General features: G+C 49.6%; 6 protein-coding genes across 6 annotated transcripts; 3 read left to right on the top strand and 3 right to left on the bottom strand.

The window, feature by feature from the left end:
• Window positions 1-24,728: 24,728 nt before the first annotated feature.
• On the bottom strand, window positions 24,729-25,964 carry ALTATR162_LOCUS5072 (uncharacterized protein; the record flags this gene model as incomplete). The annotated part of the gene is made up of 1 exon (XM_043312689.1): window positions 24,729-25,964. The coding sequence occupies one exon, from the start codon at window positions 25,962-25,964 to the stop codon at window positions 24,729-24,731; it is 1,236 nt and encodes a 411-aa protein (XP_043168624.1).
• Window positions 25,965-31,972: 6,008 nt separating this feature from the next.
• Window positions 31,973-34,610, bottom strand: ALTATR162_LOCUS5071 (uncharacterized protein; the record flags this gene model as incomplete). The annotated part of the gene is made up of 3 exons (XM_043312688.1): window positions 31,973-33,666; window positions 33,727-33,859; window positions 34,539-34,610. 3 exons carry the CDS (start codon window positions 34,608-34,610, stop codon window positions 31,973-31,975), a joined length of 1,899 nt encoding a protein of 632 aa, XP_043168623.1.
• A 4,885-nt stretch (window positions 34,611-39,495) lies between these two features.
• ALTATR162_LOCUS5070 (uncharacterized protein) lies at window positions 39,496-41,586 on the top strand (the record flags this gene model as incomplete). The annotated part of the gene is made up of 1 exon (XM_043312687.1): window positions 39,496-41,586. The coding sequence occupies one exon, from the start codon at window positions 39,496-39,498 to the stop codon at window positions 41,584-41,586; it is 2,091 nt and encodes a 696-aa protein (XP_043168622.1).
• A 71-nt stretch (window positions 41,587-41,657) lies between these two features.
• ALTATR162_LOCUS5069 (uncharacterized protein) lies at window positions 41,658-45,944 on the top strand (the record flags this gene model as incomplete). The annotated part of the gene is made up of 2 exons (XM_043312686.1): window positions 41,658-42,837; window positions 44,023-45,944. 2 exons carry the CDS (start codon window positions 41,658-41,660, stop codon window positions 45,942-45,944), a joined length of 3,102 nt encoding a protein of 1,033 aa, XP_043168621.1.
• A 1,015-nt stretch (window positions 45,945-46,959) lies between these two features.
• ALTATR162_LOCUS5068 (uncharacterized protein) lies at window positions 46,960-50,009 on the bottom strand (the record flags this gene model as incomplete). Its single annotated transcript, XM_043312685.1, has 2 exons — window positions 46,960-46,987; window positions 49,000-50,009. The coding sequence occupies 2 exons, from the start codon at window positions 50,007-50,009 to the stop codon at window positions 46,960-46,962; spliced, it is 1,038 nt and encodes a 345-aa protein (XP_043168620.1).
• A 1,375-nt stretch (window positions 50,010-51,384) lies between these two features.
• On the top strand, window positions 51,385-53,040 carry ALTATR162_LOCUS5067 (uncharacterized protein; the record flags this gene model as incomplete). Its single annotated transcript, XM_043312684.1, has 2 exons — window positions 51,385-52,671; window positions 52,714-53,040. 2 exons carry the CDS (start codon window positions 51,385-51,387, stop codon window positions 53,038-53,040), a joined length of 1,614 nt encoding a protein of 537 aa, XP_043168619.1.
• Window positions 53,041-69,598: the final 16,558 nt, after the last annotated feature.

The raw sequence follows: 69,598 nt of genomic DNA, 5'->3' as shown, positions 1-69,598 counted from the left end.
CAGCCAGTCTCTATAGATCCAGGTTCTGCAGCAAGAGATGCTACAGCTGGTCAAAATGCTGGGCCAGAACGATCCGACACTGTAAGTGCCGGTCCCTGACTAGCAGCAGCGACCACAAGGCCGACCAACGGATCCAGTGACGATGTAGTGGTTGATAGCACTACCTACATTCCTCTGTCTTCGTTATTCCAGGAACAGGGCGAGTTAGAGCCAGTGAACACATCAGGGATAGTTGTCGCGATGGATGAAGATAATTTGCTGATTACGGACTGGTCAAGGAGAGATGTGACTCCTATTAGGGTGGAAAGAGATGCATTCAGCGTGAAGAGCCGGAGTAAGGTTAGCAAACACCGAAACATCGAAACTGAGCGGGCCATCGAGGAGGGAGACTGTCTTCTGCTCCGCGGGTTCTTCGTGTGGTTTGATCTGGAGAGGGAAGGTCTACCCTGGCTTCGGAACAATACCAACGATCGAGACCAGGCTGGGACGTGGTGTGTATGGAGATATGGAAGTGATCACTGTATCGAGTGTAACCGGACGATCGGCGCATCCGAGCTGCAGGAAATGAGTAAGCTCCACAGCTGGTGGCGTTCGAATCGTAAGGTAGATAAGTAGACTGTTATATTTCGCGTAGCCCCCTAATCTAACTTTGTTTGATCATCAATTTCGTTGCTTCCTAACTACACGTGGGACATGAGTAATGTCAATCCAAGCGTGCCGGGACGCACGGTGTAACGGGACACTTTTTCCTTCGGGCGCTCGGAATATTCCCACGACGCCTGTAAATCGACAAGTTCAGCGTGCATCTAAAGTGCATCTCTTATTCTTCCAGCACTTCAGCCTCCGACGCCGAAATGCGCGTTGTTAGTTACACTGTCGCCCGATCTGTCAATGCTGTTGACTAACTCCCCTCCAACACCCCCTGTTTATTCGCGGCAGCACATGTCTGCAAAAGGATCGGTGGGCTAGAAAGGAAGCTAAAATAGCAAAGATTAATACTGCAGATTCAAAAAGTCGATTTAAAGTAGAGCATGCGCATCCCGGCAGTTTGTCCGCGCGGACAGCAAGATCGTCGAAACGCGTCTACCCAGCCGTGCGTCTTTAGCAGCTCTTGGTATGCGGCAGCTTGCAGTAGCGTGCTGAGATATCTGCGCGCCCGCACTGCGCGTTGTGGCTGGGAGCTACGGCTTTGAACGCTCAGCCTCAGGCAGCTTTTATTCCCGGTTTTGCAGGCAGCTGTTGGTCCATTTGTGCACGCGCGAGTTGCAGATACCCACGCTTCACACTCGCGTCTAGCATAGGTTCATTGTCGCTTTGCGTCGATTCGCTGTAGTGATTGGAACAAAATTCTTCGTGAAATGTCCTTGGGGTACATACCACTACTGCATCACTCGATACCATTAAAAGTCATACTTCAATTATGTGATCTATAGAATCTGGCCATGAAATCTACATCACATACAACGGCAACGTCACAGATTTTTGTCACTACACTCCGCTCGCCAGCCATTCAGCATGTCGAGCGACAACTTTGTATAAGGGTGTTGCTCACCAAGAACCTGCTGGCGCGATTGGAAGCATCTTTGCATCAGTGCAAGAGCCTCCTCGTAACGAGCCTGTGACCGCAGCGTGAAGGCTAGGTTGTGCATGCTGGTCAGCGTGTCAGGATGCTCGTCGGTAAGCACTCTCTTGATCGTCTGCATCACTTGCACCTGTAGCTCTTCGGCCTCTTTCCATCGCCCTTGGTTACTGTACGTCAACGCCAGGTTGTTCATGCTGGTCAGCGTGTCAGGATGCTCGTCGGTAAGCAGTCTCTTCCTCGTCTGCATCACTTGCACCTGTAGCTCTTCGGCCTCTTTCCATCGTCCTTGGTTACTGTACGTCAACGCCAGGTTGGCCATGCTGGTCAGCGTGTCAGGATGCTCGTCGGTAAGCAGTCTCTTCCTCGTCTGCATCACTTGCACCTGTAGCTCTTCGGCCTCCTTCCATCGCCCTTGGTTACTGTACGTCGACGCCAGGTTGTTCATGCTGGTCAGCGTGTTAGGATGCTCGTTGGTAAGCACTCTCTTGCTCGTCTGCATCACTTGCACCTCCAGCTCTGCAGCCTCTTCATACCGCCCGTCTTGAAACAGAGTCGCTGCACATTTTGATGCAAGCCGCAATCTTTCTTCGTCGTCATTATCTGCCGGACTATGCGACAGAGCATACTGGGCATGCGGAAGCAGCCGTCTCCACTTGCTTCTGTTACTATGATCGTCTTCTGGGAACACTTGAAGTAGCCGTGTGATAGTGCGTTGAGTCCACTGTATGAGCCGTCCCTGCACTTGCAGCCGCTTGCGTAGAGCTTGATGGACGAGTCGATGAACATCGAGCGCAGACTCAGCAGGTCGCCTGGTGACGAGCGCATACTTGTCAAGCATCCTGATAGCATCTTCTCTCGCTTGCATCGAGGCTGCCTCTAGAAGATCAAGCGAGATGTCTTTCCGGTCTACGCATGCAGTAAGAAACAGACAGTCTGCGGCAAACGCATTGTCACGACTGATGTGGTCTATGGACAGAAACAGTGAAGCAGCGACAGGGTCTTTCACGCCACAATCGTGTAGTCTACCCCCAGACGAGTCACCGCTGTGCTCGATAGCTTGTTCTTTACAATCGTCTAGTCGTGATCGGTACTCTTGCGCCGTCATACCGCTAGCCTTCATACAGGCCGCTGCTTGCATGACTGCTAGAGGGAGATACGATAGCTCTTTGAGCAGGTGCTCGGCTTCCTGCTGCTCAGGGTTCGCGAGTGGCCTCTCCAAGCGGACTTGCAGCATTCTCAGCGCCGCATCTAGTGTCAGCTCTTGCAGCACTATGATGTTCTGTGAAGCAAGCGCCTGAGCTGTGTCGGTATTGGTTGTTGTGAAGATGGCAGAACATAGCTTAGACTGCGGCAGACAGTCTGCCAAGTCTGCGGCTTCTGTTGTGGACGAGCCGCCAGATCGTAGAGTGGTGTTTTCTGCGTTGTCGAAGATTAGTAAACACTGTCGCGCAATAATCTCTTCTATACAGCGCTTTATAAGCTGCTTTATGTCGGCCTGATCGTCGTCCCAGCCCGGAACATTAAGCTTCTGCGCAACACTTGCATATGACTGGTAGAGACTATCTTTGTCGCTTGCGTCTATCCAAAAGACTGAACAGTTCCTGTTATTCTGCCTTGTTCTGTGTGCAACCTCGAGCGCGAGCTGCGACTTGCCTGTTCCGCCAGGTCCAACGATCGCTAACGTGGTAATGGTCTGTTCGTTGCTAAAGAGCTTGGCTTCTAGCTCAGCGAGCTGCGACTCTCGGCCTACAAAGCGGGGGTTTTGTGAGAACGGGATGATCGACGGTGCGTCGCTAGCTCCCTCCAGTTCAGCCTGCAGTCTGCTTCGTGCACTTTCCTCTCCTTCACCATACGCGGTGGGCAAAGAGACGCCAAGAATGCCAAGCAGGCAGTATACAATGTCTTCCTCTTCCGTTGTTTTGCGACTTTCGGCCCATCTCTCTCGCTCGGATGTAGTGAACTGGTTCAAAGAGCAGTTGCGTAATGCCGCGAGCGGGATGTTGGTGATGTCGTGGATAAGCTGGTCGAGCGACGCTTTATCGCCCATGGCATGTCCTTCACGCGAGAAGAACTCGACTGACACTGGCGCAATTAGCTCTTGGAGCGTCCATCCCCGCGTGAACCATGCGCTTGCACGGAACGACGCCTCCCAGTCGCTGCGTTGGACCGGCTCTGTTGCAGTCGACACTGACACGTCTGACAAGAAGACGTAGCACCGCGCCGCGTTCTTGTACCACTGAAACATCGAGTTGATCGCCTTCGAGCGCTCGTTGTTGTTCCACCTGTCGATGCAGCATGTGTCGATCCAAAGTACTGCAGCCCATCTTGCGCTGCTTGATTGGCACAGAACCTAAGCTTTCGATAGCCTTCTTCCTTCTCGTTGTAGGTTCTATTCGATATGTCTTCGATAAGGATCTCAGCGTCGCTCCATCTGTGCGATAGAATGGCGTACGGCGGAATCGTTTTGCCGCGGAAATCTGTCAAGACGAGCCTCCCCAGCGCGTTAAAGTGGAGAAGCCGCATGGCGTTTGCAATCCTAGCTTAGCCTAAGGAAGGCGAGGCGCGAACGACTTTAACGGTGTTGAGAGTGGAAAGCCATCGTCGCGACAGAGGGAAGCAGGCAGAGGAAGCTTATGCTGGGTTGCTGTGAAGACTGCCTGTCGAGGCAGTGCATGCGGCCAGGCTGAGCGGACGCTGGGCACATTGGGAATCCTGCGCCGCCCCGCCTCACAACTTACGCTGGACAGCGTTGGCTATGTGAACTCACGTTAGACTACTGCGCACGCGGGCAGAGTGCCAGCGGTTAGAGCAGTCCTACTTTAACTGCCGTCGCAGCGTCTCGCGACACTCGTGTTGATGAGGTCAGTTGCGCAGCGATATAGGTCATGTAGACGTAAAGATATTGTCTTGTTGCACGACTGGACAAACAGCTGCCTGCAAAGTCGGGAATAAGAGCTGCCTAAGGCAAAGCGCTCAGAGCCACATCCCTCAGCCACAGCGCGCCGATTTTTCAGCACGCTACTGCAAGCTGCCGTATGCCAAGAGCTATTTATGGTGCAGGGGCCGGCTGGACGCGTTTCGACGATCTTGCAGTTGGTGCGGCGAAACTGTCGGGATGCGCACTTTCCATCTTGAATTAAGCTTTTGAATCTGCGGTCTTGATCTTTGTTATTTTGGTTTGCTTTGAAGCCCACCGAGCTCTTCGTGGATACGTACTGTCGCGAATGAACAGGGGGTGTTGGAGGAGGGTCGGTCGACAGCATTAACAGAACGGGCGCCAGCATAGCCAACAACGTGCTTTTCGTTGTCGGAGACTGATGTACTAGGAGAAGGAGAGCTGCTGAATAGATGCGCATTGCACTTGTTTGTTTTCGAGAACACTAGGAACAATCCGAGGGTCCGGAAGAGAAAGCGTCCCGTTACACCGTGCGTCCCGGCACGCTTGGATTGACATTACATGTGAAAGTTTAGAAGAGGTATCGCAGGCCAAAAGTCGTCGCGAGCGTGAATCTTACTGCTAAAAACGCTGTGCGATGACCTTCATATATACTGAGCTAGGATTCTGCACTCAATGTGACATCTACTCTCTTCTAACCAATTAATCTACATTGTCCGCACCCAACCGTGCGACAAGAGGCTTATCTTGGCAGTAATACTTCAATGTGTCAGACTGATCTTGCAGAGTACAGTAACGTTAGACACGGAAAGCAACACTCAGAACGCAATGTCCCGCGACAGCTCCTTGCAAGATCGGGATTCAGTCACTCGTTGATGTATGCGCATGACCGCCACCCTTCCATTGATGCTTATATATTACGGCAGTTTGGGCTCTGTACAGAGGAAGATGTTCCACTAGGCCAGAACGCATGTTATATGCAGAACGCTAGTGGGCAGGTATCAAGATCGGGTGTCACCATGTCAAATCCCATTAGAAGCCAGAGTCGCATAGTAGCGCAGTTCACGTTCCCCATTTTACAAACTTTGCAGCTGTCATTAGGTAATTGGTGGCTATAGAGCGAAAATATTTTGTGTATTACTGTATCGTCTACTTCGGAACTAGGTCTATGCCTGTGGTTCACGTTATTGGCCTCTGTGGTACTGAGCCGGGGAAGTATGTGCCAGTGCTGGAGAAAGTACGGTATGGTTGAATATCGCAAAATGGTTCGCACTCTCATCCACGATTTAATTCATGCAGAGTGTGATGAACTGGGGAAGGCAGGAGCGAGGACGTGATGTGGAATGGGAGGTCATATGATCCTGCTTCGAACCTCTCCTCAGATGGAGCAAGACTGGCTATTGCGGGCACAGTTGCGTCACAGTCTGAGTGTTGCCTCGGCTGATCACGTCGCCTTGATGGCGGCAGATCGAAGTCGAAAGTCATAGCGACCGATGCGGCGCTGATCCTTCTTACGCGGAGCATGTTCATCACGGTTCTTATGAATTTTGGGGATGTTGCGCGTGTCGCGGGTGTTGCGGGTGTTGCGGGGTTTATGGACAGGTGGGGTCAACCGCATAGATCTGGTAATTCTTACTCCAGGCTCGACCATGATAACGGGTTTCTTGCCCATGTTGAAGGTAATCGCTGGTTCTTCTTTGAGAGCTAATGTGGTGAGTGATAAGAGAGCCGTCCTTTGTATACTACCGAGCGCTGGTGAAACTACGTACTGACCACTTCAGATATCCTGGTCATGGGCCTTCATATACACTTATAGTGATGATGCTGACAGATCTTCTCTGCTTCCGCACGCCTGAAACCTCATAAGCAGCACGAAGCGACGTGTTATCTCTCCAAGATAGCAGCTTCGGATTGCCGTATGCCTGCATCAGGGGAAATGGTAAGCCTATCCGTTAAACTACACAGGAGAGGGAGCGAACAGCAGAGTAAGGTCGCTTACAGTCAGCTACTTGCATTCTGGACGGTCAGAAGTTTCGTAGACTGATGCTGCGATGGACACGATTTGGCATAGTACATGTAGCTACTACCAAGACTTCTCGAACCATGTACTGGCACAGACGCCACCCCGTCACGATCGTGCCCCTTCGCTCGCTGGAACACTAGTTCGCACCTTACTATATAGCGCGAGGTTTGCTACGGTGGTAAGCGCGCTCACCTATACAGAGCAAATGGCTACAGGCAGATACTGTTCACATGAATATAGCCATCACGAGAAGTAGAGGCGAGAAAAGTGTGAAGGCAATGCAATTCGGTCTAGTAATGTCAGATGAAGTAAGCGATACTGCATCGTGGACGGTATCACCTATGTATCACCTAAGTATCACCGATGTATCAGGTTTATGTTCAAAAAGGAGAGAGAACAGACAAACGAAAAAAACAACAATGATCAAGACATAATCCATCATCGCAATCATAAACTTCTCCTGAGCTCATTTTTAGCATTTTCATCTGACAATTAAGAGTCTCACTGCCTCAACCTTACGCGAGAGCAATGGCGCAACCAACAAACCGCGATTCCGACATTATTCTCACAGATTATATGAGCTGGAAGCCTTGGTACGAGCAGCTAGAAGCCAGATGCCTATCACTTAGGGTTTGGCACCTCGTCGACCCTACGAGCGATGCCGTGCCGAAGACAGAGCCGACCCCTCCGACCGAGCCAAACATCGAAACGTATGAGAAACGGGCGGCGATCGGAGACCGGCCTCCAGCGAACCCATCTGATTTGACGAATAGTGGACAAACCGCCTTTAAAACTGATGTGGATTACTACAAGACGCGACTTAACTCGTATAAAGTTGCAGCAACAAACTACAAAGACGAAGATGCAAGGTTAGACAAGCTGTCGGTCTACATTTAAGCAATAGTCTCTGTCCACCTAAAGAAGACGTGCTGCAGACCAAAGCTCTCAATCTAAGAATGGGTAGCTAGTCTAAAGAGCACAGTTAGCATTAACGATGAAGAAGAACAACTGCGCGCTCGGGATCAATACATTGCAGCTTTAAAGCTAATAAGACAACTAACACATTGGGATAGCTAGCTGACTAAGTATAATTACGCAGCAACTATCGCAGAAACTAAAGAAATTAGAGAAGTCCAAAAACTCAATCATGTGATCCAAGACTTCCTAAACGCAGTCAGCAAGGTCAGCCCTAACTAGGTACTAACATTTTAAGACTAAGGGAGACGCGAGCTAGGAATAAATCGAAAAGAAATGATGAAACGCTTCCGAGATTACATAAGCTTATACTACCTAAAAGGGAGACAGCAGAAGGGCGCTTTTGCTGCAAGTGAAGCTTCATATCTCGCTGGCAGTAGTGCATCCACCTAGGACACGGACAGGGACGCCTCTCTCGTGCCTAATAGCGCATCATCTAACTAACCTAAATAGGGGTTAAGAAGGAAGTCCTTGTTAAAAAAACGCCTAGCTAGTTAATTGACTATATCTAAGCAGTCTTAGAATTGGGATAAAGCGGCAGCTAGAGGTACAAAATGCCCTGCTTGTAGACTACGCTATCTTCTTGCTAACTGCCTCTATATTAACGATAACAATGCCCTAGACTAGTTTAAGCTAAGGGAATTAATATTAGAGCTAGTTAAGCTACGCCTACAACACGATCCTAATGTACAGGAACAAGTAAGGGCATTAAAAAGACAACGAACACAAACACTAAGCTTTAAGAACTCTTATACTCCTACGCTTGAGATATCTACTAACTAACTTAAAGGTTGGAAGGTTACAACAATTAATGCTGCGTTCATTGCTGCATCTTTCCAAGCCGAGCATTTAGACTACCCACTACGACACTCCTTTATCCTTGATTTGGGCTCGACGATCTACGTCACGAACGACCGAACTCGACTTCGAAGCCTGCGTCCTCCCGTTACGGCGGATTGCATACTAGCTAGGAACACACGAATTTGGATACAAGGATATAGAACAGTGTGGCTTAACCTAAGAGGTCCATATGGACCAACTAGGCTCGTGCTGAAAGATGTAGCATGGTGTCTAGAAATCCTATGCAATCTAGTATCATTTAGACTGCTTAGGCAACAGGGCGTGTAGTAGGATAATAAGAATGAGCTAACGACTCTTAAGAGGCGAGACGACTTAACGATCGCATGCCTAAAAGAAGCACATAGACAATGGATACTCGAGCAACAAGACGCAATCTAGGCAGTCTTTCACACAAGAACAATCAATTCTCAAGCGAAGCGAGCACTACAGAAAGCTAATGCGATGCGCTAGCATAAACGCATAGGACATCTAGGGCTGGCAGCTATTAAACACCTAGTCTAGCAATCTAAGGGGGTGCGCATTAAGGGAGTTACAACAGTTAAGTGCGACGCGTGCGGAAGAGCCAAAACTAAGCGGCAAATTCGACGCGCGTCTCAATCAAACTACGAAGGCCCTAGAGAAAGACTAGCTATCAATTTCCATTCGTATAAGGAGGGAAGCTTGACAAAGGAGAAGAGTCAAATGCTCGTTACTAATTGATACTCCGGTATCCTATAGGACTTTTACTTCAAGGACAATCGACCTAGGAAGTCAATTATCAGGCTCCTAGATATTATTGTCTAGTTCCTAAAGAAGCAGTACAACATTGCTGTTAAAGTGATCGAATGCGATAGTAAGATTGCAACTACGAAACCGGAGGTAGCACGATAGTGTACCGCGCAAGCTATACGACTCGAGCCTTTAGCTCTAGATACCTAAGCACAGAACGGTAGTGCTAAACGCTTAGGGGGTGTAGTCAAGGACAAATCTCGCGCGATGAGGCTAGACGCAAACTTGCCGTGGCAGCTGTGGCCAGAGATTACACGGGCAGCGGTGTATCTATACAATCGAACGCCAAACTACTCGAATTATTGGAAATCACCATACGAAGTCTTCTTTACATTTACAGCTCTCCAAAACGGCATCGTAACAACACCTCAAAAGCCGAGCCTAGCACACCTAAAAGCATATGGCTGCAAGGCCTTTGCCTTGACTGATGACACCCTTCGAGGCAGATCACGACTCCAACGTCTTGATCTGCGAGCTTGGATTGGATACCTAGTTGGATATTGGTTGTCTAATATCTACAGAGTCTGGATTCCAACCATAGGCAAGGTGATTAGCACTCAAGACGTAGTTTTTGATAAAGAAACAGTGTTTGACGGGAAGAAGGAAGACATTATAGACAACCTTATGCACAGCACCTTGAATAAGATAGCTGCATGGGTGAGATCCGCTAAGCTTCTAGAGCCTACCTACGATCAACCGGAGACTAAAGCTTTCTTTAAAGACGATACAACACAGGATACTAAGCTAACCCAAGAACATAATAGCCTAGGAGACTACTAAGGAAGGAAGATGGGGCACACCTATCCTACGCCACTAGTGACTCCACCGCTGGTAGCTCTGCTTGCGCATCTACTAGCAGGCGTTTATAAGGAAGACACTAAGGACTTAGATGCCTTATCAAAGACTGTCCTATAGAAGGCCGCATTTATAGCTAGGACACAGGCTGGGTACATCGGAACGCACGAAGGCAGGCTAGTAGATAAAGCTCAAATGAAACGAATGCTGGCACAAGGACTAAGGCCTCATCTCAACCAACTTCCACCACTACCGTTAACCTAGAGGCAGGTAGAAGGACATCCGCTTAGGGACTACTAGAAGGAAGCCTAGAGAGTGCATCTTAAGAGTTATGAGCAGATGAAATTATGGTCTAAAGTGCCCGCAAAGAAAGTAAAAGCAAAGGGTTAACAGATCTTAGACTGCATGTAGGTGTACACCTACAAGCTCGACAAGGACTATCGCTTTAAGAGCTGTAAGGCGCGATTAGTCGTCCAAGGAGACTAACAGAGAAATATTACTTCTTAGGAAACCTATGCAGCTACTCTCGCGAGCCGGTCGTTTCGAATGCTAATAGCGATCGCTGCTCATTTCGATCTTGAGCTCAGACAGTACGACGTTACGAACGCTTTCGTTCATGCAGCAATGGACCGAGAGATCTACATAAGAATGCTACATAGCTATCGGAAGCCTAGGACAGTGCTGTAAGTCAACAAGGCCTTGTATGGGCTCCAAATATTACCAGTCCTCTGGCAGAAGGAATTTACATCGACTCTTAAGACCCTGAACTTTTAAGTCGTTCCCTACGAGCTATGCTGTCTAATTAAGAATGGAATTATTATATTCTTCTACGTCGACGACATTATTCTCGCCTATAGCAAGCAAATGGAGACGGAGGTTCAACAAGCTGTTCAACGTCTTAGAGACAAGTACTTAATAACTAGCGGAGATAATCTTTAATGGTTTCTTGGAGTCGAAGTTATTAGAAACTGAGAGCAGCGTAAGATTTAGCTCTTACAAGCCGCGTACGCAGATAAGATTAGTCGCTTAGTCGACAGAAAGGACATTAGACACGACACTCTAATAGCGGCCATTGAACTCAAGCCTCAGGAAGGCCTGGCTACTCCATTAGAAATCAACAAGTACTAGCGAAAGATTAGATCCCTAATGTTTGCAGCTGTGACGACTCGTCCAGATATTGCATTCGCGACATCACGACTAGCACGCTTTCTAATGAATCCGGGACAGGAGCATCATAATGCAGCCGATCGAGTTCTCCTCTACCTGCAGAGCACCAGAAATCGAGCGCTCGAGCTCGGCGGGGATAGTCGACTTGAAGTCGCGAGCGACGCCTCTTTTGCCGATAACACACTAGACAGAAAGAGCTCGCAGGGATATACAATCAAGTTATTTGGTGGCTTGATTGCTTGGAAAGCAAGCAAGCAAGATACAGTCACAACCTCTACGATAGAAGCTGAGCTTCTTGCGCTATTACAAGTTGCAAAAGAAGCTATATTCATATCACGACTAGTTAAGGAACTGCAAATCAATCTGCCCGAGGAAACAATTACGATACAATGCGATAACACTTAAACAATCCGGCTAATCAATAAAGAGGTCTTACGGTTGCAAACTAAGCTCTGGCATGTAGACATTCACAATTATTGGCTAAGACAGGAGGTGTTAAGAAGAAGTATTCGGGTTGTATATGTCTAATTAGACGACATGCTAGCTAACGGTTTTACAAAGGCGCTGCCAGCCAACAAATGGGCACAGTTCCTGGGCCAAATAGGTCTTACAGAGCGCATGAAAAGCGGAGAAATAACAGCAACACGCCTTAAAGAGATCCAAAGCTAAATTGAGAAGCTAGAGGTTAAACAGGCGTAGCTAGACTGTGATCGAAGCTTCTTGCACACGACCTCTAGGTTCGTTAGAAGACAACAGAAGCAGCTCCTGTCCAGCTTGGAATGGTTTCCAAGCTAAGGGGGTGTGTCAGATGAAGTAAGCGATACTGCATCATGGACGGTATCACCTATGTATTACCTAGGTATCACCGATGTATTAGGTTTATGTTCAAAAGGAGAGAACAAACCAACGAAAAGAACAATGATCAAGACATAATCTATCATCGCAATCATAAACTTCTCCTGAGCTCATTTTCAGCATTTTCATCTGACATAACGACACTGCTGTCCTTAGCATCGCGCAGCAGATGGGCCTAAACGCTGCCCATCGTCGCCTCCCCTGCGGTGCTCATACTCTCAACTTAATCGGTCAGGCGTTACTTTGGGGCAGCAACAACGATGCGTATAACAATGATAGCAGCGAGCTTGCTGTTAAGAGCGAATTGTTACGCAACTAGCGCGAGGATGGTCCACTTGGCGTACTTCTTAGCGTGATTAACTACATCAAAACACCGCAGCAGCTCGAGCTTTTTGAAAAGTTCCAGCGCCTAGCTAACGCTGAGCTGCCCCCTGATCAGCGCGAAGTACTTGCACCTGTCAAGCCAGTCGTTACGCGCTGGAACTCGTATTATTCCGCCTTTGAGCGCGCTGTTAAACTGCAGCCCGCTGTCAACGCTTATGCCCATCATCATATATGTCGCGTGCGAGATAAGGATACATATGCGATTAGCCGTAGCAACATGCTACCTGAGGCTGCGGTCTGGATGCGGTCTAGCGGCCTCACAGCTACTGACTGAGCAGTTGTTACCGAGTATATCGACGTCTTGAAGCCGCTGAAGTCGGCAACAAAGCGCCTAGAAGGACGTGGCAAAGACGCTGGGGTCGCGTTGGAGGCGGTCATTACGGTGCTATCGCTGAGGTTATCCCAGTCTTTGAGTATATACTTACTTACTACGAGCAACGCGTGGAAGCCTATGAGGCTGTTGACTATAACGCGCATGACGAAGCGCCCGAAGACCACCTTGCGATTAACCTCCGCGCTGCCTGGGCGAAGGCTAGTGATTACTACAACAAGCTTGACCTCTCACCCGCGTACTACGCTGCAACTCTACTCTATCTACGCTACAAAACGTACTGCGAGGTCGCTTGGGCGGACAAACCTGAGTGGCTAGAGGCTAATGACCGCGCGTTTCAGGAGCTTTGGGCAGAGTACAACACCCTACCGCGTGCTGTAAGGCGCCCAAAGGTTATTTCTAACGAGATCGACGACGCAATTGATGCTCTCCTAGACCCAGATGGCGCTATGGCTGCTACCGACGGCTATATGGATGAGTACGAGAGGTGGAAGGCGTGCGAACCGAAGGCTAGTAAGGGTAGCTACGCTGCGGTTCACCCTATTAAATACTGGGTAGGCTTGCGTGATCGCTACCCTAACCTTTCGCAGATGGCTATTGACGTGCTCTCTATTCCAGCTTCAAGCTGCGAGTGTGAGCGCATGTTCAGCGAGCTTGGCGATCTCCTTGAGCCTCGGAGACGGCAGATCTCACCTCAGTTATTAGCCGCTATCCAGTGCGTACGGCGGTGGCATAGGGCAGGCTTTGATCAGGGCGCTAGCGCTGCTACAGCGACTGTAACTGACGCTGATATAGACGCTATATACCGATTGTGCGATTGGGATCACGAGAACGAGTACTTAGTATAGGCAGTTGATTTGTATAGCACCAAGCCAATCAATCTCTCAATCAAGCCTCAAGTCAAATACTGCAAACAAGCCAATCAATCAAGTCCCACAACAGATGTTCAAGCCTCAAGTCAAGCCGGAAGCTGAAACTTGATTGACTTGATTGTTGACAAGTCTGTACAGCAGCCGACTGGGCTGTGGTTACTAAGTACTTGGACGTCCTAAAGCCGCTCAAGTCTGCTACAAAGCGTCTTAAGGGACGCGGTAAAAGCGGACGCTTTGGTGCTATTGCTGAGATTATTCCAGTCTTTGAGTATATACTCTCGTACTACGAGCAGCGCGTTAAAGCGTACGAGGCGGTGGACTACAACGCGCACGATGAGGCGCCTGAGGACCATCTTGCTATCAACTTACGTGCCGCGTGGGCTAAAATCAGCGAGTACTACGCCAAGTTAGACGACTCGCCGGCGTACTATGCTGCTACAATACTTCATCTATACTACAAAACGTACTACGACACCGTCTGGAGCGATAAACCTGAGTGGCTCGTCGCTAACAACCGCAACTTTCGCGCCCTTTGGCAGCTATATAGCGCCTCGCCGCGCAAGGTGAGGCGCCCTAAGGTCCTCACGAGCGACATGGACGACGCGATTGACGGTCTTATTAACCCCAGCGCCTCCATCAACAACAACACAGACGACGACGAGTTCGAGCGGTGGAAGCGCAGCGAGCCGCGCGCGGAGAAGGGTAGCAATTACGCAAACAACCCTATTAAGTACTGGGTAGAACTGCGCGAGCGTTACCCTAACCTCAGCAAGCTCGCGCTCGACGTACTCTCTATCCTAGCCTCAAGCTGTGAGTGTGAGCGCCTGTTTAGTGAACTTGGCGACCTCCTCGAGCCGCGTCGCCGCGCTATAAAACCGCAACTTCTGGCGGCTACACAGTGCGTAAGACGGTGGCAAAGAGCCGGCTTAGGCGACGTCGAGGTCGCGGCCAAGTCGACGATGACGGACAACGAGATGGAGCTTTTGTACGACCTTAGCAGCTGGGGTGGCGACTATCACGAGACTCAACATCAAGAATTTTTGTAGTATAGGCTATCAAGCTATCAAGTCAAGCCTCAAGCAAGCCACCTATCTTAGCTTGATTATATGATCAAGTCAAGCTGCTCACCATCTTATCAAGCTCCACTCGAGCCAGCCAGCTGGCTTGACTTGACTTGCTTGTTGGAAAATCTGAATGCCGCAGTCTCAATGCAGTCAAGTCCGAGTGATAGGCGCGGCTGCATTCGATCCACCGAATGAGCTATGAGACACAGTGATCGGCATGGAGGGAGATCTGGCCACCTCCACGATTCACCTCCATCTCCATACCGCCATGGAGACTCCATATAATTCTGAACCAAACTGATTAACCTGTTTAGTAGTAGTGAAACAACGTTCGTCGCAACAGGGTGGAGAGAGAATGTCCATGCGCAGGGTGTTTCAGCAGAGCTTCTAACGTCACTCCATCAATCGTATGCTAGTTCCTATCAACATCATCATCACTATCTCCATTAGTAACCTGTTTTGATATATCCATTGCTACAATGGCGTAAGAAGCTAAAGTACCAAAGGATTGATGAGCAGCTCGAGGATACCCGAAAGTAGCCTATCCCATCCCTCGTTCAAAATGAGCTAGATGCCTATCTTACTGATCGGTGGGAGACCGACTTATCGATCGTCCCGTTCAAGTACTGGATGCGACCATCTGTTAAGGTGCAGTACCCTAAGCTCTCTCGCATAGCGATTGACCTCCTCTCGATCCCAGCTATAAGCGCGGAGCCAGAGAGGATATTCCGTTTAGCTGGTGTTACTTTTTCTCCGCGTAGAAACAGACTCACTAAAGATGCCCTGGAGGCAGTTACATGCCTAGCGAACTAGGGAAGAAACAGTTTAATTACGATAGGCAGCCATAAACAGGACGTAAGGGGGTCTCAGGTTATTAGTGAGACGGCAGAGGAGAACGACGACTATCTCCCTTCCCTCTTTGGGTTCGTTGACGACGACTATAGGCCTCTCTTTGAAGAGTCGCTAGCGGACAGTAGTAGTAGGAATAGAGAATAGATAGTACTACTTCAATCCATCAGTTTGCTCCATCATAGACTCTAGATTAGCAAATTTTATATCTACTATAACGTGCCCCACTATCGAGATGCGCACACCATCGAAATGCGCACGAAATACAGCAATCCATGTTCGCATGCGAATAACTCAACACTACAACAAGCTATCTACGCGTTTAATAGCTAGAATTAATCCTCTACTTCTGCTGCATATTTCTTGCATGTGCGCTTATTGTGTCCTGCCTCGCCGCAGTTCTTGCAGCGTCGGATACCTCCTGCACTACTACCTGCGCGCACCCTCTCCTGACGCCTCTCCACCTCTAACTGGATCTTAACATCCCTTTGCTTAACTACATCCTCTGCCTCTGCCTGCGATAGGGTCCCTCCCTTCTGGATTCGCTTTTTCTTGCGCTTTTTACGTTTAGATGCTGCCTGGTTTGCCTCCTCAAGGTTGGCTATTCTAGCCTCAAGCAACGTGTGTGAGTGCACCTTCAAAGTTGATCCCTTTTTGACCTGCAACACCATCTTAATAATAGAATTAGGTAATGATTCCTTGTAATCTGTTATCCTCTTGACAATCAGCGTTGTTTAAGCCTCTATTTCCCAGGCGTTGCTTGGTGTTTTAGGTTCCTAAGGGGCAGACATGCCATCAATCAAGTCAATCAATCTAAGGCAGCCGATTAAGCTTGATTGAAGTTTTATAAGGTCGCGATTGAGATTAACTTGATTGAAGCTGTTTTAGAGTCGTAATTAATTGAAGATTAATGCTCTTAATCATGTTTGGTATGCGATCTAGAGCGATCTTATATAGCTACCTCTAGTCATTGTTCTCCCACTCACATATGTTGTAGATACTAATTATCTTCTGGTCAGTAAGACTATCTTCCTAGTTATAAGGAGGCTTAAAACCTGCTCTTCTCTAACTCTAGGTACATTAGATAGCCGCTAGCAGCTGAGATCCGATCTTCCGCCTGCGAGGCTCTAATAGGTCGCCAAGCTCGCTGAACAGGCGCTCACATTAACAGCTGCTAGCTAGTATAGTAAGCAGATCAATAGCCAATCGCGATAGATTTAGATATCGCGATCGCAGGCTGATCCAATACTTAATTGGATTGCCCTCCTGCTCAAACTGCTCTTTTGTCTACGGTGGCTTATATCGCCGCCAGCGATCAAGCTTATCTATCTTTGATATATCCACCTCGTTTGCGGGCTCGACGTTAACGAGCGCAGCAATTGCGTTGTTAATACCGCCTGATCGCGGCGGCCTTAGGCGCGTAATTAGCTGCGATATAGGCTTGTATTGTACCCACAGTTGCTGCAACTCTGCCTCGTTTAAGACAATCTAGTAAGGCTTATCACGCTAGCTGTTTAAGCAGTAGTTCTTGTAGTATAGGTAAAGGCAAGTTGCGCTATAGTAGGCGGGCGAGGCATCGAGCTTAGTGTAGTAATCGTTAGCCTTACGCTAGGCAGCATTAAGGTTAATCGCGAGGTAATCTTCTAGAGCCTTAGGATAAGCGTTAAAGTTAACATGATCGTAGGTCCTAAGTATCACCTCGTAAGCTCTAATTATGTATTTAAATACTAGGATAACATCATATATAGCTCTAAAGCTTCCTTATTTGCCGCGCGCCTCAAGGCGTTTTGTAGCCTCCTTAAGCGGCTTCAACACCTCAATATACTCAGTTATTACCGCCCAATCTGCTGCTTTTAGTCCGTTAGATCGCATCTAGGAGGGCGCGTTAGGCAGCTTGTTATCGCGCAATTGCGTATATGCGTCATCGCGCGCGATGCGGTTAATATAAGTGTTAGCGTATAGGTTAAAGGTTTCTAATAACTAAACTGCGCGCTCAAAGGCGTCGTGATAGCTGTTCCATCGCGTAACAATATGCTTAATTAGCTCTAGTGTTGTTTCTGTGTGCAATTAATCGTTAACTAAGCGCTAAAGCGATGCGAACAGATCGTGTTGCTAAGGCGTTTTAATGTAGTTAATAATATCGACTAGTACTCCTAGCGGGCCGTCTCTTCGCTAGTCTCGCAAGTATCGCGCCTCTGTATCTTGCTCGTCACTGCTATCGCTGTTGTACGCCTCCTTGTCGAGTCCAAACATAATTGTCTAGCCTATAAGATTAAGCGTGTAAGGCGCGCAGCGGAGGCAGCAAAAAGGAGCTTCGAAGTCGTATAACTCGCTAAGCTTAGCAACAGCTTAATTGTTCGAGGATGCGTTATTAAGGACGAAGTAGCCTAGCTTAGAACGATTAATACTAAACTACTGCAGCGTCTTCGCAACTATATTAGCAATCCTATCACCACTATAAGCGCCTATAAGCTGCGGTAAGGCAATAGGCAGGTCCCTAACGTTACCACAGGCGTTAGCGTAATAAGCAACAATACTAAAGAACCCTCGTTTGCCACCCCTTGTTGTCCACCCGTCAAAGCTAATATAGATTTAACTTATAGATTGCGACAAGTCGTTAACAACCTGCGGCTTAAGGTAGCAATAAAGCCTCATAACAAAGCTCGCGACGCTAGTACGACTTACCTATAAAGCTTCTACTGCCTCTAGATTAGCGTATGCTATTATCTTACAGAAAGCTAGAGTCTTAAACTTACGGAGAGCGTAGTTGTTATTAACTAACTAGCTAACAGCAGCGTATTAAAAGCCTTGTACATCGAAGTTTCCAATCTCATTAGCGACCTCCTGCGATACAACAACACCGCTATCGCTTAATAATCGCAGGGACGTCTAACCTCGAGGTAGCGCAGCCTTAGCAAGCTAGCCCTAACAGTTAAGGCAGTAGCTAACTCTGTTCTGTGCTATATAAGTTATCGCAGCAGTTGTTAATAGCGTTACCTCTAACGCTTGCTTCCCCTCTAATCTCTAATGTTTATAGCAATGCCTGCAGATCTAGAAAGTCCTCTGCGGATTAGCTATTAAGGCGACGCGATAACCGTGCTTAAAGACCTAGCTTTTCCTGCCCTTAAGCGTCCTTAGCGGCTTCATAAAGCGCGATATATAAGCCTAATCAAGGCCATCGTATTTATCCTTAAACTAACTATCAAGCTCACCTCTATCGTAGCTATCAGACGCCTTAGTTAAAGCCTCTGTAGCAGCTCGTAAGCCCTTAGTTAGCGGATCGATCGCGTTGTTAGGCAGCAGGTCGCGCAGCAGCGATTCGAACGGAGCCTTCTCTGTAGCTTAACTAGCTGCAACCTCAAGGGCTTTGCGTAGTAAGGTTCGTACAGGCAGCTCAGACTGCGATTAAGAGTTGTCGTTAACTTTAACGCGTTTATTTAACGCAGCAGCGCGATCAGCAGCGCGTTTGAAGGCCTTTAGAGGCATAACAGATAGTAATAGCGCGTAAGGAGCCTTAGAGATAACAACAATAGGCGCTAATATAAGATATAGGCTAATATTAAATGTTAATACTACGTCGCAGAGTAAGCTAGTTAGATCAGAAGGTTGCTTACTAATCGAAACTTAACACCACTAATATGTCACCCTATTAATATTATCTACTGCCTAGTAACCTTATTAACTACCTTAGAAATCGCCCTAGTATTAGTACCTAATCAATCTAATCAATTAATTTAATCAAAAAGAGGGCTTTAATTTGTTCTTAATTAGAAAAACGCTATAGGCGAATTAATCTTAACTTGATTGAGCTTTTGATCAAGAATCAATTAAGTCAATCAAAAAACTTGCTTGTTAGCATGTCTGCGTACGAGTCCTTGTCGTCGCCAAAGAGGAGTGCTTAGCCGATGAGATTGATCGTATAAGGACCGCAGCGGAGGCGCCGGTGCGCAGGATTAAAGCCATCGTAGTCGCGCGCGATTGCAGCAACTGCAGTGTCGTTATTTGACGCGTTGTCAAGAACAAAGTAACCTAATTAATTAGGCGTAATCCCAAACTGTTTCAGCGTTTTAATAACAATAGCAGTAATAGCCTCGCTTGTGTGCGCGCTAGCAAGTTGTAGGAGGCTAATAGGGAGGTCGTGTATAACGCCAGCAGTAGTAGCAAAGTGAGTAACAATACCAAAGAAGCCACGCTTGCCGCCTTTTGTCGTCCAGCCGTCAAAGCTTATAGGTATCTTGCTTATAGCTGTAGACAGGGCTAGGACTATCTGCGGCTTTAGCAACTTAAACAGCCTTATCGCGTACGTTGCGACCAGTAATCGGAATGGTCCGGTATGGTATGGTATAGAGGTCAAACCATACCATACCAGCTGCTTATGTAATAACCAGTATGGTCTTACTAGTAAGACTAGTAAGACCGCCAAGACCGCCAAGAATAAGGTTAAAGTTGTAGAAGGAAGAAAGAGAATGTATATACTAGTAGATATCGACTATATCATCGCCATTCTCACTATCCTCGCTATTGCTGTTATCTTCAATTTAGGGCCTTCCATACTAGGCCCGGAGACATTCACAAGCCTCTATAATATCTGCCTTCAGCCTACCACGGCGATTAACAACAGTAAGCTTCGCGCTACTAAAAAGACGTTCGCATTCATCCGACATAGGCGAGATCGCAAACATGTCTAGAGCGAAGCGAGCGAGATCTCTTTGGGAGTCGTAGCGAGATAGCTAGTACGCAATAGCCTTATCGCAACCTGCCTCTTCGTTATAAAGCTAGTTAGTAGAGATGTACTGTTCATACAAATTAGTTGTAGAGACCGGAGCATCTATTCGAATACGCTTGTGTTCCCTCTGGCGATCAAATGCTAGGTCAGGATCTCTCTCCTTCCTAACTGGTAGTAGTAGCATCTTAACAAGGTACCTTCCCTTATACTCTGTCTCCTAGAGCTGCTTTACGGCCGATTGTGCGTTATAAAACCACCTCTGCTTTTCTTCGTTACCTTTAAGAACCCATTCTTGCCTAAACTATGCCCACTTGCGATATAGATTGAGTATTTAAGCTGCATAGTACGCTAGTAGAAGATCAGTATTTTTAGGGAATCAATGCTGCCAATTCAGCTGCTAATTGTTGTAATATTCCTCGCATTTTAACTACGCGGCATCTGCACAACTTTAAAGGTACTTCTATGTGAAGTTATTGTCGTCTTTAGTATGGATGTTATAGTAGTAATCTTTTATCTCGTTTATTTCTTAAAGAAGGCAGTCTAAGGTTAAGAACTAGTTAGCGAGGGAAGTCCTTTTTCCCTTAGAAAGCAAAGTTGCAGCGTAGAAGTCTTTTAGAGCAAGTTTAATCTTTTTAAGCTCGAACTAGTGCTGTCTATTAAGTTTAAAGTTCGCAATCCTATAAGAGCCCTTCCTAGGTACATAGCGAGCCGAGAAGAGCTCTAAACGTTCGCGAACATTCAAAGCACGTGTAATCGAATGAAACCATAAGTTCTAGCGTGTCGAGTTGTTCTGGATAAGCTCGAGCCCATCGAATTTAGTAAGATCTCCGCTGATAATTATCGCAGCAAACTCCTCACGCCGTTGCGGAATTAGCCTAATGTACCGCACGAGGTTATGAAGCCGACCTAAACATCCAAATCTTTTCCAGAGCTCTTCTACCTTCGTATAGTCTCCGCGTTGATAGTGCTTTTCAAGCTTTGCTACATACTTTTCACAGTTCCGACCCATGAGGAACGCCTGGCAGCAGAGGTTGATAATGTGGCCTTGTTAGATTAGATGAGATAATGCATAGAATTAATAGATGTTGATTGTTTTCATCTCCCCTCCCTGGAAGGTGGTGCTATTACGATGTATATGCTCTCGTACAAATAAGGCCGAAGTAGGATCGAGGCGGGTCGGCTAACATGGCTGCAATCGACACTGATGCTAAATTGCCTGCTGGATGGCCTTCCATCAGACAGCAACACATGCTATCTGACAGGCCTAAGCAACGCAGCCGGCGATAGCGACGTTGTTTTGACTTCATCTATGGGCAGAGATCCTTGAGTATGAACTCAACAGCGGTATCGTTTAACGAGGCATTATCTAGCATAAAGTATCTAATCTAATCTCCGCTAATATTATATTCTCTCAGCAATTTAAGGACAACTGATCTAATGTTTTCGCCAGTGTGTTCGCCGTACACACGTCGTAAACCTAAAACGATAGTTCGCCGCTTGCTGGTAGCGTCAATCCACATAGCGATGACACCTAGAATAGCGTAAGGGTTTAGCGAAGTCCAGAGGTCAAAGGAGATGGAGATTCTACTCCGCGAGTGCTGGAGGTCCTCTCTAAGCCGTTGCTTCTTCGACAGAAACGCGTCCATAACCCAACTTCGAATAGTTTTTGCTGCCTTTAGGAGGTAGTTGAGAAGTGCCGGATTTAAAAATAAGAGTAGTTCTCGGAAATACTGATTTTCTAATTGAAAGAAAGCAATATGGCAGTACACAATCCACCGAATTAGAAGCTCTTTGAATTTCTTAATTAAGTCTTTCCAGAAGAAGGTATTAGTAGTAGCCGCGCGCTTCTACTGCTCTAGTACAGACTTCCGTGTCGAGCTATGATTCTTGATACTACTCTTGGGATCAATCTGGTGCTTCTGTTTAAGATGATTTCTCACTCCAGACGTGCCGTTAATAACAAACAGCTCTTGCCTAAACTTTCCAACAGCACACTCGTGACAGTAATACACCTCCTTCTTATTACTGTCTCGAATGTAATGGAGACCATACTTCCATACATGCGATGAGCCTAGACGAGCTGCCTTCTTTGTCGTCTTCGCGCGATTCAGGTATGTGATGTAGTCTTGTACAAACTCATGCGGAGGTTCGGGATATTGAATAGGGGCAGGTGATGGCGTCGAGACAGGTAATGTGGGAGCAGGTGATGATGTAGGAGTCCTGAGGGACATTGACGCTGAACGTGTCGTCAACGATGACGGCGAGACTGGAACTGGAGATTCCATGATAATGGTATAAGAGGCTATCGTAGACTACGATTGTTAGTCCAGGTTAAGGATTTCTTCGGATGCACTAGCCAGTTTAGTCGGGAATCCAGCCGCCTGCTGCCCCGAGCTTCTTAACCTCGGCCCATTTTTAGCCTTACCGGTATGACCTGGTATACCGGTAATACCATGGTATTGAGATCTTCTCAAACCATACCAGGTCTTGGCGGTATATACCATACCAATACCAACTCATACCGGACCATTCCGATCACTGGTTGCGACACTGCGAGGGCTTCGCCACAGCGCGCTTTCTGCCTCTGGGTTGGCCATACATGACCACCTTAACGTGGTTCTAAACCTGGTTTATATCTAACCGCGGTTTGATGGTGTTGAGTCTAAACCAGGTTAGTCCATTAACTTAACGTGTTTCAACCGCAAAACGCATTAATGGCTTGGCAGGTACTACATGTTGGATGCAGAGATACAGCTCTTGATGCCGACAGGCAACAACGAACCGGGAAACGCCCCTTTATCATATTACAGGCAGACTATCATGCTACAGGCAGTAGTCACTACCGATTAGTTATCACTTCTGTAGATTTGATGTATTTAACGGCTATCAGTGTCAGCCATTCTAGGCCATCCTAGAATAGTCTGTTTAGAAATCACTGTGTATATAAAGCCCTACATTTAGATAGCTAGCAACTCAACCAACATCTACTTCTTCTCCTCACCTCTAGCTAAGAACTATCGAGATGATCGAGTGTATCGGCAACTGGATACGACAGAGGCACATTAAGCCGGTCTGGGACAGTGGAATGGGTCTACCGATCGATCCAGAGCTTCAGGAAACTCTCCTCGGTGTTGTGGATGAGGGAGCGGGTGGAATAGATTGGTATTAAAGCAAGTAACCACGCCAACACGTTCAAATTAATGCTTATGTACTTAACGCGGTTTTTAACGCGGTTCAACACCATAATTAACGTGGTATGGTTTTGACGATACTAATATGGTATGGTCTAGAGCGATTCTTAATGTGGTTCAACCACGATAGTCATATATGGGGTTGGCGAACTTAATCATATCGCGCGTCGATTGCCGCGCGATTACTTCCATTGGCATATTGTTGTCGACGAGCCAGAGAACAAAGGCAAGTCGAAACTGTTGTACGTTACAGTAGCCAAACACGTTGACTGCTTCTTGGGATAGTTCAACGCCGCCGTCGATCGCCTGCTGCAGCGATAGCTGACCTTGCCCGTACGCGATGCTGCTTTTCACGTCGAAATCGTTAGACAGGCCATGGACTCGTGCAGCCTTCCGGAGGTGAGTTGCTGCTGCAGACGTCGCTCTCGTTATATCGTATAGACCACCACCGAAGACCTTGTGAGAATGGCAGTATCCGCATACAAACCACACGCTTTTGGGGTTGCTCCGCTTGACAACGCGATAGCCATGCTGATATATCCAACTCTTCTTGCCTGTTGGCGCCTTTACTGGCTTCATGTATTGCTTCAGCCGCTCCCAGCTAATCCCATCAAAGTGATCGGCACCGTCAGTCTCCCACGTCGATCGGCTAGCGCCAGCGCCAGCGTCGTCTGCTATTGATCCAGTGCCAGCGTGGCTACCCTCGGTGGGCGCGGTGATCTCAGCTTCAGGTTGCGACTCCAAAAATTGCGTTTCCCACGCTGGCTCAGACGGCGACTCGGTGGCCTGGCTAGCCAGGGCTTCTCGGGGCGACGGCGATCGCTGCGATAGGCGCAGTCGTTTAGTAACTTCAACAGCAACTGTAGGTGCGCCGCTGCGCTTCTTTTGAAATCGGGGAGGCATTGTAACGCGTTGTTAAGAACGAAAGATATAGGTGGATGATAGAAGGTTTAGAGGAGCTCCGCTAATATGACTTGGCACGACGCGTCACGACGCGCTATCACGAGAAACTCCATTCTTTATCTATCCTTCACCCGCCACCCCTACAGCAGCAGCACAATCTCATTAATCTGGCAATCTAGACGTCACGGATTGATTGATTGAGCTACTAATCTGAAGACTAGCTTCTTGATTTGATTGTAGCTTCAATCTGGCAATCTTACAAGATCAATCTCACAATCCGGATTGATTGTTGCGGACTCTGGTCAACGGTGTGGTTGCAGGGAAGGGCTGCATGAAAGATATGAGGGTGCGCTGGCTGCGCTCGTCACAATTGCGCTGGCAGTTGGTGGAGGTAGCTCATCAGTAAACAACGCACCTAATTCCATTAATAACATTATTGTAGGCTGCATTCGATAGGTTTCATCTCACGTGAATAGTTTCAGCTTCCTATACTTCCCCATCACCGTCTTTCTGGTCCGAGCCCGGCTTGTGACCGTGTCCTTCAATATCCTCCATGTCTTCATCCATGCCCGGCCATAACACCTTCTTCTGCAACACACCCTTTACATTAAGGATCGCCACCCAGATCCACAGTATGACCAAGATGATAGTTGCTGCACTACACACTCCCTTGATTCCTGGGCTATTCAGCGCGTTGGCGATGTAGATGAGCGCGATCGTCATCCCGGCATTCGGGAAGATGAAGCCCCAATGATTCAGCGTGAAATACGACTCCTTCGCACTGATGACAATGCTAATGGTAGCGATGGCGCTGAACCAGAAGGAGGTGAGCCATAAGAAGACACCCACGATAAACCCGAAGGCTTTAAAAGCATCGCCGACGGGGAAGGAAGTAATGCCCAATAGGTTTTCGGGTACATGTTTCGGTGCCTGCAAACCAAGCGCGATGCAGGCATTTGCAGTATATGCAGCTGGACCGACAGCTACGTACATACCGGGGCGTTTGGGGATCTCAGGCAGGTTGCTGTTAACCAAACGTGTGAAGTAGAGCGACAACATCAGAAATGCGATGATCCAGCCTAGGCCCTGGAAGGTAACGCTGCCAATAAAGATGTTGAACCCAGGCCCAGGTGGTTGACTCTTTAGGAGTGTACTGCCCAAGACCCCGAGGACAAGGAAAGGGTATACCGGTAGAATCCAGGCGGGCATCGCGTCGGTAACAGGAAGCTCGCGTCGGTCGAATATGACGTGGTACTGGAAGACAGCGACCAAGAGGACGATGGCTGCGTATAGCCAGAATAGTATCTCCAATGTCTTGACGAGCCATGGTCCACAGGATGGTACGCCGTACAGCTCAATGCAGTAGATGATGAGTGCGATGGAGACAAAGAAGGCTCCGAAGAAGAAGCTTTCGTGTGGATGGTGCAGACTGAGCTTGAGGGAGCCCCGATTGTGGATGAAACGGTAGGTAATACAGGCGCTAAACATGAGAAAGAGGACGATATCCAGAATGAAGAAAATCTTTCCAATGGTCTTCAGTCCGTGGAAACTGTATGGTTGTTGGCCAAGAAGCGTCGCGATGGCGCCGGTTGACATGGTGCATTCAAACCATGACCAGGTGAAATGGTCCAAGCGCTTCTTCCACGGCAGATATGTGGGGTTGTAGTCTTCTCTTTGCGCGGGCCGTGGGCGCCGTTTGATGGGTCTGAAGCGGGAAGTCATATTGTCTGTCGATGGAGGAGGAGCCGCATACCAACGAACTCGTTGTTTCAGGATGGGAGGATGATGGACGTAGCGGGGACATGTTGTCTTATCGACGGGGATTGTCAATGACAGTGAAGCAAATGCCATATTGCTTGACGTCAATTTGGCATTACCATCGTCGTGGGCCAAGTCCGATGCCAAGCGACAAAGTGAAGGTTTCATGCCTTTCCAAGGTTGCGAGGAGACGCTAGTGGCTGAATGAAGTTTAGCGCTAGTCGATCTCAGTGCGAAAGAGGTCCTGCAATTCGTCGATGCTTGAGCCTCACAGATCATCACACGCAACCATTACGGTCATCCTCGACAATTCTACCATGCCAACATTGTATAGTACCCAAGCTTTGATTGTCTTAGTGTCGATTCGCGTTCTATCGAAAGCGCCGCGGTTCATGATGCATCCATGACGTCTCGGCTAGAACTAGTGCGGCGCGATTGCCCAGCCCATCGCGTTGACGGCGGCGATAAAAGTCACCCACTCACGGTCTCCCTGCTGGACGCCAATAGGCTCAGTGCGTCTCTCTGAAGCAGTGACTACTTTAACTCGGTTTCCAACGCCCATCGTGAAGCCAGTCTCGTCAAAGTTGTAGGTATCTTCGTCCAGTATGCTGTACTTAGCCTTAACATTCCGTACAAGGGTTAAACCAGGGCCGGATAACCTCTAGATCGCTGCACAAGACTCTCTGACGATCGCGCTGTCGATTTAAACGGGATTTAAGCTCGCCCTCGCGTTTAACGAAGTTTGAGGCCCATCTTGGGCCAACAGGCTTGTCACCATGCGCAGCACGTAGTTGGTTGGCCATATCTTCTACAGAACGCAGTGTTGGCGCAAATCCTTGCGCATCTAGCTGTAAGGGGCTACGCCTAAGTACCACAAGAGGCTACGCCGAAGAACTTCCCGCTTATCTATCTTTGTATTAGCGTACGGAGGATAAATACCGTACGAGGAGGACGCTACTCTTCTTTTCCTTATCCTTCTTCTTCTGTACATAGGAGCAAATGCATACTCGTTAGCAGGCCTCTTTCCGCCCATAACACTTAGTAGATAGCAGCGGCTTGTTGACAGAAGAAACGCGTACGCGTTGCGTGCTAGTCGACGCGAGTCTATTGTTGTTGTTGCTGTTTGGCGCCGAAGTAGGATCGAGGTGGAAGCGCATGGGTGTCTCCCACTACCGCAGGTGATTGGCGGAAAACGCCATTGAGGGCTTGATGGCCATGGTCATATATCTTAGGGTCCATAGTTGCTTGGAGCCTGGTGTCAACCAAGTAACTTACTTGGTTGATGGACACACTAAATGTGTCGCATGCCAAGCGCTTTCGTGAACCTAAACTCTGTTACTAAGCATGCCGTGCGAGGGCCTGAATATAAGCTGAGCTATGATGCAAGAACAATACAATAACTTACACACTCTTCATGATTTCCGTACTTGCAACACCGCACCCAACCGTGCGACAGTTCCCTTTACTGATTCCTTTACAAAGTGACTCACTTATTATCAAATTTGCTATCAAAGGGCTCTTGACTTAGATTTATGCAACTTTCACTATAACGTGGTTCACAAGCGAGTCGCCAACACAAGCGGGTCGCCACCCCAACACCAGCGCGGCGCCTGCACAGCAACTTCACGTAATGTCACAACTACGCAATACCCAAAGAACCTACAATGAAGGCAATATACAGCTTGCTATCTTAGGTATTAATTCTCATCAGTTTTAAAGCAACGCACGCGCTGCAGCAATCTATAACGTCCCACGAAGAACGCTTGTTGACCGACGCGCTGGACGACGCTCTTGACGCGATTGTGAGCCGAACTTAAAACGCCTTACAAAGCTAGAAGAGGAGGCGATTGTACAGCGTATACTTGAAGAGAGTTTACGTGGTATACCGCCCTTGAAGGCAAACGTACGAGATATGGCTGATAGACTGCTGAGAGAGCGTGGTAGGAAGCCTACAGGCAAGAACTGGGTTGATAACTTCATTAAGCGTACACCTAAGCTGCGAACGCGATGGAGCCGTCCGTACGATCACCAGCGAGCTGTCTGCGAGGACCCAGCGATTATTAGGCCCTAGTTCACGCTTGTTTAATCGATGAAGGCGAAGCATGGTATCGCAGATGAGGATACTTGGAACTTTGACGAGTCTGGCTTTATAATGGGCAAGATATCCTCTCAGCTTGTTGTTACAGGCTTAGAGAAACCTAGGAAACAGAAGAAACTACAGCCTGGCGATCGTGAGTGGGTAACTCTAGTCTAAGGCGCCTCTGCGACAGGGCGCGTTATCCCGCCCTTCCTCATCTTTGCGGGGAAGGTCCTTATTACCTCCTGGTTCGCAGATCTACCTCGCGACTGGATTATCACTGTCTCTCCTACTGGCTGGATTAACAACGACCTCGCGCTCGCGTGGCTTAAGCACTTTAATGCTTATACGAAGGCGTCCTCTGTTGGGGCATATAGGCTGCTTATTATTGACGGCCATGACAGCCACTGCTTAGTAGATTTCCAGGACTACTGCAAGGAGAACAAGATTATCGCTCTCTGCATGCCATCTCACTTATCGCACCTCCTGCAGCCTCTTAACGTTGTCCCCCACTCGCTGTTGAAGCGCCACTACAGCGATGGGATCTCGCTCTTAGCACGCAGCCGCATCCACCATGTTAACAAGGAAACCTTCCTACTAGCCTTCAAAGAAGCTCATAAGAAGACGTTTACACCAGAGAATGTTCGCGCAGGCTTTCGAGGTGCTGGGCTAGTCCCATACGACCCAGAGGTTGTGTTATCAAAGCTAGATGTGCAGCTGCGTACGCCGACGCCACCTGCACCAGGCACAGTCGCCTGGGAGGCGCAAACACCGCGCAACGCCCGCGAGATAGAGGCGCAATCTACGCTGATTCGAAATCGCATGCGAAACCACCAAGGGTCACCAGCAAGCTCATTAGACGAGCAGGTTAAGCAGCTAGGTAAAGGCGCTCAGCAGATAGCTCATAATATGGTGTTGATGCGAGAGGAAGTGAGAAGCCTTCGAGAAGCTGTTGACACGCTTACAAAGCGCAAGACTCGCAAAAGGCGGTACGTACGCGCAGAGGAGACTCTAACAGTTGGTGAGGTATCTGACTTAATTGCTAAAATGGACGGTGGTAGGCGTGAGGACAGCGAGACGCCTGCGAAGAGGGTGCGCGCAGAGAGGCGCTGCGGCCGTTGCAGCGAGGTTGGGCATAACTCTCGCACCTGCAAGGTAGAAATAGAGGATGTAGATGATAGTGACGCTTCTGAGTAATAGTAATCTGTTACCTATAACCTGTTTCACCAGCGAGCGGCCCACCCCACCGAGCGGCCCATGAACACCAGCGAAGCGTACGCGCAGCGACGTAGCTTAGCACCACAACACAATTTTTATACTCTTGCAACAGTATAATATTATTCAGAAGCGTCGCTATCATTCGCATCCTCAATTTCTACCTTGCACGTACGAGAGTTATGCCCAATCTTGCCACAACGGCCGCAGCGTCGCCCTGCGCGCACCCTCTTCGCCGGCTCCTCACCCTCCTCACGACTGCCACCCTCCTTTTCAGCAATTAAGTCTAATACCTCGCCAACTGTCAGTGTCTCCTCTGCCCGTACGTAGCGTCTCTTGCGACTCTTACGCTTAGTAAGCGTCTCTGTTGCGTCTCGAAGGCGCCCCATCTCTGCGCGCATTAACACTATCTCATAAGCTATCTGCTGCGCGCCTTTTATTAGCTGTCGCACCTGCTCGTTAAGTGAACTTGCTGGAGACCCTCGATAGATTTGCATTTTGTTTCGAATCAGCGTTAATTGCGCCTCCATTTCTTTGGCGTTGCGCGGTGTTTGCGCCTCCTAAGCGGCGTCATCTTGCTGTGGTGGAGTTTGCGTACGCAGCTGCACATCCAGCTTTGATAACACGGCTTGTAGATCATGTGGACACAATCTAGCGCCTCGAAACCCTGCGCAAGCATTCTCTCTTGTAAATGCCTTCTTAAAAGCTACTTTAAAGGCTAGTAAGAAGGTCTGTTTGTTGATGTAGTGGATGCGATCGCGTGCCAAGGCTGAGATCTCATCGCCGTACGCGCGCTTCAACGGCGAGAAGCAGGCAACGTCAAGCGGCTGCAGGAGGTGCGACGAATGTGGAGGCATACAGAGGGCGATAATCTTCTTCTCCTTGCAGCGATCCTGAAAATCTATTGAGCAATGGCTCTCGTGGCCGTTAATAATAAGCAGCCTGTACGCTCCTACAGGCCTCGCATGCGTATTAAAGTGTTTAAGCCAAGCAAGCGCTAGATCGTTGTTTGTCCAGCCTGTTGGGCTTACTTGAATAACCCAGTTGCGTGGGAGGTCCTCAGTGAACTAGTTAGAGATAAGAACCTTGCCGGCAAAGATAAGGAAGGGTGGGATAACGCGCCCTATTGCGCTGACGCCCTGTATCAACGTAGTCCACTCGCGATCACTAGGCTGAAGCTTCTTTGCTTTCCCAGGCTTGTCTATGCCTGTCACTACGAGTTGCGACGATATCTTGCCCATCAGGAAGCCAGACTCGTCAAAGTTGTATATGTCGTCGTCTATAATGCTGTACTTCGCCTTCATGTTCTGAACTAGCATGAACCAGGGCTTAATAATTGCTGGGTCCTCGCAGAGAGCTCGCTGGCGATCGTATGGACGGCTCTAGCGCGTGCGCAGCTCAGGTGTACGCTGGATAAACCTGTCAACCCAGTTCTTGCCAACAGACTTGACGCCGCGATCGCGCAGCAATCTATCAGCCATATCTCGTACGTGTAGCTTCGAGGGCGGTACTCTACGCAGATTCTCATCAAGTATACGTTGTACAATCACCTCCTCTTCTAGCTTCGTCAGGCTCTTTGAGTTTGGCTCGCAGTCGCGTCTAGAGGGCTTCCCGTCGCGTCGCCGTCGTATCGTCGTCTTTGGGACTTTGTAGACTGCCTCCGCACGCCGCAGGCTTGGAATTTGGTTACGTTTAACGTCTAAGAGGGCAAGCTGCACATCAGCTTCAGTATAAGCCTTGAGAGGTTGTGGTTGTTGAGACATTACGTGTTGTTGCTAGGTACGCGTGTTGGTGGGGGAACTGGGCCGCTCGGTGGGGTGGGCCGCTCGCTGGTGAAACAGGTTAGTACAATATTGTGTTCTGGTGCTACACTACGTTGTTGCGCAGGCGTCGCGCTGGTGTTGGGGTGGCGACCCGCTTGTGTTGGCGACTCGCTTGTGAACCACGTTAAAGCAATTAACTTTTCGTCGAATGTCTGCGGAATAGTGCGCAAAGTGTGCGCAGCAAGATAGCATCTTTACGTCTACACGACCTACATCGCTGCGCACCCTTCCTCGTTAACATAAGTCTTGCGAGACGCTACGATGGTAACTTAGGTAGGACTGCTCTGCCCTCTGGCACTCTGCTTACGTGCGCAGTAGTCTATTGTGCGTTTACATAGCGAACGCTGTCCAGCGCAAGTTGTGAGGCTGGGCGGCGCAGGATGCTCGATGTGCCCAGCATCTGCTCAGCCTGGTCGCATGCACTGCCTTGACAGGCAGCCTTCACAGCAGCCTAGTATAAGCTTCTTTTGCCTGCTTCGCTCTATCGCGACTATGCCTTCCTGTTCTCGGCACTGTTAAAACCATTCGCGTCTCGCCTTTCCTAGGCAAAGCCAAAACTATAGTGAAGTATAGATAAAACAGTCTCAGATTACTCGCAAAACGCGTACAAATCGATTCGCACCACAAAGTGATGGAAATAATATAACAATGTACGCGGGGATACTGGGCGGGGAAACCCCTTGATTTTCCTTTTCGGGCCAGAAAACCCTAACGCTAAGCCACGTTCGGCGTGGGGATAGGTATCCCCGTCGCCTCATATTGATTAGGGCCCCACGTGGTCGTCTAGACTGGTGTGTCCTTATTACCTGCTTACGCATTACCGCACATCGACTCGTGTGCAGGTGAACCACTGCTTGCTAGTTCAACGTCATTCCGGCGCGGACTACTGCCTCCTGCCTGTCAATGACGCTGCGACAATACGCTTTCGCTGAGGACATGCGCGATAATGGCGTTTCAGCTCCAGCATCGCAGAAACGACTTTCCACGACCTGGGGGACCAGCGTTTTGTTCCCTATCCTTATCATAACGTGGCTAGCATCTCTAGAAGCAGATATATCGCTGCTTGCCCACCTCTCGGCAGACAGCCAACCTTTCTCTTTTTTATTCGAAGCACAGTCGTCGTATTCCGGGTTGTTGCATACAAACAAGTTCTCCGTGATTGAATTCGTGACGAAGGCGGGCATGCTTGCTGCCCACGCTGCTGATATCAGAAACAGCAGTAACGGTATAGCAAAAGCGATCCAGATTGCTGATTCCGTGTATCCGAGGCGGGCCTTGCTGGCAATTACTACTCCCGTCCGCTGCACCTCCAGGAGTAACCTCAACATTGCTCTCCTGTCGGCGTCAATATCAGGTTGTGTACCGGTTACCATTCCTGTTGTATCGCCCCCTTTGACTCTGCCCGCACTGAACCATTTAAGCTCTGCGAATCTATTACGTGCAGTGTCGGACTTGTAATGAGCTGCGGATCGTGTCATGTTCCAGCCGGTGATGGTCGGGGTATCCTCTCGCCCCAAGAGCAGCACTAAAGCTTCTTCTAACACTGTACCGTCTGTTACATTGGCCGACCTGCGCACCAACAGGTCTCCAGGGCGGGCTTCCAATAGGGCTTGTGCAGCTTCTTCCCTGAAGGACGTTTGTTCCACCGCCCCCTCGCCAACCTCTGTGGCGTATAACAGTGTCATTCTGTGCTCCATTATTTCGTTGATTGGCTGCTCCGACACCAATACACTTCTGTACTCATACATTGCGTCTTGCTTCAATTCGGCCAAGGGAGTGGTCACATCAGGGAACAGGTCTCTACTGTAGTAAACGTTGCCCATGTCTTTCGTTGCGAACCACCCTCCGGTTACCGATGTGCGCGCCCTAGGATCCGGGGGTTCAGAACAGTTCGTCCCTGTCACTATGTCCCAATCACCCACTTGGCGGTATGTAATGCCTCGCACCTCGTTGCAGTCTCCCACCAGGTGACCATCTGCTGTCCATGTCGTGCCCGCAGAGTCATTCACCAGTACATAGCCGTTTAAAGGCACCCGCGTGGCTGGCAGATCTCCCAGGTTCCATGCTCCTAGGCCAGCTAGTGACACCCTGAAGTCCTCTCTAGCCAGTCCCTCGGAAGTAAGGCTCCACAGTGAGCTGTTCAAGTCTGATGACAGGAAGTCATAAGGTCCAAGCTGACCAGTCAATGTGAATTCTTTCTGAAAAGAGAAGTCACGTGTTATATCAAGGCCGGCAAGCACTATGGTTGTGTAGAACCCTGCCACACCGAGGCAAATAACAAGTAGTATCATGAGTGTGCCCTCTAATAGCCTACCGGCTGTGAAAGAGCTTATAGCCGTTTTGACTTGCTCCCATCTCCGTTGGTCACGTTTCGCGCTTGCGCCGTACGCCAGGTTGTAGGTCGTCCAGGTCCATACAGTTAGCAGCCCTGAGGCCACAAACAGCTCCGCTGCCTGTAGCAGCAAAGTAGCGGTTGTTACAGGTAGCAGACCCATGTTTATTGGACGCTTTATGTTCTCTTTATGCAATTTCGTTGGAAGTCTCGGTTTCCCTTTCCGTTGTCAGCTGCGTTGAAATAAGACTTATGCGCTCAAGGCCGGAATTGTCATACAATGTCTTATTTTCGGTGTGTACGTGGGCAATAGTGACAGCGTTGAAGACTGTTCACTGTGCCACGTGTCGGTAAGAGTTCTGTTGATGTCGGAGGACGGACTGATGTCGTACGTGCGCTCGCTATCAGCTTTCTTGCATGCGCAGTCGAGGTAGCGGGTAAGGGCTTATAACCTATCAATAGGAAGGGTCAGGGTTAGGGTTCCTTTTATCCCAATGTTCAGTATTCTTCAGAATCTGAAATTTCGGAGGCGGGGAACGGAATTGACTGATGGGACAGACCATTCCACTTGTGGAAGAGCCTCGGCAAGTGTAAGCCAAGCAAACGCACGGAGGGTGCTGCCTGGAAGGATGCGTTGGAAGTTGGGGGCCGCTGCACTGCCATCTCCTATTGGTTCACTTTCCGTAATTGTGGAGAGAAGATCTCGCTTAAGGGTGCGTTATTAATGGGGATGCGTGGAAGACCATGGCACTGCGGGTGGATTGGTTGTCTCCTGCTGTGCCGTTGAGTTTGCGAACACACATGAAAGGATGAATTACGGGTCAGTGCACTTTGACGAGACCTGAAGGGTCGGCGATGGTTTGGGCTCACTGAACTCCTATGGCATGATATATGTAGACATTGCACGGGGCGACTGGGGCACGGGAGGGATCCTGGGATCAGGAAGTGGAGTGGTTAAAACTGCTGCAACCGGAGGGTCTTGCTATATTGACGCGACCACGCTGAGGGCGAGCGATGAGGTAAGCATTCCTTCCGAGAGGATTATGAAATGGGAGGAAATGCTGGGCAAGCACGAGTTTGGGTATCTTTACCCGTGGACTGAGGCGGAGGAGGCAGGCAATTTGCGGAGCGTGGGCGGCCTTGAACAGGTATAAACCTGACATGTTTTTGTTGGGGAGCAGTAGGGCATGCGTATTGGGGCAACGAAGAGTCCTGACGACGGAGCTGGTACGACAGCGTTGATTGCGTATCACCCAAATGAATATGGGTATTGTGTGCGCTTGCGAGTAGATAGGGTATAGCATGCTGTAGTAGGAGCGGACCTTCTGGCATGGAATGCGCGATGTGTATAGGAATAGCAACCTCCGTTCTAGACGGAGTAACTGTAGTAATGTAGTGCATATCAAAGCTAGTTTTAGGCGTGTGAGTTGCGGGTAGCAAACTCTGTACGTGTTACTACTATGAAATGCTGGTGTCGCATGCCAAGCGCTTTCGTGAACCTAAACTCTGTTACTAAGCATGCCGTGCGAGGGCCTGAATATAAGCTGAGCTATGATGCAAGAACAATACAATAACTTACACACTCTTCATGATTTCCCATACTTGCAACACCGCACCCAACCGTGCGACAGCTGGCCTTGTCACGGCGCTGACCCAGATAGCCAATAAGAGCGCGCCAAGCTGCTACCGTGTCCGTGCACACAATGCACGCCGTCAGTCAATGCACGCGCATCACCAAAACGGACTGCACAAAATTGAGGCTGTAGAGCCACACACATAAGTGGTTATTATAAGTCAACTTAACAGAGTACTCTATAGACCTATGCGACAAACTTTCTCACCAATACTTTCTTGGCCGGAGGATTTTGCGGCCGCGAGTGTTGGTTTGGTGTGGCGGTGTTGGGGTACGCGCCGTGCGCGAGGCACCACCCACATCATCTCTAGTACTACGTTTCTGCTTCTTCCTTGGTGCTGCTTGTTGTGAAGCCTTGCGCTTGCCTGTAGGCGGCTTTTGGATAGTTTTCTGATGGTCGCGAGCTTGCCTTTGGCGCTCTCTCTCTGCCTTGCGTTCAGCAACTTCCTTAGCCTTCTCAGCCTTCAGCCAGTCGCGCTCTTCCTTCTCCCTCGCACGCGCATCACGCTTCTCCTGCGCAATCTTTTCGTTGTATAGCTTGTTAGCCTTAGCAAGCTCCTTCATGTCAGCCTTTTTCTTCTCCTCTGCCTCTCTCTCCTCCCTTGCAAGCTTCATGCGGGTTTTGGCTTCTCTAAATGACCGAGGAGTCCACATCATTGAAGGACCCCAGTACTCATAGTGTTGCAGCAGGTCAAGAGGCTTGCCCTTTATCTCTCTCCTTTTCTTGACAGTAAGGGCGTCAAGCAAACCCTCATTTTCGCTCTGCAGGAGGGTGTTCTGTATAGCCATATGGTGGAGCGATTGTCGAACGATAGATGCATCCTTCTCTGAGGCACCACCCAACGCACGTTTCATAACCGTGTTTAGTTTTTGCCACGCCTCACCGCCGTATGTAGGAGCTTCCTCTGACGCGTTGCTAGAGGTGTCTGAGTCGTCGTTGGTGAAGCGATCGAGTATGACATCGGGGTTGAAGGGGTGTACACCAGTTGCCTCGAACGAGCTGAAGATGTTCTTTGCGGTAAAGCTGCTCGCCCAAGCGTCCCAGAATAGGCCAAAGAAGTCAGCCTTAGTTACAAGCACTAAGCCTTGATGCTTGTGAAGGCGTGTTGCCAGCTTCTTTGAGTATGCTGTGCTGAGAGGCTTAAACATCACCACATCGAGCGGCTGCAGCGTGTGGGTGCTGTGAGGTGGATAGATACCTAATAGTATCTTATGCCTGTGGCAATACTCAAGAAATTCTTCTGTTAGGTGGCTCCCATTGTCAAGCAATAGAGTCTTTATAGATACGAGATGCACTGCGATAGTAGAGGTAGAGGTATATTGCCTTGTAAGACTAGAGACGAACCGCTGTCGAGCTACAACAGCGGTAAGGTAGGCTAATATACTGCGATTGCTTGGCATAACGGCCCGAACGGGCCCAGAGTAACCTAGTGCCTAACATTATTCCCCTTCTTAGAGTCGATCAACCCAATCGAGGCACAGTTAGCCTAAACTAGATTATAGTAGTCTGTAATAGCCCTTACAGGGCCTACTACGCCTAGTATCAAAAAGAGTGACTAGATAGGGCAGGCCCGAGTTCCGGGTGTAGTTTTCACCTTCACCCCAACCGATTTAGGAATTCTCGAAAAACTCTAGAATATCTACCTTTACCTAGGATTCAGGGTCCAGCTAAGCGAAGGCCCAAGCTTTTAGGTATTCCTGGCCGATCTAGACCATCTTTCCTATTCTACACTCCCCTCGACCGTTAATTGTGAGTATTTTGCCCCATTCTAGGCAAGAGGAGGGTAACGCCAAGGTGGCCCAAAATAGCCCCTTCTAGTGCGATATAGGTGAGAATGGGGCTAACTGGCCTATAGGCGCCCTCTTACGCCCTATCAGACCCTATCCGCCTACTTCGCCTTAACTATCCCTATATCAGCCTAGTACGGCTTATTATAGCTAGTTTCTCTAAGCTAGCGGCCTCTAACAGCTATCTTCCTAGTGCTAGCACTTAGTCTTTGTTCTAGGTCTACACTAGCTGCCTCTATTCTCAGGTTGCTAGTAAATTCCTTTACCTAGGCTAATATAGCTACTATTTCCCTATCCTTAGCAATTATAACAGGGCTAACTTTAAGGGACGTCTTCGCAACATCCCTAGTTTGCCTAGTGCTGTCTAGATCCTTAAGTATAAGCGCTGTTTCCTAATAAATCGCCCCTGTATTGCTGTAAGTAGCCCCTTTTAGCACGTTCTACCCTATTATAGCGCCTTTTTAGCGTAGAAGGGGTTAGCCCGCATTATTACGGGCTATTCTAACCCTTTCTAGCCTCCTAACAGCTAGTTCGTTAACCTAGCCGCTATTAAGGTTCTAGTTAAGGAGCTTCGTGAAGGTTAAGTTACAATTCCTAGTATTAGTAATGAGAATAAGGTTATTTAAGATCTTACTAAAGATGAGCGCCTACTTTAGGAGGCTAAGATTTAGCGTAAGCTTTAGGGCGTTAAGCAGGTACTTAAGAGGTAAGTAACCTAGAATGCCCTATTGTGCCCCCTACTAGGGCACTAGGGTGTTAGTATACCCTATAATTACCTATAATGACCCTTTCTAGGGCTTATGTCACGAGATGCTACGAGCACGTGTTTAAGAGCTTACTAGAAGCGTTAATTGTGGCTACGTACGATATCTGGTGTAATACAAGACGTTGCGTAAGGAAACAGAATTAGCATGTACAGGCGGTGAGAAGTTATCGATGGGGGCCGTGCGCATGGCGCTAGGCCCGGCCGGCCAATCAGCAGAATTCGGGTGCTTAGCGGAGCACTCGGATTCTGTAGCGCGTTCAGTGTCAAGGGAACCACGGTGGTTACCGTGACAGACGGCGATAAGGCCGGCATGTAATTAGGCGCAAGATGCAGCGCATTAATTAGTCTAAGGCGCACGCAAGGGAAATAGGAACGACAATGTCACATGCTTTTTATAATTATATCTATTCTTAGAAAGCTCTTAGCTACACCTAGAGTAGATGTTTAGTATAACTTATAATAACTTACTTAGACAAAGTCTGCAACGTCCTGCATTAACACGACGGAAGCTGCACAAGGGGATTAGCAGATTTGGGGCGTCTGCTAGCCAAGACCAATAGAGAAGAAGACGAATCTATGTCGCGGCTTGCGGCTAGGCGGGTACATTAGCCTAATGCGTTGCGAGGCGAGCGGCTGTACGTACTAGTAGCTGTCTCCTTGTCACGATGTTCCATCACCACAGGATTCCAGCCACAGACTGGTGAGCCACCGGGAACCCTTCGGGGCACCGTCGGATCACACCAGCCACAATCACGTGACGTAGGTATATATCATCCCTCTGAGAGGCTTGATAGCTCCTCAAGGATTCGTCTCAATACAAGCCTATACCGATATCTTAGTGCCTGCCCAACTACTCCTCACACTCCTGCAATCTAGTAAGTCACAAGATCAGCAAAGGCGCTATGTAACCTGCGATACGCATGCTAGTGTAAGGACATAGCCTCTCCTCAGCTACTACTTACTACGAGGTTTAGAGCTAAGGAGTAAAAGGCTACGTCTTACTACGAAGGCGCAAACTACTAGACCTTCGAAGGCCTAAACTACTAGACCTTCGAAGGCCTAAACTACTAGACCTTCGAAGGCCTAAACTACTAGACCTTCTACGGTCTAGTACGCCTTCGCTTCGCTTCTCTCTCTAGGCTATATAAGTACGCGTACGCTCTGCCTCTTCTAGGCTCTGCGTCTGCTATTTTCTCTACTCCGAATACAAGCTTCTACTCAACCAGTTCGCTCTTCTGCGCGTGAAGTCTGCCTTACATAATAGCAGACCTAACAAGCTTAAAAGCTTCCTGCAGGCTTCCAGCCTAGACCACGCAAGTAGCGCTTACTTGCTCTTGGTTGTTGCGCAGAACTGCGGCTTTGGTAGCTAGCTCTTTGCTGAGTCTGGCGCCTTCGGACAGCAAGAATACCTCAAAAAATTCAGGCTAGACCTGGTTTTTTTGGAGGCACTATTGCTGCTGGCGCAGGTACAGATTCAGACCCTATCCAGAGGGATAGCTAGCTACGGGACAGCCTTCTGCTAACCAACAGCCTAGAGTATACGGCCTTTGCCACGCTCGCCCTACCACCAACGACATGTTAGAGCCTAGTTCGTCGCCCGAGGGGCTTGGATTGGGGCGTCTAATGCCATCAGCCGGGAGTGAGTCGAGGAAAGTACGCCACGAGGGCGGAAATCTCTTTCACGGCCTGCGTTGTGGCCTTACACCTTGAACGACAATGGAAGGCTGCAGCCTACAGTGTTTTTCCTCGCTCCGCAGTTTATAAATCTGCGCACCAAAATTTATTTCGACCACTACCTTTCGATACACTCTCGACTCAACCACCGATTACAGACTTCCTTCCTCAAAGTTGACTTCTCGCTATGGACAATCAAGATAATGAAGGAAAGCGCTCACGGCCGAAAGCCCCCCGTAAGGCGCCCGCGGCCTCAGCTTTCGCGCCTAGCGGCCAGGTACAGCGTTCGCCGCCCACCCGTCGCACGACTCGCTCGATGTCTCGGGGCGCTTTGGTGGATCCAGTCAAGACGGCGCCCACGATAGCCCCTAAAGACTTGCTCTCTGAGGAGTCTGACCATCCCACGGAGGTCCCCCCTGAGCTCGTTATTCCGTCGGGCGAAAAGGATACGTCTTCCCAGCCGCCATTCGATCACGACATTCCTGATCCCGCGCCAAGCGTATCTATGGGCTTTCCTGGGGACCCGGCGCCAGTTCCGGGTTTCTCCGCCACCCGCAGCTCACGGGTGGGCCTGGGATTTAGACACAACTACCTTAGACCCACGGACGATTTAGCCGGTCGAGTTCCGCCAGTGACAGACCCCACCTCGAAATCTCCCACGTGGCTAGACGACATGTTTACGGACACTCCCCACAAGCGAAAGGACATGCGGAGCCTGGTTCAAACGCAGGTCCAAGCCTTTCACGAACCTCTCGCTACCTGGTTCAAGGCTTGTATGGAGGAATTGCCTCCAACAATGCTTCCCACTGATTTCTATAGTATGCCACAACAGCTTCTCGCGGGACTAGCCTCGGGATTTTATATGGCCTTTTATGATAATCACCGTCTCAAGATTCGAGAGCATACGGACAAGAACAAATTTCGAGAGCATTTTATTCAGGAACGGAAGGAACGCAATGAGGCGGCTAATGCGGCTCAGCAGTGGAAGGACCGCTATGCGGCACTCCAAACTAAGCTCACCACGGTTCAGAATGAACTGCACTTAGCCCAACGTGACGCTCTGTATAAGACAGAACAGGCTCAGGCAGACATCCCCGCGTCTTATCCGCCAGTCCCTCCGTTTAATCCTGCCACGGAATACGCAACGGTTACACCCCCAGTTTCGATCTTACGCCGCGGCGACCCAGCTGCCGCTACTCGTCTTCCTGATTTTGGACACATGTCCTATAATTCACCAGAATTTACTACCAAGGATGACCCGTTTATCGTGGTAAATGGGGAGGCTATCGTCATTCCTCCAGGGCTTCAGGAGATTAAGAACCTGCTCGATCTTATGCCGCAGTTTGCCAATTCGGAAGACCGCAATGCCCCTAAACCACGCCTTTTTAAGCAGGGCACGAAGGCGTTGCATGAGTTCATTAGTTCTATGTACTCGTATTGGGCGGCTAACGGACAGAATTTCCAGCACCCTCTCCAACGTGTTCAGTCTTTGTTCTCCTTTACTTCAGGAGAAGCTCGGGATGTCTTGGCGGGCGGTGCTACGAAGTTTAGCTGCCAGTACAAGACGGAAATGGAGTGTTTCCTTGCGCTGTGGGATATTTGGGGCGACCTGAACCCGTACGCCACAAATGAAGAAGCACTCACTAACCTCACCTATCCCCGCGTCCCAGAGGATGCGAAGACGGACAAGGAAGCCTGGGCTACCTTTAAGGTTCAATTCTGCCAATTCGTGGCTAATCTCGGCATCCCGTATCCGTCACGCGGCATTAAGCTTATGGCTAAGCTGCCTCACCGTCATACGCAAAACCTCACGTTGCTCAAACCCTCGCCTACGAACCAGGCGCAGTTCTCCAAGTTGCTCGCCGACATTACGCAATACATGGCAACTTACGACTCGACGCAACTTTCTACGTGGCTCGCACGAGTAGCTAATCGGAATCGCCAGGGCCTTAACACCGCCTCGACTTTCACCTCTTCAGCAGACGTTAAGACTCCAACCTCGTCAGCCCCGCGAACGATGGGCCGCCCCAAACCAGACGACGCTTCTAAGAAGCCCCGCGCTAAGTCCACACCCGACGATGGTAAGACTTGCTTTACTTGTGGCGGAGTCGGGCACATGGCTCGAGACTGTCCGGTCAACAAAAAGCCAGATGGATCTAAGGATCCCACCACGGCCCAACGTCAGATTTCTACCTATCCGGATCAAGACTTTGACGACGAGTCAGTCGACGAATACGACTCAGGAGATGAGGTTTCCGGCGACAGCTCGGAAAACTAAAAGCTCCTCGGGATCGGCCGCCCCCTGGAGTTCAATCAAGGCCGTGGCAAGACGCCTTAGCCGCGTCCTACATGGGTATCACCCCAGGAGAATCGACCCAGCTGCTCCGACGCGTCTCCGCCTGGGAATCAAAGGCTCTACCTGTCTCACGACGGCTTACGCAATTCTCCTTTCAGTCCTTCATTGGCCGCACCTACGCCGTTCCGCATGGGTGTCGAACCTTAGCCGACGACGGAGCAGACTCCAACTTTATCTCGGAAAAGTTCCTACGCCAGGTGAAAACCTTCCAGACCATTCCCCTCGTCCAACCCGTCATATGCGAGGGCTACGATGGCAAGGCTTCTGAGTCTATCACCCATCGTGTGGAATTCTTCCTCAAAATGGACACTCACGTCGAGCGCTCTATGGCTTACGTGGTAAACACCTGTGGGTCATTCGATTTAGTCCTTGGGTTCAAATGGCGTCAACTCCACCAGCCCAAGTTAGACTACCGCGAGGGTACGATTGCGTTCCCAGATGAGTACTGTAGGCTCAATTGCTGGCTTCAGGACTCTTCCCCACTAGTCGTTTGCAAAGGCAGGGAGAAGGACTGTGACCAGCTCTCTCCACGCCCTCACGCGGACCACGATTCAGAAGCACGAACTCCTGCCGACGTCCACCCTGGTGGTACCGCCGGACGGAATACGGATTCTCGCAGTCTGGAAGCCGAGTTCCAGGACAAAGATATTCCACAACTGCCCCGGGATCCCAAACGCAACAAGGCCCCCCCGGACAAGACTAAGGCGACACCTGGGGGTTCACCTCATGACCCGCTAAAGGTTGAGATCAAAAGGGTTTCACTTCAGGCTATACGCCGTATGGCTAGGAAATATCGAACAGACCCATGCCTCATGACCCTCCAGCAGGGCAAAGCCCCGCGGCTCCGACGCGCGGCAGTCGACGAGGACTTCGCCAAGTTCATGGACAAGCCTCCCGATGTCACGCTTGAAGACATTCTCACGCCAGAACTATTTCAGGAATACTCTGATTTCATCCCCGTCTTCGACAAGGCGGCCGCGTCTAAATTACCGGAGCATTCGGAGCACGACCATGAGATCAAGCTCGAGCCAGGAGCCAAAATCCCCAATCATCGGCCACGACCCTTCTCAGGCCAGCAAGAAGAAGCCATTGCGGCTTATGTCAGAGACATGGAGTCAAGAGATTTCATTGGCCCGTCCAAGTCGCCCGCGAGGAACTCGCTGCTCATCATTGGTAAACCGGACGGAGGCCTACGGGTTTGTGTGGATTTCCGAGATCTCAACGACGCCACTGTTAAGGATCGATACCCTATACCCTTCTTCCGCGAGACGCTTGCGAAGCTTAACAAGGCCACGATCTTTTCAAAGTTCGACGTCATCCATGCCTTTCACCGCATTCGCATGAAACCTGGATCTGAATGGCTAACCGCTTTTACTACTCGCCAAGGGACTTACGAGTACAAAGTCATGCCTTTCGGCTTGTGCAATGCTCCCGCATCTTTTCAGCGCGCTATTAATAGTGCACTGTTTCCCTATCTCGATCAGTTCTGCACCGCCTACCTAGACGACGTCTTGGTCTATTCCACTACTCGGGAGGAACATGTCACACACGTCAAAGCTGTGCTCTCTCAACTGAAATCTCAAGGGTTTTATGTGGATCCTAAGAAATCGGAGTTCCACACTACTCGCGTCAAGTTTCTGGGAATGATCATCACGGACAAGGGCATGGAGATGGACCCTGCCAAAGTATCCGCCATTCGCGACTGGGAAGCGCCTAAACACCCTAAGGAGTTATTGGCTTTTCTCGGCTACACAGGCTTCTACCGGCGGTTCATTGAAGGCTACTCCTCAATCGCCCTCCCCCTTACCAAACGGATTAAAGCCAAGGTGGTACCCAACAAAACTCCGGGCGGCAAGGGACGCACCGTGTACGATCCGCTCAAATGGGACTCGGAATGTCAGGCAGCCTTCGACACACTCAAGGATGCCTTTCGGGACGGCCTGGTTTTGATGCATTTCGACCCCTCTAAACCCATTCATGTCTTTACGGATGCCTCAGCCTGGGCTACCGGAGGCGTCATGAAGCAACACAATGACCAAGGCGTGCTTCAGCCAATAGCTTTCTTTTCTAAGAAGCACTCTTCCGCTGAGTGCAATTACGATATTTACGACCTGGAACTGATGGGCATTATTCGGGCATTCGAGGAGTGGGAACCCGAACTGATGGGCACGGGTCACCCGATCAGTGTTGTTACCGACCACAAAAACTTGGAAACATTCATGTCAACTAAGACGCTTACCCGACGTCAAGCCCGCTGGTCGATATTTCTATCTCAATTCAACTTCAAGATCATCTACGGCCCGGGAACGGATAATGACGAGGCCGATGCACTCAGCCGCCGCCCTCAAGACGTCCCAGACGACCCAGACGATCCGCGCCATGCGGAGAAAACTATTATTCTGGGGCCTAAGGTGCTGTCACCAGGAATGAAACCGGCTCTCGATACGGCTCTACGCGCCCTCACGTTGTCTTCTAGCAAGACAGATGATGTTATAACGCCTGAACAACGCAGTGTGTTACGAACGGCTTTCTCAAACGACCCAGAGGAAGAGGACGTCGAGTTGCCTTCACCCGAGGGTGTTGTGGACCCGTCCCTTCCGCCCTATGACGAGGATCCGCGGTCCACGGAGGAACTCCTGAACGCTGCGTATGCAAGCGACGAAATGGCTACCCGCGCTTTTTCAGCCATTGATTCCCACGAGGTCAAGTTGTCTAAATGGTTTCATAAGCACGGGTTCTATTTTAGTGCAGCCGACTTGTCCTTAGTAGGAGACGGAGCAAGCCGTCGTTTGTTCATCGATAAGACCCGGCTCTATATCCCCGCGGATGCACGCCTCCAACGACGGATCTTTGATCTGTGCCACGACCACGAAATTGCCGGTCATAAGGGTCCGCGTTCTACTCTCTACCTTATGTACGACCGCTACTACTGGCCTAAAATGAACCAGTCTATAGCCAAATATTGCGACGCTTGCGGTATCTGCCGCCGCACCAAGTCCCCACGGGACGGCAAACACGGTTACCTGCGACCGCTGCCACTTCCTCACCAGCGTTGGTCAGATGTGACCGTGGATTTCATCCAGGACCTTCCCCCCTCGCGCCTGGACGGCAGGGAATATCGAAATATTTTGGTCATTGTGGATCGTCTTACCAAGAGGCGCCACTTCTATCCAACCCACGGGCGAACCGCGGTCGAAGCTGCCCGATGCTTCATGGACGTCTTTAAGCACCACGGGCTTCCCCTTAGTATTGTTTCCGATCGAGGTACTAACTTCGTCGCTCCCTTTTGGAAACACATCTGCCAACGACTTCATATTAAACGGGTTCTTTCTACAGCGTATCACCCGGAAACGGATGGCCAGACCGAACGCGCTAATCAGTCCTTAGAAACATATCTCCGCCAGTTCATCAACTACGCTCAGGACGATTGGGCGTCCTGGCTACATGTGGCAGAGTTTCAAGCCAATGATACGGTCAACTCCAGTACGGGTATGACCCCGTTCTTTGCCGACCTTGGCTATCATCCCCGTAGCGGTATCCATCCTTCGGAAAACATAGAAGCCAACTTGCCACGGCCAGCCCGCGATCAGGCCATACGCGCTCAGGAAATGATGGACTCGCATTCGGATTTGGTCACACATCTGAAGGAGCAGCTCCGATGGGCCCAGCAGGAGCAGAGCGCTCAGGCTAATTCCAAACGCCATGCGGTTCCCCTTTACAGCGTTGGAAATGAGGTCTGGATTTCTACTGTCAACTGGTCTACCCCTCGACAATCGAAGAAGCTCACGGATCGTTGGGCAGGGCCGTATGTCGTCAAAAGAATCATTCACGACGGCCGCGCTTACGAGCTGGATCTTCCCGAAGAGATGATTCGGAATGGTACATTCCCCATCTTCCACCCGAAGCTTCTACGGCCTGCGGCTACCGACGCCTTACCCGATCAAGCTCCCGCTCGACCAGTGCCTGTGGAAGTGGTCAATAGTAACGGCGATGCCCATACGGAGTGGTTGGTCGACGAATTTGTGGACGTCGCCTCTCCAAAAGCTAGCAAAGTCAAAGGGCGCTGGGCTTACAAGATCAAATGGTCCGACTTTCCCAAGGCCACATGGCATGACGCCGCCGACTACCTCGACCATTATGATGCCAAACTTTTTCACTGGAAACATCCCGGTAAGCCTACGCCCCCTGGACTCCGCATGCCTCCCGATTGGACCCCTCTCCCTGAAGACGCCGGCGACTTTCAAGATCAGTATGCCAGCGGCGACGAGAACCTAGCGTGAAAGTTCTGAAGCCCACGTACGCGATAGCGGAGGTGCGTCGAAGTCGCCCCAAGCCGCCAAACTTCGCCGTTGTGGATGCATGTCTCACCACAGTTGTCAACAACGGCTGCAGTCGGCCTCCGAATCGGAGTCCTCCTTGGGTCGGCTCCCTTACAGGACGCCTTCCCCATATAGTGTAGGAACACCGTTCGGCTCGATTTTCGCGTTCCGGGGTTAAGGTGGCGGAAAACAGCTCGGAGGTCAGTTTTTTGCATGGGAAACCGTGTAGACATGCGCAGCCCCATACAAACCATATAGCGATTTGGGTAAAGATCAAGTCTAGTAGTTTGGACTTGGTTAAGGACTTCTTTCTTCTTATCTGTTGATACTACTAGCTAGTGGACTAGCTACCTTCTTTTCTGTACGGGAGGGGCATATGTAAGGACATAGCCTCTCCTCAGCTACTACTTACTACGAGGTTTAGAGCTAAGGAGTAAAAGGCTACGTCTTACTACGAAGGCGCAAACTACTAGACCTTCGAAGGCCTAAACTACTAGACCTTCGAAGGCCTAAACTACTAGACCTTCGAAGGCCTAAACTACTAGACCTTCTACGGTCTAGTACGCCTTCGCTTCGCTTCTCTCTCTAGGCTATATAAGTACGCGTACGCTCTGCCTCTTCTAGGCTCTGCGTCTGCTATTTTCTCTACTCCGAATACAAGCTTCTACTCAACCAGTTCGCTCTTCTGCGCGTGAAGTCTGCCTTACAGCTAGCGTGCTTGGCTGCAGCAATCCCAATCCACTGCGCCTATCGTAATAAAGCCTGTGCTTCCTATTAACGTCTACTAATGTCTAGCTAATACTAGCACAGAAAGAAAAGCTTATTTATTCGTGCATTTTTATAGCGCGCGGGCCAGAATATTATGACACTACAGTAGAATAGAAGCGTTCGAGTACTGTAGTGAACGCGACATTAGGTCTCATAGCTACAAGCTCTTAGCTTAAATGTATCTATAGTCTGGATGACACACTCGCTGTTAACTCACGTTGCGACGCTTGGGCTTTCTGTAGTCTACGTCAGCTTGCCTAATCAGCAATGCATCGCCAACGACGCAATTCATGACACCGGTCAGCGAATTTTAGTATCACTATTAGGCAGTTTGCGGGTAGGCACACGATTGAGGACATACGTTCGCGCGTTCATTGCCGTCACAGCACCCACCATCTAAGAAATTGTCTTTACAATTGTACTGCACTACGAACACCTTCAGCCTAATTGTTGCTTTGGTGCGTTAGTGTAATAAACCCTACTACCCGCGCAGTTAAAGCCAACTGCGGGGTTACATAACGGGACGCGCAAGCCGATCCGCTTCAGCCGTTCGGCTAGAGCCAGTCCGAGGTAGGGGGTGCGGAACTAGCCGCCACTTGCTACTAGCGCTCGCTTCTAGTCAGTGACTTAGTGCATTAGCGTCAGCGTTACAGCTAGCGCTAAAGTTGTGACATGAACAGACAAGCTTCGCGTAAAAGGTGTGGCCTGTTGTGAGCGCCTTGATAGAACTGATGCCGGCCTTGGGCGCCCGAATACGCCACTCTCTTCGTCAGGAGGGAGGTTATCAGGGCTTGCGTGGTTTTAGCATTTTGCGGCTGCGAGTGTTGAGGTGGGCGGGCTGCAGCTGAGGCTGACTCATGAACAGCAGAGGAACGCCAGGCACGTTGTCGCAGGCCAAGCGCTGTTGGGACCATGAACCTTATCACTAACAGTGCCGTGCTATGGCCGTCTCGTAAGCTGAGCTAGGATGCTACAGTACAATTAATACGGCAATATTGCTGGCAATACCAGGTGCGCAGCGCAGTTGCCGCTTATGTACAGTACTACTGTAAGTAGATTGTGTGTATTCTTCTTCATCACCGAGAGGTCTGTGATCTAAGCTTATATACATAGAGTAGTGGGCTGATTGGTCGCTGGATAATCCACGTGACCATGCAAGGTACCCTGGGCTTACACAGCCCAACTGCCAACTTCTTCTGCTATGGCTTTCGCTTGCTTCCGCTTAGCGGGATGGGCGCGCTGCACATGGCTTTTTATCTGGCTGGGCAAAACGCCGTGTCGGCACTCCCTGCACACTGCCAACGCGTACTCGACCAAATGCGCAAAATGCTCGCCTGCGACGTTGCTCTCTGCCATGGTGGTACAACGGTTATAATGACAATTTAAGCTCACGATATGGCGTGAAACGACTCTTTGAAATTGACTACCTGTTATTGCAGACTCTACGTTATATATCGCGTTGTGGACGCGTCTTCCTACCTGTATACGTGATGCAGCTAATCGCGTATCTGGCGTTGGCGGTCGCTGCTCGCTATCTCGGAACGACTCCGAACCCTGGGGTCTGGGGTATCGCGACGTCATAACCCTAACCCCAACCTCCGAACACGAAACCCTAACACCATCAACCCCATCAGCTGCGGGGCTGCAAACTCGTGTTAACGTGCAACTTAGCGCTCTAATTAATATATCTAAATTTTGGAGCTATTAGCCTGCGGGAACCTAACTCGACCGGCTTGCGAACAATACTCGACCCAGCCCGCATGCTCAATAATACGCCGAGTATGGTATATCTAGTCCCTAACTAAAATGAAACCCTAACTCGACTGAGGGCTGGGTCGAGTTGGCCATGTATCTCTAGCAGCTCGCCCACCTCGCGCGGCAAGTATGGATGAATGATCTTGACGTCGCCGCTGACGGCGTACCCCTTGTGGTACCGTGTGACGAACACGACCATGCCGTCCTCGATGAATATGTTGCGATGGCCGCCCTTGATCGTGTTGCTGTGTCGGACGCTCAATATCTCCGTCGCCCGCGCGGGCTGTCCTGCCGTCATGTGCATGAGCGCGAGCAGCTTCTCCCGGAACGCAACCACACGGTCCATGTACCGCTCCACTTCGTTCCTGTCGATGCCGGAACGGGTGCCTGGCTTGAGGAACCGCTCCCGCATCGTGGCGTCCTGCCCCACCCGCTCGAACAACCACCTCTCTCCACGGGCATGCGGGTGCGCTGGTCCTGCAAAAAATTCCACCCGGGTCGGTCGTCGGTCGGGTTGTCGCGCAGCTGCTCCCACGGAACCTGGGGGGCTGACGCTGCGGTCTGCCCATTGCAAAACAACAGCTCCTCAACCAGCAACCGCTTGCTCTCTGCTTGCATCCCGTGCACCATGCTGCGGAACTGGGCCATGGTGAAGTGTACGTTCTTGTACAGCAGCTCGTCCCTACCCATCCACTCGACGTTCCCTCGCGCGGTGGTGTTGAAATGCACCTTCAGCCCGTACGTACGCAAGTCTAGCATCCATTGCATTGGGCTGTGGCTGCCTCGCACCATAAACCTGTCCATCATCTGCTGCACAAACTCTAAGCAGCCTTTTGGTCGATGCTGGTTGGGGGAGTTGCTGCCACTGTCGCTCCCCACGTACGCGCTGTCGTCGTCGAACAACTCCTCTTCAAACGGCTCGGACAGCTCCAGTGCGTGTTGTACGACCATGAAACGGGTGATTTTGATCACCGACGACAATATCGGCGGGTACAGCTCAGCGTCCTTCCAGCCGTCCTCTTTGACGCCGAGCACAGCCAACGCACACACCAACGCGCAGTCGTACTCCTTGCGGCGGATGGTCTGTTTGAGCAGCGCCATGCAAAAATCCAAGCACGCTTTTTCAATCGGCCTCAGCTTCGCGTGCTCGGGCTCATTGTCGCGCTCGGACGGGTCCTGCTCGTCGTCGAGCTCATCGATCATCATCTCGTCCTCCTCCCCGTCCTCTTCCTCCCCGTCCTCGTCCTGGTCCTCGTCCGCTACCTCCATCTCTGCCCCGCCCACGTCTCTCTCTGCCTGCTCGATCAATGCCTCCCACGCCTCGCGCTGCTGCTGTGTGAAGCGGTACTTGGGGCTCTTCCAACGGTGCTCCCTCTGCGTCCGTGCAAAAAACATCAGTATCTGCTTCCACGGGCGTGATCGCTCTTTGATCGACTTGTTGTCCATGTACGCCTGCAGCGGCGTGTACCTGGTCTGATGCTTCTCTGTCCGGATCGCCTCCATACGCACGAATATGCCCGTCCGCTCGATGACCGACGCCTGGCTCACGCGGGCCAGTCAGTCCATGGCGTTCCAAATCGCAGCCTCGACGGGTTCCTCGTCTTTCTCCAGGTCTATGTTGGGCTCCTCGATGCTCGCCAGCAATTCGGGACGATCCAGTTTGTTCAAGTACGGCAGCCACCCAGTTCGCTCCAGCCATAGGGCCGCCTCATCCTTCTCCCCGTCTTAGATCGTTGTCTTCGCCCGGTTCTCGACGTTGGCCCACGTCTTAGCCATCTCTTCGCCCACCTGTGCCCACGCTGCCTCGCCCTTAGTAGGAACGGGCTGTGGGCCGCTGTCTGGAGTAGGACGCACCTCGAAGTACTGTAAGCCGTGCCGGCTGCCGAACAATCGTTGGTAGTATACGCGCTCGCAGCTATCTTCGAGTTAGGCCCGTAACGCCATTGCCCGGGTCCAGCTGGGGCGTCCGCGCTTCTTGCTAGCTAACTACTCGTGGACCTCGCGCTAGTGCCTTCTAAGCGATTCTCTGCTCCGCGCGATGTACTAGCATCTCGCTAGTCCGAGTCGACACAGCAAACCATCGTCGTACACTAGCAGCTGAGGTATTAGGTTAATGCCGTTGCTTAGAATCTCCAACTCACTAGGGTACTGCAGCAAGCTAGGCTACTAGCAGACGGCATTACTAACAGCTTACGCGCTCTTTAGCGACTTCTTATGTTGTTTCTACAAGTAGCCCTCAATCTAGTCTAGCCACACAGCGTACTGGCACTCTCAGCACACGGCAAGCTAATAATTAGCTAAGTGCTCGAAAATCTGCTGCTCCTCGTCGTCTGCTAGCATGTTAGGATATTCTTGCTCTTTATTTTCTATGCTGTTATCGCCGTTCTTATTAAAGTAAGTTTCGCACCCCTGCTGCAATGTCAACTCACGTTGCACGGCTAGATCTCCGATCGGTCCGGTTGTTGGGTTATAGGTCTTCTGCAAGATTAGTATTGCTTCTTCTTCCCCGCAGCTTCTTATGTTAACAAACAAACAATCGTATCGTCATCTAATCCGCCCTAGACCTCCATGCTGGAAGTAGCCGATAAGCAACTCAATAGCCTACATTTTTAGTGCAGTAATACTTTAGGTCTATTAGCTTTCTTAACGGACTATCGCTAGTTCGTTAGTTGTGGTAGTACGTCCGTGCGCGGTGTCATTTTCGCGAATGCGATACGCGCGCTTCATGGGACTTGAATAACCGGCCCCCCTCGGCGCTCTGTACATCGTTTTCTTGAATCTACTGCATACTAGTACAGTATACATAGTTAACATGCACTAGTCTACTGCGCTGTACAAGGCTGCTGACGCGTTCGACGGCGGCGCTCGGAGCTTCCCCATGGCTAGCGACGCTGAAATCGCCCGCAAGCACGGGTACGAGCCACCGAACGAGGACTACGAGAAGCTCTTCTTCTGCCAGGCTTCTATCCCGCGCTCGCAGCGTGACCCAGGCGCCCGTCCGCACAGCGCAGGATGGCTGATCCCCGGCCCTGACAATGCCAGCGTCTGCAAGCCTGTCTTCGTTGCCCACTCGGCCCTCTCGGCGATCTGGCTGCTGCGCGAGACGCTCGCGGACGATGCTCTCTCCAACGACAGCTGGGACCGTCTCGTCTGCGCGGCCCAATCGCTCGCAGAGGAGGGCATGGTTGAGCCGCCGTCTGCGCAAAAGCCGCCTGCCTCTCCCCTGGCTCGGCGCGAGAAGCGACCAGCACCGTCTGCGCAGGCGTCGTCACCAAAGCGCGCTCGCACAGAAGCAAGCCATCAGCCAGAGGAGCCGGCCAGCGAGGTGGAAGCGCAGCCAGATGCGCAGCCGGTGGAGGAGCAGCGCGTTCTCACCACAGTCACCAACAACAACCGCCGCGCCGAGCGGCAACGCATCAAAGCCTATGAGGCTGCCCAGGTGGAGCGCAGCCTCGACCTTGGTCTTGTAGCACCAGACGAGAAGGCAGTCGACGATAAGCGCGGCGCCTACGCTGCTGTGCCAGTTCAAGACAAAGACGTTATAGCCTGGCTCTTTAAACAGGCCGCTGTCGACAGGCACCAGAAGAAGACCGACTTCTACAACGCTGTCAAGTCGCCCTATCTCAAGGCGCGCGACTTCTTAGCCAAGGCGCGCGCGCTCGGAAGCCCGTCGTCTCAGGAGCACGCTGCTCACTTCCTGCAGATCTGGCGAAAGCAGGGCAAGCTCTTCGGCGATAGCGCGCCTGAGGACTTCTCCTCGCATGCGCTGCGTGAGCAAGAGCCCTCGATTCGTCCCTCCGAGCCGACCAGCTTAGATGGCGTGTTCTGCCGTGCTTGGGACCGCTGCACAGTCTACGAAGAAGTAGTCAAATCAGTGCACATCAAGTACAGGTGGGCGCAGGCGCTCCTAGGCAAGGCTATGAACGACAAGCTCGAGCAGCTCAAGCGCAGCGACAGGCTCCTTAGCAACAGCAAGACAAGTCGCTTTAGCAAGGGTCAACGCCAGACAGAGGCTATAGACACGCTGATGCCGCTGGTGTTCCTCAAGCAGAATCTGTCTAAGAGCGAGCGGGATCTCTTTCGAAACCGCCTGGCCAAAGCAGTTAAGTGGTACAGGATCGCTGAAGGCTTAGGCTGGGGCGTGTTGCTGGTCATGCCAGAAGACGTGCTACCTAAGACTTAGATTGAGCAGACCATCCGCTCCTAGGGCGTGGAGGTCTTTATCAAGCTGCTCAAGCGGGAGCGTCCGGATGTCTGCCTTGCGGCCAAGCAGTTCGACGAGTGGTTGGGCCCAGAGGGTATTGCAGGCGGCGATATCAAAGGGAAGAAAACGCTAAGCATTGAGCTGAACGCTCCAGGCACAACGCACAGGGTGGAAGAGATTGATGATAGCGACGACGGCGATGTCGAAGACGACGACGATGACAACAATGAGCAGGTTGAGATTATGCAGTCGCAGGCACGCTCAAAGAGCGCGCCTGCTGCTTCGTTGCGCCAGACGACGCTGCCTGAGTTGTTTAAAGCTGTAGCGTGAATGTTATGTTGTACCTTTTGTGTTGTGCAGTTAGTGTGTTGCCTTCTTGTGTTGCTCTTGTTGCTCTTGTTGTTTGGCTGCATCTGCGCGGGCTGTCCAAGTCCTCCACGCTAGCGCAACCACACCCACGAACACCAAACCCTAATACTATCAACCACGAGGTTTATCGTGCTGAAAGTCGCATGGATAGAAGAGCCTATCTATGCGAGAATGTTGTCTAAGTTTAGTACAAATTGAGTGCAGAACCGTAATTGGTACGTTACTTGAAATATATTGGTACGATGGGCGTTCTGAACTCTTCGCACGAAGATTGTACATGTTATCACTAACAAAATTAACGCATAAAATGGTACATTATAACGTACCATCTATTAAGCATGTATCTTAGGGTTTCTCGAGGGATTCTGGGCCATAGCCTTGAATCCCGTCGCCCATTAATGATAGGATCCCATCCTCTCGTTGATAGGTAGAAAACCTCTCGTAGCAGCTCATTACGATCCTTGGTGTGCTTTGAAGCTACTTTTCGACTCCATTGGGCCCGGCAGAGGTAATCAAAGACGGTACGCTCGGCGATAACAAGGTTGTACTCGTCGAATAGGAACTCAACCATCTCGTCTAAATACGCCGTCGGCTTCTCACGGAGGTACTCTAGCAGGGCCTATCTTGTAGCATTAGTACGCTGGTTTGCAGTCGTCGTCTCTCCTCATACATTCTCCTGAGCCTTCACCATCAATCGAGGCCTCCCTTGAACGGTTGAATTAGGAGGATAAGGGCTTCCGTATAGGTCAAGACTGAGCTCAATACGCTTCACTGTATTGCGGCCAACACTACGGTTCCTAGCGATCCATTTGAATGGACGTTGATAAGAAAGATCAAGGAGAACAGTCTGCAAAAGGCCTGCTTCAAGCTTTCGACCCATAACAAGAGGTTTACAAGTGAACAAGATGTAATTTACAGCTCAAAATCCCGATCCTTGACCTCTATATACCCCTATACTACTCTAATACTAATCCCAGAACGTCACCTTGACGATCTCTCCCAGATCCGGGGGGGTCCATATGTTTTCGCAGGCACCGATAGTTTTGTCGTTGAAATTGAAAACGGCATAGCGCCTCCTCGCAAACGTACCAACTCAACCTTTAAAGCACCATAACGCAACAACAACCCAAAGTTAGGATACTCTGCTTGCAGGAAATAAAAATAGAGCGTTGTAAGTATATACCCTCGAGGTTTGATTTTCTTAGTTCTAACGTTGAGTGTTCGTGTTGTAGTGGACTTTTCTCAAATGGTTAGCTGGCTAGCTAGCTTGTGCTAATTTATCACGGTTTAAGTAATAGGCTATTAGGCAGTAGAATTTGGTAGGAACACTGAAGTTGAATTGAAGTAAGTCTACGTGTTGATATACCGGAATGATCGGATGTCAGCAGGGTTATGGTGAAACTCTGTTCACATAGGACCGAGTACTTATCGGACCGAGCAAGCTGTACGTAGACTGCGACAATTTGACACGGTGATAAGCCCAGAGTACATATTCTCCAAGCTCAGGCATCCTGAAAATCAGGGACGATGTGCACCTCAGTGGCATTAATCGCCATAGCAGTTGCGGATTGCGGAAAATGGGGTTGGTAGTGGTCAAGCAGGGGTGAGACCCAAAGTGGTTCCTAGCGCAGCGTGCGACATGACTGTCGTTGCGACCACAACCTCCATAATTTGAAGATGCAGGGCGACGAAAAAACGCTTGAAGAACAAGAGCGCATACGCTGCAAGTTGCAAAGAAAGCCATAGTAAGATATGAGAAGATTTATAGTAAGTTATAAAAATATATAACGTGGTTCACCATCGAGCGCCCCACCCCATCGAGCGCCCCACTAAGCACCAGCGCAGTGCCTATACAGGAACGCAGTATAACACTACAACAGATTATTATACTATATGTAACAGGATTATATTAATTAGAGGCATCGCTATTGTCTACATCCTCTATTTCTACCCTACAGGTGCGGGAGTTATGCCCAACCTCGCTGCAACGGCCGCAGCGCCTCTCTGCGCGCACCCTCTTCGCAGGCGTCTCGCTGTCCTCACGCCCACTACCGTCCATTTTAGCAATTAAGTCAGATACCTCACCAACTGTTAGAGTCTCCTCTGCGCGTACGTACCGCCTTTTGCGAGTCTTGCGCTTTGTAAGCGTGTCAACAGCGTCTCGAAGGCGGCTTACGTCCTCTCGCATTAACACTATATTATGAGCTATCTGCTGAGCGCCTTTACTTAGCTGCTTAACCTGCTTATCTAATAAGCTTACTAGTGACCCTTAGTATTTTTGCATGCGATTTCGAATCAGCGTAGATTGCGCCTCTATCTCGCGGGCGTTGCGCGGTGTTTGCGCCTCCAGGCGACAGTGCCTGGTGCAGGTAGCGTCGGCGTACGCAGCTGCACATCTAGCTTTAATAACACAACCTCTAGGTCGTATGGGACTAGCCCAGCACCTCGAAACCCTGCGCGAACGTTCTCTAGTGTAAACGTCTTCTTATAAGCTACTCTAAAGGCTAGTAGGAAGGTTTCCTTGTTAATATGGTGGACGCGGCTGCGTGCCAAGAGCGAGATTCCATCGCTATAGTAGCGCTTCAACAGCGAGTGGGGGACGACGTCCAGAGGCTGCAGAAGGTGCGATAAGTGAGATGGCATGCAGAGAGCGATGATCTTGTTCTCCTTGCAGTAGTCCTGAAAATCTACTAAGCAGTGGCTGTCATGGCCGTCAATAATAAGCAGCCTATATGCCCTAACAGAGGACGCCTTCGTATAAGCATTAAAGTGCTTAAGCTACGCGAGCGCGAGGTCGTTGTTAATCCAGCCAGTAGGAGAGACAGTGATAATCCAGTCGCGAGGTAGATCTGCGAACTAGGAGGCAGAGTTCGCAACAAGCAAGTTAAGCAAGTTTTGAGGCTCACTTGACTTGCTTGGGACGATTTTGCGGTAGTAACGAAACTTGCTTGACTTGGAAGCGGTATTAGCACAACTTGGTTGGTAAACTTCCATAACTTGGGTAACTTGGGTAATTATTATAGTTAACATATATGCAGATTACTGCGGGTGCGCCTCCCAGTTGCACAGATCATACTCTCCCTCCAGCAGCGTCTCAGAACGCGTTGCCTCTAGTTTCTCGACGATCCCTGGAGTTGGACGTTCGAATCCAGCACGTGTCCAAGCTCGAATGCACTGCAGTGTAGCTAGTAGTTGAGCTCCTATTTTGCGTCTCTTTAGCTCTAATAGATCACCGAGCTCGCTGAACAATCGCTCGCACTCGCAGCTGCTAGCAGGTATCGTTAGAACGTCAAACGCCAGCCTAGCTAAGTTGGGATACTTTGGTTGTAGTTCAATCCAGTAACGGATAGGATCACAGCCTTGAGTGAACTGCTCGCGCGTCCATTTTGGCTCAAGCTTCTTCCAGCGTTGGAACTCGTCGATATCCTCGTCGTCGCTGCTATCGTCGGCGTCAGCTATCGCGGCGATAGCGTCCTCGAGCGCGCTTTGTAGTGGCCTAGGAGTAGTTTGTACAGCGTTAGTTGGCTTGTATTGCTGCCAAAGCTGCTGGAAAGCTACGTTGTTAGCGTGTAACCACTCTGGCTTTGAGCGCCAGCTGCGATCGCAATAGCGTTTGTAGTACGGATGGAGTATTGTTGCGGCGTAGTAAAATGGTGAGCTATCAAGCTTAGAGTAGTAGGTGTTGGCTTTAGCCTAGGCGGCGCGGAGGTTGATGGGCAGATGATCCTCAGGAGCGTTGATCTGTTCGTAGTTGACGTGATTATATAGTTTAACCCGCTGCTCAAGCTCGTGTAGTAGCGTTTCGAACACCAGTATTACTGAGTATAGGGCGCCAAATTGACCTGATTTACCGCGCCCTTTAAGCTGTTTAGTGGCCTGCTTAAGTGGTTTCAACACCTCTGTATACTCCGATATCACCGCCCAATCTGCGGCTGTAAGGCCGTCTAATCGCATCCACTTTGGTACGTCAGGAACCCTGTTGCCGCGCCTCTTAGCGATATCGTCGAGATTGCGCGTGTGCTAGATGTGATAGTTGGCGTAATTGCTCACAGCGTGCTGTAGTTCAATAGCCCGCTCAAAGCAGCTATAGAATAAGTTCTAACGCGTAACAACAGGCTTAATTAGCTCTAATATCGCCTTCTGATTGTTTGTGGGGAGCTTGGCGTTAGTAAGGAGCTGGAAACGGTTGAACAGATCGTACTGTTGGGGCGTTTTAATATAGTTAATCACGTCGATAAGTACGCCTAACGGGCCATCCTTGCGCCAATTCGTCATCGATTCCTCTTCCTCTGCGCGCTCCGCTGCGTCGTTATCGTACGAATCTAGATCCTTACCAAATATAATAGCCTGGCCGATGAGGTTAAGCGTATAAGGGCCACAGCGTAGGCGCTAGTAAGCTGCAGTAAACCCGTACTACCTAGCAAGATAGGTAACGGCTGTGTCGTTAGCGTACGCGTTATCAAGGACGAAACAACCAAGCCTTAGCGGCGATATCCCAAACTTCTGCAACGTTTGACCAACAACCTCAGCAATCCGTTCCCCAGTATGGGCGCCTGTTAACTGCGGCAGCGCGATAGGCATGTCGAAAACCGTCCCTAATGCGTCGGCGTAGTGCGCAACAATCCCAAAGAAGCCCCGCTTGCCTCCCTTTGTCGTCCACCTGTTAAAGCTATATGGATTTTGCTAATAGCTTTAGACAGCGCAGTAACAACCAGGGGTAACATGAACTCATATAGCCGTATTGCATACGCCTTAACGCTGTTAGCGCTCGTCCACAACGCACTCTCTGCTTCAGGGCTTGCGAAGCCTATCATCGATCGGAAAGCAGGTGTTTCAAGCTCGCAGAGAGGGTGGTTGTTCTCAATAAGCCACGTAACAGCTGCGTAGCGGAAGGCCTGTACGTCGAAGTTGCCTAGCTCATTAACTAGCTCCTGGCTGATTGCTACACCAGATCCAGTCACCATCGCAAGCGATTGCTGGCCAAATGCTCGCTTTGTCGCTGCTTGTAAGCCGCTTTTTGTAAAGTTGTGGCCTGCTTTCGGTTGCTTTAGGTGAGTAATCGCGGATGTAGTTGACTGCGTAACCTTGAGGATACCATCGTGTGAGCGACGTTGATGGCAGAACTTGCAGATAAAGTAGATCTCATCAGTGTTACTGCGCAGCGCAACTCGATATCCATGGTTGTATATCCAGCTTTTTGGCGTTTCTGTGAGCGCAGAGGCTTGCAAAAGCGCGACAATCGACACCAATCAATGCCGTCAAAGTTGTCGAGGAAACGCTCATCAAACGAGCTATCGACCTCGCGATTATCGTCGGCGGCGCTGGCTACCGTGGCAGCGTTGGAACCCTCGATAGGCGGTACAATAGCCTCGTTAGGCACGGCGTTAAGCAGCAACTGGCTCTCGAAAGGGTGCTGTTCGGTGGCCTGGGACGCTGCGTCGGCCAGGGCTTTGCGCGGTGATTGCCGCTGAGGTAGCTTAGGTGCTGATATTATCGACGAGCTTTGCTGAGTATCAGCTAGCTCTAACGGCTGCGTATTAGTGCCTGTACCGCGGGTGACGCGCACGCGTTTGGCGGGCTGTTCAGCAAGTCCTGCGCTACGTTTAGTACCTTTAGCGGCTCGTTGAACAGGCATAGAAGGCAGCAAAAAACAATAATAACTACAATAGCTCAAAAGACTGTGATAATACACGCTGATATAGCAATAGGTGCAGAAGTAGGTAGTAAGTGTTAACGCTACGTGTTGGGGCGCGTAAGCTGACTACGTACCGTACCGTAAGCATAGGCCCACCTACTGCAACACCAAAAATCCTATCGCAGTTTTATTTTCCTGCAACAACAAAGACCTCATAAGGTTACCCAAGTTATTCAAGTTTACCAAGCAAGTTTGCTAGTTAAACTTGACTTGCTTGATGTTTTATGTAGATGAACTTGACTTGCTTAACTTGGTGCCAAGCCAAGTTAAGCAAGCAAGGCTTGCAAGTTACTTGCTTGTTGCGAACTCTGCTAGGAGGTAATAAGGACCTTCCCCGCAAAGATGAGGAAGGGTAGGATAACGCGTCCTGTTGCGGCGACGCCTTGTACTAGAGTAACCTACTCGCGATCGCCAGGCTGTAGTTTCTTCTGTTTCCCAGGTTTCTCTAAGCCTGTGACAACAAGCTGAGAGGATATCTTGCCCATCATGAAGCCAGACTCATCAAAGTTCCAGGTATCCTCATCTACAATACCATACTTCGCCTTCATCAATTGAACGAGCGTGAACCAGGGCCTAATAACCGCTGGATCCTCGCAGACAGCTCGCTGGCGATCGTACGGACGGCTCCACCGCGTGCGCAGCTCAGGTGTACGCGCGATAAACCTGTCCACCCAGTTCTTGCCTGTAGGCTTCCCGCCACGCTCTCGCAGCAGTCTGTCAGCCATATCTCGTACGTGTGCCTTCGAGGGCGGTATGCCACGTAAAGACTCGTCGAGTACACGCTGTACAATCGCCTCCTCTTCTAGTTTTGTAAGGCTCTTCCGATTCGGCTCACACTCGCGTCGAGAGTGTGTTGCGTTGCGTCGCCGCTGTATTGTCCTTCGGGGAACGTTATAAATTGCCTCAGCGTGTCGCAGACTTTTTAGTTAGTTACATTGGATATCAGAGATAGCAAGCTGTACATCAGCTTCATTGTAGAGTCTAGAGGCTTTGTAGTGTTGAGACATTACGCGTTGTTGCTGCGCTGGCGTTTTGGTGGGGAAACTGGGGCGCTCGATGGGGTGGGGCGCTCGATGGTGAACCACGTTATAGTAAACTACAAGAAGAGAGTTAGTAAGTTACAAAGCGATATACGGTTGCAAAGAGATTATAGTAAGTTGCAAGAAGATGTACGGCAAGTTTTATAGTAGGCTGCTAGAAATATTCATGTTTAGCTTCTGGTACTGGATAAACTCTACCGCCAGTAGGTATACTGATAGCGATGCCTGCCTCCTCTGTGCTTGTAGGGATAGGGAACACGACACCACACTTAAAGTGTTGCCTAGACTATGCCGCTTTAGACAGGCTATGGGAGCCTATGTACAGCTATCTACCAACTGGGCTAGGGCTGGGAATGCGACCGGGGAACCGGTCCCACCACGCGGTATAGATAATCTTCGCGTGAGATAGCTAGTGCTCTCTCTCTGTATTAGTAAGGCAGCGGTTTAATAGTTTCTAAGATGCTCTGTCCCCCTTAGGCGAGTGGAAGTTGAAAAAGGCTCCGTACGCAGCGTTCTTCTTAGCCTACTTGGTCTAGTAGGACGGGTAGCGGATGTAGAGGCAGTTAATGTTATCGTCTAATGCGTCGGCGCCGCGGAGATAAGACTTGTCTTGCACCGCACTAAATAGTCGCTGTACAGACACTAGGCCGAATCGTCCTACGGTAGACGTACTGTAGTGCACTTCTGGAGTTGCGAACTCGTTACGCTCGGGTGGCACAAGTCTAAGGCGCGCAATAGTCGACCGGAGAGACTCCTAACCGGACATTAGTGCTTTTGGGCCTCTGCGAGCGTGTTAGCACCTGCGGAGGGAGAGGTAGCCTTGAAGCGACGAACCTACTGTAGATAAACCTGAGGTAGGCGCATAAGGTGAAGTTATATTAGTTCACCCTTGCAAGGAGGCGTGGGTCGATCTTTGCGCAGCGCAGGTACTGTACGAAGTCTCGTTGGAAACTAGGTAGATCGCTGGCAGCAGAGGATCTAGTTCGAGACAGCGGCAGGTCTACAATGAAAGCTACATTGTCTACTGTCGTCTGCGGCGCGCGCTTACACGAGAACCCATATCCCCCCGGCTTGTTCTAAGGCGGAAGTTTACCCTATTCGTAGCGAACAAAATTCGCGCTTGTAATAACAAGGCGCATGCAGCCGTCCTTTCGGAAGAGAACTATGAACTTGCTGTGCGTTAAGCTCCTCTTACAGGAGTCTTTAGGTTGAGTAAGGATAGTACGCCGACTAGACAAACTAGCACTACTGCTGCTGGTCTCTGTCTCCCTGATGCTCTGATTGCCCTGTTTCCTGTCTACTAACCACGTGGTTGGGATAGAGTGGAGGCCATTAGCGTGCATGAGCTAGTCTGAATCCTAAACATACGAGCTAATGACAAGCTCTTCTGTCTGGCTTAGGTCTAGAACTTCTGGGAAGAGGACGTCCTTGGGCCTTAAGTGTGTGGCTAAGTGCACTAGCACGAGAACGGGTGGCAGGTAGTGGTGTTGGATCTGCGGAGGCGGGTCTCGCTTTCTTCGTTTGAGAGGGGTCTCTTTGCTGGGTTTGGCTAGAAGGGGTTGTTTTCGCGGCGGAGGTAGCGGTGTAGAGCTAGGACAGAACGCAGGGAGGACTAGGTCTATCTGCACTGCTGTAAGAGTGGGCTTAGTGTGCGCGTCGTCGTCGTCCGAGTCTGCAGTAAGGTTAGGGCATTTGATTATAAATGGTGTGCGCGGGGTTAGGGTTGGAAGTGCGGGTGAGCGCAGCATGATCTGGGTCGCTAGGTGGGAATTGTCTAGCTGCGATTGTCGCACTAGGCTGAGCGAGTGGCGCGTTGCAACTGTGTGTTATCTCCTCTCGTCCTGTGGCGAGGGTTGGGGGTAGATGTGTTAGTATAGAGACATGGCTTGTTGTTTAGGAACGGGTGCGGTTTCGACTACCTAGGTAGAAACGCCGCCCTAGCCTAGAGGTTGGGGTCGCGGCGTCGCGCAACGCCCCTTAGACGCGCGCGATTCCGCTACGCGTTCTATGCACAGACGACAGCAGTGTAATACCCGCGCGTTTCTTGGTATCCTACTAGGCAGCTCTCCGCTAAGAATCGTGTAGACTCGCCAACATGTCTGCCCGCAAGAGAGCCGCGCCTGAGTTGCTATCGCCCGAACCCTCGATCGCGTCTAAGAGAGCAAAGAAAAGCATGCGCGACTTCTTTGCCGATCGGCCTGCTGTGAGCCTGGAAGCCGTTTCTCCACTGCATGCGGTGTATTACAGATCTATCTGCTTACAACATACTTTAGCTATAATGACATACCTAATGCGCTTCGAGATAGGTCTAGGTTCTATCGCAAGCTTACGAGCTAGATGGTGGCAAGGTATATACCACTACGAACAATGGCAGAAATTGTGTGTGACCTGTTGTTTCAATCGCATCGTGTAGCTTACGCATGGGCTCGAGCCGCACCTATGTGGAGACGTCCGCGACGACAGACACCAAACTTGCGAATCATTTAAACCGAAACCCGCATTCTATAGGAAGCTCGTTCTCCCTTATCTTATACATGTTGCTGACCAGGCATTTTGCATTCGAGACATTCGCCTGCAGGTTTATGAAATCCCGATTATGGGCGAAGTGATCGGGTTTGCCAACCTGTCCTGTTTGGCGACAGCCAATTTATTGTGGTACCTGACTGTATGCTTTAGAGTATTTTGTACATAGGCTAGAGCACCACTAAAGCCCCCGCCTATCTCTCCTTTATTAAGTCTACAATTCACTACCTGCATGGAGGAGCTCTAGATATGACTCGTTGTCTGTTAACAAGTCTCTGTGAGCTGTAGCATATCTAATCACTTCCTAGCAAAGAAGACTAGAGCTACTCGTGTTACTATAGACTTCCTGGACACATTCTGAAACAGTCTAGGTATTTGGGACTGAGAACCAATTTGAAGCTCGGCTTGGAGTTTCGCTAGGGAAAGAGCTTTGAGATTCTCTATTAAGAACATGTCTGCTAGAAAGTACACTCGGGGATCTTTCAGCAAATCCGGGTCGTCTAGGGATACGTAAGCTCTTAGAAGATGCGACATTGCCTAAGGGAGCCTACCTTCAAGTCCTTCTGCTTCTTGATTGGCTGAGTAATCGCCCGTGTAAAGGTATTGAAAGACTCTGAAATAAGCCATCGCGCTGCCCTCTTTAAATTCGATGAACCCTTGTTCGCCTTCTTTGAACTTGTTAAACGCGTTTGCGAAGTATCGACACTTGCCACAAACGACAAGCTTGTGCGCTTAGTGCTTTACACCGTGTATATATATATGGTAGCGTCTGAATAGTTCTGATTGTTGAACTAGCTAAGTTGTTTGTGAGTACTGCCTGCGAGTGAGCAGAGAACTCGTACCTGCTTAGAAATTTTGCCTGTGGTATCTCTGTTGCACTCTGCTATAGAATATAGACCTTTCGTCGTCTGTTAGCATGATAGGATGGATAATCTAGAGACTGGCAGTCCGTGAAGTTGCCGTTGACAGCATGATCGTAGATGCAATATAAGCAAGCTTTCTTCTTTTAGAGTTGTAGCTAGCAGTAGAACGAATCCCGTTACTACCTTCCTGTGATCATAAATGGCTATATCCGCAACTTCTTGCATTTAGCCAATGAATTGTCGCCTGTTAAAGCGCGTCGCATATCTTTATTAAATTAGATTTGTTCTTAGTCTAGAAAGTGTTAAGCTACTTCTATCGCTGTTGGCCGAGCTTTAGGATTCTATCTTAACGCACTAGACACTATGCTTGTCGCTGCTAAGAAATAATGCGTTACACAGAAGCAGTTTTCTTGTTAGAAGCAGGATGAGGTACTTACTAAGATAGATTCCGATATAGGCCAGGCTTAGCGTTAATTATGGCAGTAATCTATCGCATCCTTCTTAAGACACGGAGAAATCGTGTTTACTACGTTCCCACAGAACGCGACTGCATTAACCGCGCGTGTAGCAAAGTTTAGTCTCACAAAGTGAGGCTAACTGTGCCGCACTGTCAATATTGCACTAAGAACGCGTGTCGCCCTGCAATGCAGCCCGTCGATGCGTCCTTTGAAAGCAGCGCAGATAGTGAGATTTTCCCTGCTTTGCCCAAATTCTTGCTAGCTAAGAGACATAATCTTTATCTTCTATCTTGTTATTACCTCTAAAGATTAGCATAAACAAACTCATGTCTCTAGCATTGCGCTGTAATGCAAATCGTAGTCTTGCCGCTATTGTGCGCACGGGTACAGCGTAAAGGCTAGAACCTAGGATCTAGACGTTAAAAGACAAATTTTCAGATCTAGATTCTGACTTTTAGAGCATAGAGCTCTAGATTTAGAGATTGCAATTTGAATTTACGAGGGTAAACTTTGGATTTTGCAAATGTAGATATTAGAGTCTTAGAAAGTTAATCTATGTTGATAATAGGCTAGGTGTAATAATTGTGTTCCTAGAAGACACGCGCGTGTATTCATTTTGTATTCGTAGTTAATACAACGCGTCGCAAGACAATCTCCTTTTAATAATTTGTCGCTAGGTCGTTAGCTAACTAACTTCACGATCTAGTAGTTAGCCTTTTAAATCGCTGGCTTACTATCGAGTTCGCTGCGCTAGCAAGACAGTTAGTTTTGTTAGCGGTGCTGAAGAGGACTTGACTTTAGGTCTTAATATTCTTGCTGTACCTCAGTTGCCCTAAGGCTGCGTCGTTTACCCTAAGAGCGTAGTCGACTAACCTAGCAGCTTTCGCGGACAGCGTTTGTTTATCTGCTGGCTTTAGGGGATCTGTATCCTCTGTAACGAGTACTTCTATACCCGTGCTTTAGTACTAATAGTTACTACGGCATAGACGTGAGTAAGCTGTAAGTTAGACTGCAGGTAAGTACCACAAGCCTCGAATGCTTGCCCCTCTACATCATGCACCTGTAAATTAGTTTAGCTAGCCTTTTTTGCCTTGTAAAAGAAGAAAACTATAGGCTTAGTTGTATCCTTCTCTAATGTACCTTATTAAAACCTATCTTACACTTAAGGTCGTTTCTTCTCCCTCTGTTCTTGTGTAGAAAGTGAGTTTATGCGAAGAACTCAGACATTAGAATAGAGATCGCCACCACCAGTCCTAACGAATGTCGTGTTCAACTTTAACGATCCTGTAAGGCAGACTTTACGCGCAGAAGAGCGAACTAGTTAAGTAGAAGCTTGTATTCGGAGTAGAGAAAATAGCAGACGCAGAGCCTAGAAGAGGCAGAGCGTACGCGTACTTATATAGCCTAGAGAGAGAAGCGAAGCGAAGGCGTACTAGACCGTAGAAGGTCTAGTAGTTTAGGCCTTCGAAGGTCTAGTAGTTTGCGCCTTCGTAGTAAGACGTAGCCTTTTACTCCTTAGCTCTAAACCTCGTAGTAAGTAGTAGCTAAGGAGAGGCTATGTCCTTACAGATCCCTTCTAGATAAGCAGCCTAAGGTAGAGTAAGCGGATCTCTACCTGTAGGAAATAGTGCCAAACAAAAGACTAGAGCATGTGTATACGCCCTGCTGGCAGGAATTATAGTCTCTGGCTTTCGCTTAGAAATAAGGCAACACTGCCCGCTAGGCACTCACATAACGACAAGATTTCTACCTACGCCGAATTGTTGTAAATACCTTGCTCAGCTTATTAAACCAATAATTATGCGTTTCCTATTCCTCCTCTAGCTCTGCCAGCTCGATGTAAAACAACCTAAGAAGCTGTAGCACGACCTTGTATATCCCGCATAAGGATACCTGTGTCCTTGTTAGCAGTTACCTAAATAGCAGCTCGTGCTTACTTATATTCTTCCTAATGCATGCTCTTAGGCCGCTGCTAAACTGCGATTTAAGTTAGTGTTAGGAAAAGAGCTCTATAGATACGGGATTGCATACCGCAAACATGTAGCGCTCTATGCGCGCAGCATCTTTCTAAAGCTACCGCTCCGGAACAAAGCTATCTGCGTCTTCTCTGAAAATCCGTCGATCGCGCTGTACCACAGCAGCATTCACACCGACGCGCGTGCCTCTAGGAAACATTTCGCCTGCAATTACGCAGCCTCCTAAGGGCACGCAACGTAGCAACGTTATACTAACACTAGGGTAGAGTCGTATACCCTCTTTGCAGCAGGCTACTAGGTATAGTAGACGCACAGCTTCGCGACACTGCACGTTCTCGCTAAGCTGATTTTTCTTTCTAGCTGTATCGATCTCGTCTGTGACCTTCGCATAAGCTAAAGGTATACGTATAAGGTAATAGAGGATCGCGCTGATCGCCGCTGCGGTCGTATTGGATCCGGCAATACTAGCTCGCGTTAGTGACGCTGTTCATACACTAGGGTAGAGATAAGTCTACAAGGCCACCAAGATTTCCATCTTCACCTCTTCCATGCTGAAGTCCTTGTCGGTGCCTTTGTCTCGCGCAATGTCGAAGAACTTCTGGAGCATGTCCGTGAAACAATAGGCTGAGTAGCTGTTCAGTAGAAGTTGCCGCTTTTTCACGCATTCCTGGGCGGCGTCCTCGATCCGCTTCATTGCTCGTAGCGCTTGGGAGATGCGAGGTATCACAGCCCCACTGATAATTATGAGAGGTCGTAGATAGAGCGGACAGGCACAAGTCACAACAAGAAACGGGATGAGCAGGTTCAAGGCGCTAATGTAGCTGCCGTAGTCGTAGGCACCGTTAAGGAAGCCAAACATACAGCTAAAGAACAGCTCGCCCACCACGTCGAACGTATACCTGCAGGTAATATTAGCACCGACTGCCTACTAGCGCAGTAGCCTATGCTCGTACTATTGTATCTATTCAGACAGATCGACCAAGACATCGTTCTTCGCACACTAGGCAAACTTCTCTACGAGAGCCTGCACGCATCTGTTGATCTTGTGTTCTATTTTCACTATGTTCGACATAGAGTAAGAGGAGCTAATAATACGGCGCCAGTTAGCGTGCTAATGCTCGTCTAGGTTCGTAAAGGCGTCTAGGTATCTGCCCTATGTCGCGCGAAAAGGGAGGTAGAAGTTAGTCTATGAGCAGTTAGTATTGCCTACAGAATAGTCTTAAATCTTACACGCTTACTTTAGTGAAGCCTAAATAAGCTGCGTAGATCGTTTTAATCGCCTCCGGATTGGCTATAGCGACTTTGTCTAGCGCGATTCGCACGATAGGACCTTCCCTTGTTAGCCGCGCAGCGTCTACGCGTGCGTACCTCGTTTAGACTATAGATTCGATGCAAGCGCCGTTGTGTTTCCTCCGACCTTCCCCGCGCAACGTCGATAACTAGCTAAAGTCGTGTAATCGAAGCTAAGAATGGTCTAGGGAACTTAGCTAGTAAGTAGAACCTCCGAGCATAGACAATCTACACTAGACAGTAGCTAGTGAAGAAGAGGAAGAGAATAGCTATTATCGCAAGGAGTAGGGAGGAAGTGCTATGTTTAAGCGCTGTGTTAATCCTAATAGACTGCTTTCTAGTACTACTAAGTGCGGTTAGCGCTCTTGTCTGGTTCTGCAACAGCAGTCTAGTGCATTAAAATAATGCATGCTACTTACTATAAGCACTTTAGCCTTTACACAGTATAATATTAAGTCTTGTAGTTTGCTGTCTTACATTAAACCTGCTGCTTACACGATAGAGAGTGGTTAGAGGGTTTCCTGTCGAGCAAAGGAATGTAGAGTATCGCTTCCTAGCTTTCGACTTGCCTAAACATAGGGCAGAGTGCTACATTAACTAAGCTAGAAACGATGACGCTTACTAGTAAGCAGCTTGCAGAACGACCGTGCAGCAGGAATACGGCAGTCTAACACATTTCACTGTTGTTCTAGGTGCGCGTAATAGCGCCGTCGTTGTTCACTATGTCTACCGTTCCACGCCAACGCCGGCTTGGTCTTAACTGTTACTACGCCTAGTAGAAAGGCTAGTAACTGTGCGCAGTACTATCCTGTGTACATCGCTGGCTAGATTATCTAGATTGTTAGTCGCTAGTAACAACACAACATCCTTGTTGCTGCTTATCTTCGCTAGGATACCAATTTGCTACTAGCGCGTTAGAACTAGTAATACTGCAGCGGCGGTGCTGTAGCAGGAGTGATTCCCTAGCTGCTTTGATAAGATTTTACGCATTTGCAATTAGTTGTTCTACGTACGTTTGTATGTTAGGTAATACTGTTGCAACTGTTAGAGTGCACAAAAGCTAAGTTATGAACGTAGAGGATGCGAAATCTAAGAAAGTGACCGGCTCGCTTGTGGATCATGTTGCATAGATGTACCTACTGTATAGTATTTCTTAGTAGTGCAAATATTAACTCTAATGTACTAGACTCTTAGGCTGTTCAGCAAATCGACGCTCTATACATACTTCTAGCTATTCTTAACAAGTACCTGCATTTAATTAACAAGGCAGATCTCTCTAGCTTCTTTATTTTCCTTACTTACACGTTTCTACCTTCTAACTCCCCTCGACACTTCCTACTCTTTAAGCTAAGGCAAGGTTATCTATTAGCGAATGCAGTTCTCCTATAAGGCCTTAAATAGCTGCTAAGAAGAAAGCAGCAATCCTTGTAGATGTACAGCATCGTATGCCTCACTACTATACCCTACGCGCACCTGCGGATTTACGTACGTCTGTGTGTATTAGGCAACATTTAGAGCCTTCGATATGTGAAGCCGCAAGAGAGTCTGGAATGCCACGAAATCGCAGCGAGGGACTTAAGACGAAAGGCCTAGCAGGCATTGCAACTGCATTAGAATGCAACGGATTAACTATAAAGAGGGCAATAGACAGGGAAAAGAATCTATAGACTGTAGAACCTATTAATGATATCACTAATTTACCTAGGCCGTTCTAACAACTAGTTACGGGCACAGGGCGATATTTTAACATCGCTTCTCAAGACTCCCTAGCTTAGAAGTACGGCTACGTCTGCATAAGTGTCTTATAACCTTCGGCATCCTAGAGCGCAAATGTATCGTAGAACTGCAGAGGCTAGCTAAAGTCTAGTGAACAGGTAGCTGCAAAGTCTCTATCGTTTGTGTTGAGTAGTTAGAAGACGTCGTCTGTATGCGCTATCGTTAGGTACTCTAGGCATCTTTGCGTGTGAGTTAGCTTATAAGACATACAGTAAATACGATATCGTTAAAGAAAAGAATTTTACCAAACCGCTCCCCTTCTCGAGCTAGCTCCTGCAAAGGCTCAAGCGTCCAGTTACGGAGTCGAGAAAGATACGGTATCCGTCTGAGCTCTCTTTTTCCCTTGGGTGTGTCAATCCAGCCTGAGCCTCTTTCCACCACAGAGATCTCATCTAGATGACTAGTCTCCGACAGCGTTATGTTTCGCCTGATCTTGTGCGCCGCTAGCGTCATGTCAAGCTCCCTCAGGGCGCCTTTGCTATCGTCCCAACTCCCGCTTTCGTAGACAGTAACGAAGACATTCTCCCGGCCAAGCGCATTCGCCAGAGCGAGTACGGCATCGTTCCAGTGACTTCACCGAATCCCCTCGTTGTTTCAATGCATACTAACGATATACACTCGTTCTGATCGTAGAGCAACAGGTTCATTCGTAGAGCTCGAAAGGCAGCGCAGAATCTGCGCAACCTCGAAAACGTTGAATACAACGAAAATAAGAATAAGCACTTGCATGATTGGTCGACGGCGTAGCACTCGTGGGGTGCGCATCATTTCTGCCACCGACTCAATGAAAACCATCTAACCTCTAATTACCCCCATCATAAAGCCTGTCTCATAAAAACCTGTAGGTGTGTTCGTCTACAATACCATGATTTGTTTTTGTGTTGGCCGATAGCTCGCA

This window comes from Alternaria atra (genome assembly GCF_907166805.1).
Source record: "Alternaria atra isolate CS162 genome assembly, contig: 25, whole genome shotgun sequence".
In the NCBI taxonomy this organism is placed as follows: domain Eukaryota; kingdom Fungi; phylum Ascomycota; class Dothideomycetes; order Pleosporales; family Pleosporaceae; genus Alternaria; species Alternaria atra.
This window is presented reverse-complemented; position numbering and strand designations above follow the sequence as displayed.